The following is a 68,262-nucleotide window of genomic DNA, read 5'->3' as shown; positions in this document are numbered from 1 at the left end:
TTAATTTTGATCATAAAGTCAAGGAACATTAGGAAGAAATAAAACAGAACCCATGTACAATTACTTTGTCCCTCAAGTCTCCAGATATACATTATAACATAGTGGTACACAAAACAATTTAAAGCCCTATTTGTATAACTCCTGAAACATTGAAGGCATAGTATTTTTTACATTTCCATGCATATGCATGTTAGTTTATGTTAACCTCAAAAGTTTAAGTAGGTTGTTTTTTTTTTTTATTTAAGGTTTAGAGTCAAAGGAGCAAAGTAAAGAGACAATCCTAGGTTCAATTTCCCAGCATGCCATATGGTCTCCCAAACACTGCCAAAAATGACTCCTGAGTGAAGAGCTAGGAGTAACTCCTGAGCACTGCCAGGTGTGGGCCACTCCCCCTCGAAATCTTTAAAAAGAAGGTTAAGGCAGGGCAGCTCTACAAGTCCACAAAATTATTATGCCTGAGAAAGCCAGTCTAGCAGCTCACTAGTTGGATGCATGCCTCAGACACACAGATGAACCTTGGGGTTCACTCTCCTATAGCAAATCACTACAGCAGCAGCATGCCTCAGAGGAAAACAAGAAACATGTGTCCTGTGACTCCATCTATGTGAAGTCTTCACAAGCCAAACCAAACAATGGATTGCTAAATTCTACCTCCCAGCCATTGCACAGACCATGAAGCCAGGTGATGAGGGCAAAGGAAGGACACCGAAGTTCAGGGTGGAGTTCACCCTGCTGAGAAAAGGAATGCAGTCTGCTTGGGGCACAGGACAGTTAAGGTGCTAGGAATTTATTTCATAAACTGCAGTCAGGTACCTTGGTGTTTGATTCATTCTAATTTAACCAGGCTCATTTTATAACTCTTCCCTGTGTAAAATTTTCACCAAAAAAATTGCTTTTAGGAGAGAAGAGTACAGATAAATTAATGAAACTCAGAATGCTGATATGCTGGGAATGGAGATATGGAAGCAGCCAGAGAGGCAGGACGTTTTTTTTGTCCCAGTACCAAGGACTGAGCCTAGGACCTCACAAAGGCAGTCTTGATTTTTTTTTTTTTTGGTTTTGGGGGAAGGGTAGGTTATGGGAGAGAGACTGGCCAAACTCAGCTGTAATCAGGAACTACTCCTGGGCTTAACTAACACTCAGGAATCACTATGGGAAATGCTCATGGGACTATATATGGTGCCAGGAACCGAACTGAAGTTGGCTACATGCAAAGCAAGTGATAGTACTTGCTGTACTATTTCTCTGGCCTTTATATAATCTTCCTTCCTACATCCTACTCCTAACCTAACCTCAAACAAATATCGAGAGACAGAGGCATCTTCTTAAGTAGGGCATCATATTGGGGTAGAACTTAGGAGAGTAGACCAGCTGAGGAGAATCTTAGTGAGGAAAGCACTCAGCAGAAAAGTGAAAGTTTAGGAGAGGTAGCTTTGCCAACTGAGAGTGGTGTGGGCCCTTTCCCTGCAGTTTCTTGGCTGAAGCTACAGCCCCTATCAACATCAGTCTGAAAGGCTGCAGTTTAAACCATGCACCCCACTGAGGCAGAGCTGGAGAGGTCAACAGAAAAAGAGGCACACGGAAAAAGCAGCTCAGCTGTAGGGCAGCTTACTACTTCATGTGTTTGAGGTTCTGAGTTTGATCCCTAGCACTGAAAGGAAAGGGGAGTTTAGGGAGAAGTTGGAATCTTCATTGTAATATCTGGAGCTAAAGAGATAGTACTCTGGGCTGGGTGCTTGCCTTGCACATATCCAAAGAAGGTTCAATGCTCCCACTGAGTGGGAGAAACTATTCACCCAAATACTCATCAGATAAGGGGTTAATAGCCAAGATATACACGGCTCTGACAGAACTTTACAAGAAAAATACATCTAACCCCATCAAAAAATGGGAAGAAGAAATGAACAGACACTTTGTCAAAGAAGAAATACAAATGGCAAAAATGCACATGAAAAAATGCTCCACATCATTAATCATCAGGAAGATGCAAATCAAAACAACTATGAGGGGGGCCTGGAGAGATAGCACAGCGGGTGTTTGCCTTGCAAGCAGCTGATCCAGGACCAAAGGTGGTTGGTTCGAATCCCGGTGTCCCATATGGGCCCCCGTGCCTGCCAGGAGCTATTTCTGAGCAGACAGCCAGGAGTAACCCCTGAGCACCGCTGGGTGTGGCCCAAAAACCAAAACAAACAAACAAACAAACAAAAAAAACAACTATGAGGTACCATCTCATACCACAGAGATTGGCGCACTTCACAAAGAATGGCAATAAGCAGGGGCCGGGTGGTGGCGCTAGAGGTAAGGTGTCTGCCTTGCCAGCACTAGCCTAGGACAGACCGCAGTTCGATCCCCCGGTGTCCCATATGGTCCCCCAAGCCAGGAGCGACTTCTGAGCGCATAGCCAGGAGTAACCCGAGCGTTACCAGGTGTGGCCCAAAACCAAAAAAAAAAAAAAAAGGCAATAAGCAGTGCTGTCGGGGATGTGGAGAGAAAGGAACTCTTATTCACGGCTGGTGGGAATGCCGTCTAGTCCAACCTTTATGGAAAGCGATATGGAGATTCCTCCAAAAACTGGAAATTGAGCTCCCATATGATCCAGCTATACCACTCCTAGGGATATACCCTAGGAACATAAAAATACAATACAAAAATCCCTTCCTCACACCTATATTCGTTGCAGCACTATATACAATAGCCAGACTCTGGAAACAACCAAGATGCTCTTCAACAGATGAATGGCTAAAAAAAACTGTGGTACACATATACAATAGAATATTATGCAGCCATCAGGAGAGATAAAGTCATGAAATTTTTCTATACATGGATGTACATGGAATCTATTATGCTGAGTGAAGTAAGTCAGAAGGAGAGAGAAAAACACAGAATAGTCTCACTCATCTATGGGTTTTAAGAAAAATAAAAGACATTTTTGCAGTAATTCTCAGAGATAAAAGAGAAGAGGGCTGGAAGGTCCAGCTCACTACATGAAGCTCACCACAAAGAGTGATGACTGTTGTTAGAGAAATAACTACATTGAGAACTATCATAACAATGTGAGTGAACGAGGGAAGTAGAAGCCTGTCTAGAGTACAGGCGAGGATGGGGTGGGGAGGAGGGAGATCTGGGACATTGGTGGTGGGAATGTTGCACTGGTGAAGGGTGGTGTTCTTTGCATGACTGAAACCCAACTACAATCATATTTGTAATCAAGCTGTTTAAATAAAGATATACATTTTTTAAAAAGCCCAATATGATCTAAATATTCTTCATCCATGCACTGGAACGTCAGTTGTCTTGGGCTGGGCTGCACAGGCCCTGAGAGTCTCTGCATTCGCACATAAGGGACAAGGACTGGACAAGCTGCTAGAGGCTGAAAACAAAGCCAGAGGCGAGAGCCAGGATGGTCTGTTGGTTTGTTTTCTTAAGTTAATGGAAAAATGTTTTATTAGATTAAAAGTATTCAACTTGGGGCCGGGCGGTGGCGCTAAAGGTAAGGTGCCTGCCTTGCCTGCGTTAGCCTTGGACCGACCGTGGTTCGATCCCCCGGTGTCCCATATGGTCCCCCAAGCCAGGAGCAACTTCTGAGCGCATAGCCAGGAGTAACCCCTGAGCATTACCGGGTGTGGCCCAAAAACCAAAAAAAAAAAAAAAAAAAAGTATTCAACTTGAGGCTGGAATGATAGCACAGAGGGATAGCGTTTGCATTGTAAGAGGCCAAGCTGGGTTCGATCTCCCAGCATCCTATATGGCCCCCTGAGCCTGCTAGGAGTAAGTGATTTCTGAGCACAGAGCTAGGAGTAAATCCTGAACACTGTCAGTTATGGTCCAAAAAGTAAAAAATAAATAAAATTATTCAATTTGCCAGCTATATCTAAATATCTTCATTAATATATGTTCCTTATATAAAAAAAAATAAAAAAAGAAGGTTCAATGCAAACAGTCCCCCAAGCCTGCCAGGAGTGATTCCTGAGCACAACCAGGTATGATCCAAACACAAACAAATAAACAAAACCAGGAAGAATTTTATCAGTCTGCAGATTTATAAATCCAGATTAGGAACAAAGAGATAGTACAGGAGTTAAGGTGTTTGACTTGCATCAACTGATCCTGTTCAACCTCGAGTACTGCATGGTCTCTCAGGCACTATCAGGAGTGACCCCTGAGCACCCAGGTCCAAATCCCTTCCCTACAAAAAAACAAGATAAAATCCATGGAATCCAAAGAGATATCACGGAGGTAGGTTGTTTGCCTTGTATGCAGAAGGACAGTGGTTTGAATCCCAGCATCTCATATGGTCCCCCACGCCTGCCAGGGGTGATTTCTGAGCGTAGAGCCAGGACTAAACCCTGAACGCTGCTGGGTGTGACCCCTCCCCAAATAAAATAAAATAAAATAAAATAAAATAAAATCCAGCCTGACTTCCTTCCTCCTTTCCTATTAATTGCTTAAGGACTATTTATATAGTCATCTGGTCTTGGCCAACCACAATTGCAAAAGAAAACCCACAGCCAAAATACTTTGAATACCCCAGAGAAATGTTTAACTTTCCTGTTGATGGAATTATTTAGACCAGTGTTTCTCAACCTTTTTCCATGGCCCCCTTCTGACCTTGTTTTCCTTCTGTGCCCCCACACCGCATTCTACTGGTTGGTCTCCTAGTCTCATGTTGTGTTCTTTCATTTATGGCAGTTTCACATGTGGCCTCCTTGGAATATCCTGGAGAGGGGCAGGATATTCTAGAGGAAGGGACATATGGCCCCCAAAGGAGATATGCTGCTCTAGATTATTTAACCTGCCCCCATCCCTTGCCTCCCTCATTTACACACACACACACACATACACACACATACTCACACACACACACCCTTTCCAGACTGAACAAATAGGTAAAGATTTCCAAGACAATCTTTATGTTTAATAGGCTAGGATATGAAACCTCTGGAATCTTATTGACTTCAAATCTATATTAGAACCTAGACCTATTGTCTCCTAGTTGTTTTTGCATTCCCAGTTAGATTCTATTTCTTTCTCTTTTTTTTTGTTTTTTTGTTTGTTTGTTTTTTTGTTTTTGTTTTTGGGTAACATCCAGCACTCAGGGGTTACTGCTGGCTCTGTGCTCAGAAATTCATCCCGTATTCATTGTCACTATGTATCTTAAATATTACTGTGAAAGATTTGTGAATTCACTTTGGCCACAATAAAAATTAAAAAAAAAAAAGAAGAAAGGAAGGAAGGAAGGGGAAGGAAGGAAGGAAGGAAAGAAAGAAAGAAAGAAAGAAAGAAAGAAGAAAGAAAGAAAGAAAAGAAAGAAAGAAAGAAAGAAAGAAAAGAGAAAAAAGAAAGAAAGAAAGAAAGAAAGAAAGAAAGAAGAAAGAAAAGAAAGAAAGAAAAGAAGGGGGCCGGGCGGTGGCGCTGGAGGTAAGGTGTCTGCCTTGCCTGTGCTAGCCTAGGACGGACCGCGGTTCGATCCCCCGGCGTCCCATATGGTCCCCCAAGAAGCCAGGAGCAACTTCTGAGTGCATAGCCAGGAGTAACCCCTGAGCGTCACAGGGTGTGGCCCAAAACCAAAAAAAAAAAAAGAAAGAAAGAAAAGAAAAGAAAGAAAAGAAAGAAGAAAGAAAAAAGAAAGAAAAGAAAGAAAGAAGAAAGAAAAGAAAGAAAGAAGAAAGAAAGAAAAAGAAAGAAGAAAGAAGAAAGAAAAAGAAAGAAAGAAAGAAAGAAAGAAGAAAGAGAAGAAAGGAAGAAGGAAGGAGGAAGGAAGGAAGGAAGGAGGAAGGAAAGAAAGAAAGAAAGAAAGAAAGAGAAGAGAGAGAGAGAGAGAGAGAGAGAGAGAGAAAGAAAGAAAGAAGAAAGAAAGAAGGAAGGAAGGAAGGAAAGAAAGAAGGAAGGAAGGAAGGAAGGAAGGAAGGAAGGAAGGAAGGAAGGAAGGTGGAGGAAGGAAGGAAGAAAGAAGAAAGAGAGAAAGAAAGAAAAAGAAAGAAGAAAGAAAGAATAGAAAGAAAGAAAGAAAGAAAGAAGAGAAAGAAGAAAGAAAGAAAGAAAGAAAGAAAGAAAGAAAGAAAGAAAGAAAGAAAGAAAGAAAGAGAAAGAAATCACTCCTGACAGGCTCGGGGGACCATATGGATGCCAGGAATCAAACCAGGTCCGTCGTGGGTTGGCCGCATGCAAGGCAAATGATATACCGCTAAGCTATCTCTCCAGTTTCTAGATTCTATTTCTAATTTCCATAAGAACCTGGAATTTTGGGGCCAGAGAGATAGCATGGAGGTAAGGCGTTTGCCTTTCATGCAGAAGGTCATCGGTTTGAATCCCGGTGTCCCATATGGTCCCCCTGTGCCTGCCAGGAGCAATTTCTGAGCATGGAGCCAGGAATAATCTCTGAGCACTGCTGGGTGTGACCCAAAAACCAAAAAAAAAAAAAAAAAAAAAAGAACCTGAAATTTTGGGGACAATGAAATAAATTAGTGGCTGCAGTATATTCTTTTCATGCAAGAGACCAGGTTTGACCCCTGTCACCACATGGTCCCAAAAGCACTGCTGAAAATTGCAGCACAACTGGGTGTGGCCCAAAACTAAAAGCAAAAATGCCTTAATAAACCTTGTTTGTTTTGGGGGGAGAGGACCCATACCTGGTGATGCTCAGGGGTTACTCCTGCCTCTGTTCTCAGTAAGTACTCCTAGTGAGGTTTGAGGAACCATATGAGGTGGTGGTGATTGAACCCATGTTGGCCACATGCAAGGCAAGTGCTCTACTTACTGTACTAATTGGCCTGAATTTACTTTTTTTTTTGGTCACACCTGGCAGCGCTCAGGGGTTACTCCTGGCTCTATGCTCAGAAATCGCTCCTGGCAGGCTCAGGGAACCATATGGGATGCTGGGATTCGAACCACCAACCTTCTGATTGCAAGGCAAACACCTTACCTCCATGCTATCTCTCCAGCCCCGAATTTACTTTTTTTTGAGGGGGGCACACCCATTTGATGCTCAGGGGTTACTCCTGGCTAAGCACTCAGAAATCGCCCCTGGCTTGGGGGGGACCATATGGGACGCCAGGGGATCGAACTTCGGTTCTTCCTTGGCTAGCGCTTGCAAGGCAGACACCTTACCTCTAGCGCTACCTCACTGGCCCCGAATTTACTTATTTATAACACCATGTCAAGGCACTGGCACTACCAGCCAAGAACAGAAAAGATTCTCCTCTATTGCTGGCAGAAATTGAGAAACAAAGGGCTGGAGCCATAGTTTAACAGGTAGGGCATTTTGCTTTGCCTCTGGCTGACCTGGGTGTGATCTCCAGGACCCTGTGTGATCCCCAAGCCCGCCAAGAGTGATCTAGGAATAAGCCCTGAGCACTGCCGGGTGTGCCCCACACCATATTAAAAAAATTGAGAAACAAGATTTTTTTTTTTTCTGTGCTCTTGGTGGTTATACGAAGGGTTGAATTCAGGGTTTCACACATGCAAGGCATATACACCAAGCCATATCCTCACTCCCTGCATAAGAATTTAGATAGCCTAGATGGGGCCTGTGGGTAAACAGCCTATGTCTTCTGCCAGACAGGAAAAAGTTGTTTCCTACAAAAATAAAGTTGTTTCAGTGGGTGGCACTTGAAAGTGTCCATAACTCTCAAGTCTACTTATCATCAAGGACCTCAAATGCTAATGTGAAAGCAGGGCCATTTTCATGTAGAAGTAGCAAGAAGGGGGGAACAGAGTTATAGTACAGTGGGAGGGTGACAGGTGTGACACAAAAATCAAAAATAAAAAGTAGCAAGAAAGAAAGAGCAGGGGGCTGGAGCGATGGCACACGATAGGGCATTTGCCTTTTGACTTGCATGCAGCAGATCTAGGACAACCTTGGTTCAATCTCCCAGCATCCCATATAATCCCGAGCCAGGAGCAATTTATCTTTTTTGTTTGTTTTTTGTTTTTTGGGGCCACACCTAGTGACACTCAGGGGTTACTCCTGGCATGTGCTCAGAAATCACTCCTGACTTGGGGGACCATATGAGATGCTGGGGGATCAAACTGTGGTCCGTCCTAGGCTAGCGCTTGCAAGGCAGATGCCTTACTTTTAGTGACTGGCCCCAAGGATCGCTTTTTTTTTTTTATTTTTTTTTTTTGGTTTTGGGGTCATACCAGGCAGTGCTTAGGGGTTACTTCTGGCAGGCTCGGAGGAGTATATGGGATGCCGGGATTCAAACACCGTCCTTCTGCATGTAAGGCAAACGCCTTATCTCCATGCTATCTCTCCGGCCCCAAGGAGCGATTTCTGAGCTCATAGCCAGAAGTAACCCCTGAGTGTCACATGGGTGTGACCCAAAAACAGAGAGAGAGAGAGAGAGAGAGAGAGAGAGAGAGAGAGAGAGAGAGAGAGAGAGAGAGAGAGAGAGAGAGAGAGAGAGAGAGAGAGAGAGAGGAGAGAGAGAGAACATATAAAATGTCACAAACTTAGACTGTTTCTTTTTTTTTTTTTAATTTGGGTTTTTTGAGTCATACCTAGCAACACTCAGCTCAGAGCTTACTCCTGGCTCAGGAATAATTCCTGGCAGTGGTCAGTGATCAGATGGGATGCTGGTTATCAAAACCAGATCAGCCACATTCAAGGTACGTGTTCCACCTACTATATTACCTTTACAGTCCTCAGACTTATATTCTTATCTTGCCAGTTTTTTACACCTCTGTTTTCATTGATATATAATTTTTTAGAGTTGTGTTTTTGGTTTTGTTTTGTTTTGAAGCTATACCTATCAGTCCTTGGGACTACTCCCAACTCAATGCCTGGAGTCACTAGGGAGACCACAGAATGCTGAGGATTAAACCTGGGGTTCCTAATGCAAAGCATGCACTCCAGTCCACTTAGTTATCAGCCCATCCTGTAAATTTGAGGAATTGGGAGGAAGAAGATGAGATAAAGAAACAAGTTTCTGGGAGGGATAGCACACTGGGGAAAGCGTTTGCCTTACATGCGGCAGAACCTGGTTGAATCCCTGGTTCTCTGAGTCTGACAGGAATGATTCCTGAGCACAAAGCCAGGAAGTAACCCAGGAGCATCACCAGGTGTGGCAAAAAGGAAAAAGAAAAGAAGAAAAAGAAATAAAAGGAGTTTCTTAGTTCTTCTGAAAATGTCATAGTCTGGGAGTTGCCTTGCATGTGGCTGCCCTGTGTTGATCCCTGGCATCCTATGTGGTCCCTGAGCCTCGTCAGGAGTGGTCCCTGATTGCAGAACCAGGAGTAAGTTTTGCGTGTCACTGAGTGTGACCCCACATCACCACCAAGTAAAAAAAAAATCAGAAAGAAAAATATCACAATCTGGAAGCTTCTGGATTGGTAAACACTCTTGGAGAGGCTACTGAGCCCTTTGTCCATTCCTCTCCCTGTGTCTGCCTCTCTCCCATCTCACTGCTCCCTATAGGTTCTTTCTTTTTTGTTGTTTTTGTTTTTATTTTTTGGGAGGGTTTTTTGGCCACACCGTTTTGATTCTCAGGGATTACTCCTGGCTAAGCACTCAGAAATCACCCCTGGCTTGGGGGGTCCATATGAGACACCGGGGGATCGAACCGCGGTCCTTCCTTGGCTAGCGCTTGCAAGGCAGACACCTTACCTCTAGCGCCACCTCGCCGGCCCCTATAGGTTCTTTCTTATTGGTCCTGGAGAGTTCTGAACACAATTACATGAACTAAATGGGGACTGTGTGACCTCTTCCTTTCTGATCTTTTCCTTTTATTTGTTTTCATGACTTTTCATCAGTCATAACTTTGTTATTGAAATTAAAGAATGACAGTGAGTTTCCAGGGCTTCTTCTTGATGTTAAGGACAACAAAGTTGTCTTCGCCCTTCAGTGTGATACTCTTTATCAGCTGATGTTCTTTTTCAGCTTGATAAAGTTTTCTAATGCTGTAAAACATTTTTCTGTCTCCTATTTACTCAAAAGGAACGAGAGTTATCATGGATTCAGCACTTGCTGTAAGAAAGACTCATTTAAACTGTGCATCCGTCAAAAATGTACATTATTAGCCTCCAGACCTTCTTTCCTTATGATTTTAAATCCAGTGTGTAGCTGACACATAAACCAACCTTCTTCCTTGACTATATGGCCCTCCTGGAAGACAAAAGTATAAATATGGCATTTTTCAATAGAGAGAATCAGATGAGATATAAGATTTAAATAATTTAAAAGATGGGGCCGGAGAGATAGCATGGAGGCAGCACATTTGTCTTGCATGCAGAAGGATGGTGGTTTGAAACCTGGCATCCCATATGGTCCCCCGAGCCTGCCAAAGCAATTTCTGAGCATAGAACCAGGAGTAACCCTTGAGCACTTCCAGGTTTGACCCAAAAACCAAAAAGAAAAAAGAAAAAAGCCAAGCAAGAGTCCTAACCTGAACACTAATCCCCACTAAACCACCAAAGGACATCCTGAGTTCAGGATTCAGTTTATCAGGAACAAAGTGTTTTTTTGTTTGTTTGTTTTGTTTTTGGGCCACACTTATTTGTTCTTTGGTTTTGGTTTGGGGCCACACCTGTTTGTTTTTGGACCACACACTCAGAGGTTACTCCTGGCTATGCGCTCCTGGCTTGGGAGGACCATATGGGACGTGGGAGGATAGTCCTTGCAAGGCAGATGCCTTACCTCTAGCGCCACCACTCCGGCCCAACAAAGTGGGGTTTTTTTGGTTTTGTTTTTGGGCCATACCTGGTGGTGCTCAGGGCTTACTCCTGACAGGGATGAGGGGACAAACACAACGCCAAATTTTTTTTTCCCCTTTGGGGTCACACCCGGCAGCGCTCAGGGGTTACTCCTGGCTCTATGCTCAGAAATCAGTCCTGGCGGGCTTGAGGGACCATACGGGATGCTGGGATTCGAACCAATGACCTTCTGCATGAAAGGCAAATGCCTTACCTCCATGCTATCTCTCTGGCCCCTCCAAATTGTTTTTTTGGTTTTGTTTGTTTGTGGGTTTTTTTGGTGGCCTGTACGGGATCAAAGCACAATGCCAAATTGTGAACAAGGGTCTACCAAGCGCAAGACAAGCACTCCACTTACTATATTATCTCTCCAGCCCTATTGCACTATTTTCATTTGCAAAATATAACCTGTAATGTTGTTCCTGTAATAAAAAAAAGATTAGAGACCAGAACAATAATACAGTGAGTACGGCTCTTGCCTTGCAAGTGGCTGACCCAAGTTTCATCCCCAACACCCTATATGATCCCCTAATCCCTCCAAAAGTGGTTCCTGGATTCAGAACCAGGAGTGTGCCCCAAGCACCACTGGGTGTGGCCCAAAAACCAAAGAAAGAAAAAGTTTATATTGTAGAGGGAAGCTGAGATTGATGGAGAGTATGGTGTTGGAATTGGGGGTTTGTTTTGGTTTGGTTTGTTTTTTGGGTTACACTCAGCGGTGCTCAGCGGTGCTCAGGGATTACTCCTGGCTCTGCACTCAGAAATCGCTTCTGGTGCTCAGGGATTACTCCTGGCTCTGCACTCAGAAATCGCTTCTGGCAGGCTCAGGGGATGTTATGGAATGTCTGGATTCGAACAATGGTCCATCCTGGGTCGGTTGCATGCAAGGCAAATTCCCTACTGCTGTGCTGGTTTGGGTTTTGAGCCATAATGGGTGATGCCTAAGGATTACTTCTGGCCCACTCAGGGCGACCATATGGGGTGCCTGGTATCAAACCTGAGTTTGACACGTGTAAGGCAAACACTTTACCATCAATACTCTCTCCAGCCCATAACGGTTTCTGTTTGATTTTTTTTTTTGGGGGGGGAGGCTCACACCCAGTGACACACGAGTTACTCCTGGCTATGCGCTCAGAAATCACTCCTGGCTCGGGACCATATGGAATGCTGGGGATAGAACCCAGGTCCGCCCTGGGCAGCTACGTGCAAGGCAAACGCCCTAACATTGTGCTATTACTTCGGCCCCTTCTTTTTTTGTTTTTGTTTTGTTTTCTACCTGTAACAGTTTCATCCCAATTGATATGCTCTAGTCCCTTGCAATAAACAAATGTAATTCAGGGCCTGGAGCAGTGGCGCAAGCAGTAGCCTTGAACGTGCTAACCTAGGACAGATGGATGGTGGTTCGATTCCCCGGTGTCCCATATGGTCCCTCAAGCCAGGAGCAATTTCTAAGTGCATAGCCAGGAGTAATCCCTGAGTGTCACCGGGTGTGGCCCCAAAACCAACCAAACAAACAAACAAAACCAAGAAAACAAATATAATTCAGTTGATGGTAATAGACACCTCACCTGAACTTGGATTGGTGGGGAAAGAATTCTGAGAACTGAGAATAAACTGTTCTAGGAAGACGGTGGAGAGGAAGCCAGGCTCCTGCTCTGGAAACTGCTGCAGTGTTGGGGAGTGGCATGCCAAGTAATGCACTTAGCTGGGAACAAGACACAGGTGGCAGAGCCCAGAAGAAGTTTTGTTTGGGGTGGTGCAGCACTGACCTTGTCCATCTGGTGGACAGGCAGGATCGTAGGACAAAGGCCTAGGGAGAGATTTAAAGGAGGTATCTTATTACTAGAAGAATTAGTACTATGCTAATTGTTTAAGTAGAGGTGACACTTGCTATATTATACCTTATTTTACCCAAAAGAAAGATCATTTCTTGGGTTTCTTCGGGTCTGTTTGTTTACGACTTAGTTTCACCCAAAACAAAGATGATCTTATATGTAAACCTGGGTGGGACAGGATCAGGATAGCCTGAGCTATTTATACTTACTTTGTTCTTACTCCCAAACCTGGGGGTGGTCTCTGGACTCAATAAAAAACGACAGTGCTGGCAGACAAGTTTGCTCTCCATGCGGGGTAGAAGATTTGTCAGTCTACATGCGTCTCACCTTCATCGTAATCTGGATTATTTTATGCAGGGATTCTGCTTTCGACTCTTCACCTGGGGTTGGAGATACAACTGTGTGCGGGTGATTTTACAAAAACAGACAAGTGCAGTGAAGGGCATTTTCCTTTGGCAAAAAGTTGGGATTGGGGGGCCGGAGAGATAGCATGGAGGTAGGGCATGCCTTGCATGCAGAAGGATGGTGTTTGAATCCCGGCATCCCATATGGTCCCCCAAGGAGCCTGCCAGGAGCGATTTCTGAGCATAGAGCCAGGAGTAACCCCTGAATGCTGCCGGATGTAGCCCCAAAAAACCAAAATAATAATAATAATTTCTATGCCTGGGTCAGGAAAAACTCTAATAGTATGTTCCAAAAATGGCAGAGGGGCTATAGCAATAGTACAATGGGTACTGTGTTTGCTTTAAACGGATCCGACCTGGGTTTTATCTCCAACATCCTATATGGTCCCCTAAGCCTGCCAGGAGGTATTTCTGAGTGTAGAACCAGGAATAACCCCCGAGTGCTGCTGGGTGTAACCCCAAAACAAAACAAAACAAAACAAAACAAAAAAACCCAAGAAGTTGGGATTCACTATGAGAACTGAGGGCCAGAATGGGTGCGATTTGAAGAGCAGTTAGGAGACAGTGATGAGGAGAGGAAGGCCTCGGAGGGCCAGAGCCGGCCCAAAGACACATTTTAAGAGCCAGTGAGTTGGAGTTGTGTAGTAGAGTAAACGGCAAGAAGAGTTAGCAAAGTGTGGCAGTGAGGCCTAGGCCCGAGGAAGCATGCAGAACACCCTCCACAGAGCTGACAAGACTGAGAGCAGAGCCCTAAGAGCCTGGGAGTCATCGCGGCAGTGGCAAGGTGGGCTCTGCAAAGCTGGGAGGCGGGGAGGCTTCAGTGGCACCGTGCACCCTGCGAGCAAGCAGGTGACAGTCGGCCTGCGCCAGGCTGGCTGGCAGCAAGCAGCAGCGAGCACTGGCCAGCCGGCGGGTGCGCGCGCGTCTGAACGCGAAGGGGCGGGGGGGGTCGGAGCGAGCGGGCCTCCGCGCGGCCCTGAGCGCGCACGCGCAGAAGCGCCGCGCGGGGGCCTCGCGCCTCCGCGCGCGAGGGAGAGGAGGGGGAGCGGGGAGAACGTATTTCCGCTCTGGCGGACAAATAATATAGCGGCCGAAAGGGAGGCCAGCTTGTCCGGCGAGAAGCAAGGGGGCTCGGGCCCGGGGGGAAGCCTGCGCCTTTAATTCCCTCCCCTCGGCCTCCTCCCGCAGTTCTGGTCGCCGCCGCCGTCGCGCGCGGGGCCTGCAGCTCCACCACGCCAGCACCCGCCCCTCCCCCCGACGCCCACGCGGAGCCGGCCCCGCGCGCGCGCGCCTCGTGCACACACACACCCCCGCGCCTGCGCGCTCGCTCGCGCCCAGGCCCTGCCCGTGCGTGGGGGCGCCGGCGACCCCGGGGGGGTGGGGAAAGGGTAAAAAAAAAAAAAAAAAAAAAACACCAGCGCGCGGAACCGGGCCAGGTGAGAGGCGAGGCGAGGCGAGGCGCGGCGCGTGCACTCGGGGTCGTGGGCCTGCAGGGGGGCGGGTGGGTAGGCAAGTGGGGGGCGTGCCACGAGTTTTGTGCAAAGAGGGGGGGGCGTGCACGGTGCGTGCTGGCGGCTCGGGGGTGTGGAGAACGTGAAAGGCGCGTGCAAACGTGCAAGGGGAGGCGGAGGCATGAAGTTGGGGGGAGGAGGAGAGGGAGGGGTGGGAGAGGCTTGGCTAACCCCTGTCACCCCAAAAACCTTAGAGCCTCAGGCCTAGGGTTTTCTTTACCTCCTCCGACCTTTGCTTGTTGTGGGCCTGCAGGGGTGCACCCCATCCTGGTGGGCCTCGGAGTTGGGGGGTGTGCTTGGTGCTGCCCCGCCCCCGAGAACCACGCCTCCCTCTTCCCTCCAAGGCCTAGAGCCTCCTAAGGGACAGGGGAAACTGAGGACAGGGCGAGTTTTAAGCCTGGGAAGCCTGATTGTGACTCTGGGGTGTGTGGCAAGAATGGGGGGATCTCGGCACAGCAGATCTTTTTTAGCAGGTTTTACCACCACCCTTTTGTCTCTGAACGGTTTCCTTCCCAACTAGGGGAGCCCACCCACCCGCACCCCCTGCCACCATGGCCTCTGGGGTGGAAGTCCTGCGTTTCCAGCTGCCCGGCCACGAGGCCGCGACGCTTCGCAACATGAACCAGCTGCGCGCCGAGGAACGGTTCTGCGACGTGACCATCGTGGCCGACAGCCTCAAGTTCCGAGGCCACAAGGTCATCCTGGCCGCCTGCTCCCCGTTCCTGCGGGACCAGTTCCTGCTGAACCCCAGCTCCGAGCTGCAGGTCTCCTTGATGCACAGCGCGCGCATCGTGGCCGACCTGCTGCTCTCCTGCTACACCGGCGCCCTGGAGTTTGCCGTCCGGGACATCGTCAACTACCTGACGGCCGCCTCCTACCTGCAGATGGAACACGTGGTGGAGAAATGCCGGAACGCCCTGAGCCAGTTCATCGAGCCCAAAATCGGCCTCAAGGAGGACGGGGTCAGCGAGGCCAGCCTCGTGAGCACTGTGGGTGCTGCCAAGTCTTTGCTCCCGCCGGCCAGGACCCCCAAGCCGGCCCCCAAGCCCCCGCCTCCACCCCCTTTGCCGCCTCCGCTCCTGCGGCCTGTAAAGCTCGAGTTCCCTCTGGATGAGGACTTGGAGCTGAAGGCCGAGGAAGACGATGAGGACGAGGATGAGGACGTGTCCGACATCTGCATCGTCAAGGTGGAGTCGGCCCTAGAGGTGGCACACCGGCTCAAACCTCCTGGCGGCCTGGGAGGCCTGGGCGGAGGTCTGAGCATCGGCAGCTCGGTGGGCAGCCATCTCGGGGAGCTGGCCCAGAGCAGCGTGCCCCCCAGTTCTGTGGCCCCTCCGCAGGGTGTGGTGAAGGCCTGCTACAGCCTGTCTGAGGACGCAGAAGGGGAAGGCCTGCTGTTGATCCCCGGAGGCCGGGCCAGCGTGGGGGCCACCTCTGGCCTCGTAGAGGCAGCAGCAGCGGCCATGGCTGTCCGGGGGGCGGGGGGCAGCCTAGGGGCGGGGGGCAGCCGGGGACCCCTGCCTGGGAGTTTCTCCAGCGGAAACCCTCTAAAGAACATCAAGTGCACCAAGTGCCCCGAAGTGTTCCAGGGCGTGGAGAAGCTGGTCTTCCACATGCGGGCCCAGCACTTCATCTTCATGTGCCCACGCTGCGGCAAGCAGTTCAACCACAGCAGCAACCTCAACCGCCACATGAACGTGCACCGTGGCGTCAAGTCGCATTCGTGCGGCATCTGTGGCAAGTGTTTCACGCAGAAGTCCACACTGCACGACCACCTCAACCTACACTCAGGAGCCCGGCCTTATCGCTGCTCCTACTGCGACGTGCGCTTCGCCCACAAGCCCGCCATTCGACGGCACCTCAAGGAGCAGCACGGCAAGACCACCGCAGAGAACGTGCTGGAGGCCAGTGTGGCCGAGATCAATGTTCTCATTCGCTAGCAGTTGCTGCATCCCTGGGCCCAATGGGATGGGAAGGGAGTTCTCTGGTTCGAGAGAATTGGGTGGTGAGGGAGTGTGTGTGCAAACGGGGGACCGTTGGGACAGGCAGGTTACAGCGTGGAGAACTGGAACACATCTATCCTGAGGAAAGAATTCCTTGGAGAGAAGATCCCACCTCTTCTCAAGAAAGAGGGGCTGCCAGGGGGAGAGGCGTTGTTGTGTTTTTGCTTCTTGTTTCTGTTTTTTGAGAAGGTCAAGGGAATATGGGGTCCCGGAGAAAGAATCACCCCTCTTAGAAGTGCATGGTGGTGTGGAGGGAGGGAAAGGGTCCTGTAGAAAGAGGGGGGAAGACTGGGATATGTTTCCTGCCTTGACCAAGGGAGAGTTTTCTTGGGGATGGGAGGGTTGGGAGGGTGTTTGGCTGGAGGCGATGTATCTGCGCCTGCTTAGAGTAGATTGTAGGGAGAGGGCATGGCAGGGGAGAGGAACCCCAGTACAAGGAAGGGGGAGACAGTTCTTGCATGCTGAGGGAGTGGGACTGTGGGTACAGGGCTGGCAGAAAAAAATCTAGGGAGCACAAAGGTACAAGGTAAGAGACCCATGGGGGTTAGACCCTGGGCTGATATGGGAAAGTGGGGGTAAGATAGCAAGGACAACGAATAGTGGTGGGGTGGGGGGACGGGCACTTAGATGAAAGGACACATGAAGGGCTTCGGGTGGGGGGGTGGAAGAGGAGTAGAGACTTATACAGTATTTTTTAAGGAAACAAAACGTATTTTTTAGGATTTTTTCCTGGAGTTTGGGCTTTTAGTTTTTCTGTTTTTTTGTTTTCCACAAAATAAAAAAAAAGGTGTTTTTTTTTTTCTTTACACTCTGTCTGGCAACTGCGTGTATGAGTCTCCCACCACAGACACCCTCAACCTCCATGTGCCTAATACCTAGATAGAGGTCACAGCCCATGCAAACCCCATCCTGAATCAGCTAGAGGCCTGGCCAGGGATCGAAGCAGTTCTGCAAACTCTACCTGTTGTTACACAGCTCACAGCAGTGTTCATAAGTATCTGACAGTGGCAATGAACGTCTGACCCGTTCTACTCAGGGACTGGCATAGGGTTTCATTGCTCAGGCATCTGGGGTGAAGGGAAAGGCCTCCAGATTCTCCTTGGCCAAGTTAAAAACTACCAAGTTTGGATCAAAATGCGGGGCAAGACTACAATTCCCAGAAAGCTCTAGTATAATTTTGAGCTAAAGAGAACTACAGTTCCCAGAGGTCTAGCATTGGCCTCAGGTGCCCTAGATAGGTTTCCCCACCACCTGCTGTGTCAAAGAATAACTGAAGTAAAAAAAAAAAAAAAGTCTTCCCAAACACGGGCAGTGTAGTCCTCTCTTAAAAATAATGGAGAGTATCCTAAACCCGGCTCTCTGTGCTGAAGTATTTGGCAAGATAGCCGATCAAGCTTCTTTGGACCCTGGACACTTACTTACCTGGATCGCTAGGCCCTAATGTTGATGTGAGGCATATAGACTTAAATCTTAAGAGCCAGATTTCCCAAATAAAACAGAAGAATGCCGTTACCCCTTTGGGGGACAGTAAGCGTGGTTCTAGAACCCTGCGGAGAGTGAAGTTTTCTACGGGAAGGTGCCCTCCAAGGTCCCTAAGCCTCGGTGGCTCGAGCCGCAAGGCCTTGCAAGACGTTGCGAGCCAGCCCTTTTGTCCCTGTACCTAGGCGAGCGGAGGAGGCAAAGCGGGGGAGCGGCGGGGCGCAGTCCGGAGGGGCGTCCCTTGAGCCGGCCGGCGCGGGTGGAGCGGCCCGGCCAGCACCCGGCAGGCCCGGGCCCGGCTTCCCCCCGGGGCGGCTCCCAGGGGTGCGAGGAGCCACGCGGCGGGCGAGGGGCCCTTTAAGGCCCCGGAGGCCCCGCAGCCCTCCCCGCCCACGTGACCCGGGGCGGCCGCGCGCGGCTCTGCCCCCTGCGCGAGCGGCGATGGCGGCGGCGGCGGGAGCTGCAGCGGCGGCGGCGGCCGAGGTGCGGAAGGGGAGGGGGAGAGGCGGGTGCATGCCCCGCGCGCGCGCCCGGGGGAAGCGCGCGCCCGTGCAATGCTCCGGGGGTGCAACGGAGCCGGGGGGCCCGGCCGGGACCTGCAAGCGGCCGCAGGGCCCGCACCGGGGGCGGATGAGGGGGCCCGGGGGTGGGAGGTGGGGGGAGTGGGCACGGAGGCGCGCGTGCAGCCGCCGGCCGGCCCCGAGTGGGCGGCGGGCGCCGGCGGCCCGGGAGCACGCGCGAGGGGCGCGCGAGGCCGTCCGCCGGGCTGGGGGGGCCGCGGGCGCCGGCGGGGTGGGCGCCCGGGGTCCCCGCGGCCTGGGGGACAAAGGGGGAGCGGCGCGTGCAGCCGGGAGGAGGGGGCGGGGCCGGGGGCGCCGAGGCCCCGCCCCCGCCCCCTCCCCTGCTCGCGGCCCCCGACATGCGGGGGCTGCCGCGCGGGAGGGGGCTCCTGCGGGCCCGGGGCCGGGGGCGCGCGGCCCCCGCGGGCGGCCGGGGGCGCGGGCGAGGGGGCGCCCACCGCGGCCGAGGCAGGCCCCGGAGCCTGCTGTCTCTTCCCAGGGCCCAGGCGTCCTGGGCCCCCCAGCTTCCTCCCGGGCTGACCGGCCCCCCTCTCCCTTGTGTCGCCTCCCAGGGGGAGCCCCCTGCCGAGATGGGGGCGCTGGTGCTGGACAAGGAGCCCAGAGGAGCCCCCGAGAGAGGTGAGTGAGTGAGTGAGTGCCGCCAGAAGTGGGCCCCCCACTGGCTGGCCGGCCGGCCGGCTTGCTTGCATGCATGGATCTTCCTTCTCCCATCCCCCCAACCCCAAATACAGAATTTCCTGAGCCCTTCTTTTTTTGGGGGGGGGTTGGGGTTTTGGGGTCACGCCCGGCAGAGGTCACTCCTGGCTCCAGTCTCAGAAATTGCTCCTGGCAGGCTCGAGGGACCCTATGGGATGCCGGGATTTGAACCACAGTACCTCCATGCTATCTCTCCGGCCGCTCCTGAGCCCTTATTTTTCTTTTTTTTCTTTTTTTTTTTTTGGGCGGGTTTTGGGTTTTTGGGTCACACTCAGTAGCACTCAGGGGTCACTCCTGGCTCTAGGCTCAGAAATTGCTCCTGGCAGGCTCCAGGACCATATGGGATGCCGGGATTTAAACCACCGTCCTTCTGCTTGCAAGGCAAATAAATGCCTTACCTCCGGGCAATCTCTCCGGCCCCTCCTGAGCCCTTCTTGACTTAACCATGAACTTTTTATTTTCTTTTCCCTTCCAGTTCATGCCTCTTCCGGGGAAGCCCAAGCCCAAGCCCCTCGGGGTGGTGGTGGTGGTGGTGGTGGTGAAGAGAGCCTATCCAAGGCCAACCCCCCTGACTCCCTGGAGCCTGCAGCTCCTTCATCCCCAGCCTCTGTCACTGTTACTGTTGGCTATGAGGGGGCTGATACCCCCGTCGGGGCCACACCTATCATTGGGGATGATTCCGAGACTCTGGAAGGGGAAGGAGATCTCCACGGAGCAGGCCGCATCCTGCTGGGTAAGAAGTGGAAAGTTTTGGGGGGCTTAGTGGTTGGAGGTTGTCTTCTCACTGCTGCCCTCTTCTTACCTTGCTTTCTGCTCTGCTTCTCTGTCCTAGGCCATGCCACAAAGTCGTTCCCCTCTTCCCCTAGCAAGGGGGGTGCCTGTCCCAGCCGAGCCAAGATGTCCATGACGGGGGCTGGAAAATCACCCCCTTCGGTTCAGAGTTTGGCTATGAGGCTACTGAGCATGCCAGGGGCCCAGGGGCCAGCACCAGCCGGTTCAGAACCCCCTCTGGCCACAGCCAGCCCAGAGGGACAGCCGAAGGTCCACCGCGCCCGGAAAACTATGTCCAAACCTGGGAATGGACAGGTGAGGATGGAGGCGGAGGTTGTTGGGGTCATCAACATTCAGCCCTTCTGGGGGTTCTTACAATTTCACTTTCCTAATCAATTTCACTAAATGGTTGCTATGTGTCAAATTCTGGCTTGGGGCTAGCTATATTGTGGATGGACAACTCTTCTTGGAGTTTATATTCTTTGTGGGGAAGGGGGAGAGGCAAGTAAAAGAAGTGGCTAAAAGGGTTCATTAATTATATAGCTAATTATTCTTTTTTTTTTTTTTTTTTTTTGGTTTTTGGGCCACACCCGTTTGACCCTCAGGGGTTACTCCTGGCTATGCGCTCAGAACTCGCCCCTGGCTTGGGGGGACCATATGGGACACCGGGGGATCGAACCGAGGTCCGTCCTACGCTAGCGCTTGCAAGGCAGACACCTTACCTCTAGCGCCACCTTCCCGGCCCCTCTAATTATTCTTTACTATAATGCTGATGCCGGGCTGGAGAGATAGCATGGAGGTAAGGTGTATGCCTTTCATGCTGAAGGATGATGGTTCGAATCCCGGCATCCCATATGGTCGGTTCCTTGTGCCTGCCAGGGGTGATTTCTAAGCATGGAGCCAGGAGTAGCCCCTGAGCACTGCCGAGTGTGACCCAAAAACCAAAAAAATAAATAAATAAAATTAAAATGATGATGCAGGGCCGGAGAGATAGCATGGAGGTAAGGCGTTTGCCTTTCATGCAGGAGGTCATCAGTTTGAATCCTGGCATCCCATATGGTCCCCCGTGCCTGCCAGGAGCAATTTCTGAGCCTGGAGCCAGGAATAACCCCTGAGCACTGCCGAGTGTGACCCAAAAAAAAAAAAAAATGATGATGCAAAAAAAAAAAACTTCCAACCACTCTTCCTTTCTACCTCAGAGTAAGCTCCCAGGGCAACTTTTCCCCTCCCTTCTTTGAAACTGCCCCATACCTATTTTAGTTTTACTACAAATCTTATCTATCCAGAAGGAGTTAAAGGCCCCTGCATGTCTCTGGTGGGAAATACCAAAGACCCCAAATCTCAGAAATTTTGATGACAATGGATTTTAGGGCTCTTGGCACCCTTTTTGTTGTGGGTGTGGTTTAGATTAGCTTTTTAGTCAAGACTTGAGCCTTTGTTTTCCTCATCTGTATAATGGGTCAAGTTCAGGTTTTGCTTGCTTTTGAAGAGTGGCAAGGTGGGGGGACATCCTTGGCACACTTCCTCTGGGGGAAACGGCTGTTCTTGTTATTCATTGCCCTGTTGTAATTACTGGAGCTTCAGATGGCATTTTGGTGGGTGGCTGATCCAGGCCAAACTGTAGCTTCTCCCTGACCCTAAGTGTGCTCCCTCTTGGCCCCCCAGCCCCCAGTCCCTGAGAAGCGGCCCCCTGAAGTGCAGCATTTCCGAATGAGTGGAGACGTGCACTCGCTGGGGAAGGTGACCTCAGGTCAGTCCCGCCCCTTACCCACCCGGCTTGCTACGACTGTCCCCGGGGGTTTTGGAGTACCGGCCTCACTCCTTTCTCCTTCCAGATATGGCCAAAAGGAGGAAGCTGAACTCAGGAGGTGGCCTGGTGAGCCTGGAGAGGCAGGGCACGCGTCCTCTCTACCTAGGGGGCTGCTCCCAGGGAGCCTGGGCGCTGGGCTGCATCCAGGGGAATATGGGAGGTGGGTGGGGAAGTGCCAGCAGCTTCGGATTTTTTTGATCTTTTTCTAGTCGGAGGAGTTGGGTTCTGCCCGGGGTTCGGGAGAAGTGACCCTGGAGAAGGGGGACCCCGGGTCCCTGGAGGAGTGGGAGACGGTGGTGGGGGACGACTTCAGCCTCTACTATGATTCCTACTCTGTGGATGAGCGGGTGGACTCTGACAGCAAGGTGAGAGGGAGTTGACTTGCCCTCCCCGGCCAGCACTCCCCCTCATCCAGGGCTCCCACCGTCCTCCCTACCCCCTTTCTCTCTCTCTATTTCTCTCTATTTCTTTCTCACTTTCTTGCTCTCTCGCTCTTCTAACTCTTTGAACACCACCTATTCACTGCCCCATCCTATTCGACTGCCAAGTGTGTGTTCCACCCCATTCCACCCATCCTCCGCAGTGGCTGCCCCATCCTGGACGTAGGGCTCAGCATCCCATCTTATTGTTGGTTTGCTCCTATCTCTTTGCCCCTCGTATGACATCTCGTGTTTCTATTTGCCCCGTGATATAATTTTGAGTCTTAACTTGCATTTTGTCTTTGGCTTTTTCAGTGAATGCCTATTGGGAACATCTTGAAATACATACAAAGGAATAGCTAACCCTCTGCCCCTCCCTCTTCTCCTCCAGTTCCAGTGATGATAATTAATATACATCCCGCATTGACTCCGTTCTTCTTATCTTACACATCTGCTGCATTATTTCAAGGCAAATCCCGGCCATTGTGTTATCTTATCTAGAAATGTTTTCATTTTTCTCTCTCTCTGAAAAATGCCTTTGTTTTTTTCTGACGACATTCTAGAACTTTCACACCCGGTTCCTAGTATCATTATCTTGGTTGTTTCGTGATTGGATGTTTGTCTAGATTCAAGTGGGATCCTCACCTCAGTTTGGTTGGCATTTGTCTTAGGTCTCTCTTCAGATAGAGGTTTTACAAAACATTTCTTATCGTTAATTTTTGATGAAGGCATGTGAGTTGTACAGAATTAATTCCTCTTTCCAGAAGTTGGCTATTTGGGGCCTTCGAGTTGTGTTTTTCTTGTTGGTTGGTTGTTGTTTTTTTTCCCACCTGCTATTTCTTAGAAACTCAGGGTCTAGAAGCATGGTCAGTTTTAGCTATCTGTTTCCTTTTTTTTTTTTTTTTTCTTTAGTTTTTGTTTTTCGATTTTTGGGTCATATTTTTTGTCGTTTGTTTCTTGGCAAGTAGACATGATAGCTGGAGAGAGGCTTTTTAGTTTTTCCTATCAGAAGACATAGCACTGTGGTTTTTGATTAGTGATGTTAAGTTTTGTGAGCGGATCTAGGTTTCCTGTCAGCCCATCCTTTCATTCTAACGTTCGTCTAGTGTTTTTCGTGGCCATTGAGAGTCTTTCTTGCTTAGGGACATAAAGACTTACACTCTCTTTTAGACCTTTTGTTTCCCTTAATCTTATGTTGCCAAAACTCACACACATTGTCTTAGCTCTTTTTTTACACCCCTTGCTCTTAGCCAGCTCCTGCCCTTCTTTCCTGCCCACACTCACCTGTTACACAGAGTCATCCTTAGGCAGTGGTTGTTTTCTTTATCCCACCTAATTGGGTCCTAGGGGACAGGTATCCTGCTCTGTCTCTCCAAGTACCCCCTGCAAAGAACTATAGGCCCAGGGTTGTGCTTTTCTCACCCCATTTTGCCTTTCTCCCAGTCTGAGGTTGAAGCTCTAGCTGAACAACTGAGTGAGGAAGAGGAGGAGGAGGAGGAAGAAGAAGAGGAAGAAGAAGAAGAGGAGGAGGAAGAGGAGGAGGAGGAAGATGAGGAGTCTGGCAATCAGTCAGACAGGGTAAGAGCCAGAGGACGGAGTCCCCAGGGAAAGGGACTGGCTGTACCAGACTCTTGACCTCCTTCCCTACCCCAGAGTGGTTCCAGTGGGCGCCGCAAAGCAAAGAAGAAATGGCGGAAAGACAGCCCATGGGTGAAGCCCTCTCGGAAACGGCGCAAGCGGGAGCCTCCACGAGTCAAGGAGCCACGAGGTGAGGAAGCTCCTCTGCTTTGGGGTCCCCTCTCCTCGCCCCTATTTCTGGCTGCAAAGAGCATACATGTCCACCTGCTCGCGCATGTGCTCACACGTCCAGCTCCTGTGAGCTCTCACTCTCTCTGTCTCTGTGTCAGGAGTGAATGGTGTGGGGTCCTCAGGCCCCAGTGAGTACATGGAGGTCCCTCTGGGGTCCTTGGAGCTGCCCAGCGAGGGGACGCTCTCCCCCAACCATGCTGGTAAATGCCCATGTGTCCATGGCTAGTCTTTTGGGGGTTCTGGGGCATGAAGGGGAAAAGGTGGGGTATGGGTGAGCTGTTCCCGGGGGTGGGTGGCAGGCCTTCCGGCAACTGTCTTTTTTCCTCCATCAAGGGGTGTCCAATGATACGTCTTCACTGGAGACAGAGCGTGGCTTTGAGGAGTTACCCCTCTGCAGCTGCCGCATGGAGGCCCCCAAGATTGACCGGATCAGTGAGAGGGCCGGGCACAAGTGCATGGCCACAGAGAGTGTGGATGGAGAGGTACGCTTGGGTCTGATGGGAGAGGCCCCAGCTAAATGCTCTCAGCTGTAGCCTCACCTTCCCCTGTGGGCGCTGTCTTCCCTGCCCACAGCTGTCAGGCTGTAACGCTGCCATCCTCAAGCGGGAGACCATGCGGCCGTCCAGCCGTGTGGCACTGATGGTTCTCTGTGAGGCCCACCGAGCCCGCATGGTCAAACATCACTGCTGTCCCGGCTGCGGCTACTTCTGCACAGCGGTGAGTGACTGGTGCGGCCGCGGCACAGTGTGACCCCTGGCAGGAGCCTTCCAGAATCTGATCTGAGCTTGTTGCTGTATTGTACCACCCAGGGGACCTTCCTCGAGTGCCACCCTGACTTCCGTGTGACTCACCGCTTCCACAAAGCTTGTGTGTCCCAGCTCAACGGGATGGTCTTCTGTCCCCACTGTGGGGAGGATGCATCCGAGGCTCAGGAGGTGACCATCCCTCGAGGAGATGGGGGAACTCCGCCAGCTGGCACTGCGGCCCCTGCTCCCCCACCCCTGGCCCAGGATGCCCCCGGGAGAGCGGACACTTCCCAGCCCAGGTACCAGCCTCCCCTTCTCTGCATCTGCTTCGTGCCTTGTGCCCACACCCCTAGACATCAGTCTCTTCTTCCACAGTGCTCGAATGCGAGGGCATGGGGAGCCTCGGCGTCCACCTTCCGACCCCCTGACTGACACCATAGACAGCTCGGGCCCCTCACTCACCCTGCCCAGTGGGGGCTGCCTCTCAGCTGTGGGGCTGCCGCCGGGGCCCGGCCGGGAATCCCTAGAGAAGGCCCTGGTCATCCAGGAGTCAGAACGGTGAGGAGGGCTGCCCAGAGTGGGCCTGGGTGGAGCTGCCAGTGCGAGGGGATGCCCAGATCTGAAGGGCCCCTTCACCCCTCCCTGTGACAGGCGGAAGAAACTCCGATTCCACCCACGACAGCTGTACCTATCGGTGAAGCAGGGCGAGCTGCAGAAGGTGATCCTGATGTTGTGTGAGTATCTTTGTTGCCCAGGATAAGCTTCTACAGTGGGGGTGTCATCCTTGCCCTGGAGGCTTAGGGTGCTGTGGGGAAACAACCTGGAGCATGGGGGTGATGGTGAGGTGGTGGAGATCTGGATGCTAGGTCCAGTGCTGAGCGCTTATATGTATTTATCCGTGTCAAGCTTCTGGGGCAGTGCCCTGAGCACAGCAGTTGGAGGGGGCAGGCGGCTGTACACGCGTGAGCCCTTTCTCTCTCTGTAAAGTGTCACAAGACCACAGGCTCAAATAAGGCCCAGGAGGAGGCCCTGAGAAGCCCTCCAGGAGCAGGTACTGCTCTGCCTTGGCCAACGCACCTCTCACCCTCTCTTCCATTGTGGTGGGCTTTCCCCGCAGTGGACAACCTGGACCCCAACTTCCAGAGTGACCAGCAGAGCAAACGCACGCCCCTGCATGCTGCGGCCCAGAAGGGCTCCGTGGAAATCTGCCATGTGCTGCTGCAGGTCAGCGTGGGCCACCCCTCTCCTCAATGGCCTCCCTTGCCCAGCCCTCTCTGGTACCAGCCCCAGTGCCCCTTCCTTGTAGGCTGGAGCCAACATCAACGCAGTGGACAAGCAGCAGCGAACGCCACTGATGGAAGCTGTGGTGAACAACCACCTGGAGGTGGCACGGTACATGGTACAGCGTGGAGGCTGTGTGTACAGCAAGGTACAAGGGGTAGGCGCTGGGGGTTAGGTGGGGTACCAAACTATAGCGAATGGGGCCCTTACCTGCCCATATCACTCTCAGGAAGAGGACGGTTCCACCTGCCTCCACCACGCAGCCAAAATTGGGAACTTGGAGATGGTCAGCCTGCTGCTTAGCACGGGACAGGTGGACGTCAATGCCCAGGTCAGTAGCGCCACTGCCCACTCAAGTCTCTCGTCACCTGCCAGACCGCCCCATCTCTTTGTTTTGTTTTGTTTTTTGGGGGGGTCACACCCGACAGTGTTCAGGGGTTACTCCTGGCTCTGTGCTCAGAAATCGCTCCTGGCTGGCTCAGGGGACCATATGGGATGCAGGCATTCGAACCACCGTCCTGCATGGAAGGCAAACGCCCTACCTCTATGCTATCTCTTTGGCCCCCTCTTTGTTTTGTTAATACCACACCTGGTGTGATCTGAGTCTGTTTTCCACCAGTGCTTGGATTACCATAGAGCAATGCTTCTCAAATAGTGGGGCGCACCCCCCAGGGGGGACTCGAGGCTCAGTAAAGGGGAGCTCGTTTGACCTCAGCAAACACTGTCATAACAAACTAAGACCCATATTTATATCTCTGGAGCTGAGTTGCCTTGTCCTACTTCAAACCCCACTTTGAAAAGCTATGCATTGCAAAACGTGCTCATTGTAGCCATTAATCCAGACATCACCTCTGATTAAAAAGTCAGCTTGGGCCCGGAGAGATAGCACAGCGGCGTTTGCCTTGCAAGCAGCCGATCCAGGACCAAGGGTGGTTGGTTCGAATCCCGGTGTCCCATATGGTCCCCCGTGCCTGCCAGGAGCTGTTTCTGAGCAGACAGCCAGGAGTAACCCCTGAGCACCGCCAGGTGTGGCCCAAAAACCAAAAAAAAAAAAAAAAAAAAAAAAAATGTCAGCTCGTGCTTGCTTCGGCAGCACATATACTAAAATTGAAACGATACAGAGAAGATTAGCATGGCCCCTGCGCAAGGATGACACGCAGATTCGTGAAGCATTTCATATTTTGGGGGGGAAAAATCAGCTCTAATTATTTTATGTATTTGGGGCTGGAGAGATAGCACAGTGGTAAGGTGTTTGCCTCAGCCAACCTGGGGTGGATCCAGGCTCGATTCCCAGCATCCCATATGGTCCCTCAAGCATGCCAGGAGTGATTTCTGAGTGCAGAGCCAGGAGTAACTCCTGAGCATTGCTGGGTGTGACCTAAAAAAAAAAATTATATATTTTTGTTTTGCAGGTTAAAGTTTTTCTTAACAAAGATAATATTTACAGTTGCGCGGGGGGATGAAAAATGTTTTCTTCTTCCTAGGGAGGCATGACAGAAAATAATTGAGAAACACTGCCATAGTGTCAGGATGGAGCCTGGAATTCCATAAACAAAGTTCACTCTCACTCTTTTTTTTTTTTTTTTTTTTGGTTTTTGGGCCACACCCATTTGACACTCAGGGGTTACTTCTAGCTATGCGCTCAGAAATCACCCCTGGCTTGGGGGGACCATATGGGACGCCGGGGGATCGAACCATGGTCTGTCCTACTCTAGCGCTTGCAAGGCAGACACCTTACCTCTAGCGCCACCTTCCCGGCCCCTCACTCTCACTCTTTAAACCACCTTCCTGGCCTCCTTTTCTCCTGGTTGCTCCTGGTGGTTGCAGGGACCATGTGTTGCAGGAATCTGACCTGAGGCTCCCAGATGCAAAGCATGAACTCCCTTCTATTGAACTATCTCGCTGCTCCTTTTTTGCTTGTTTTCTGGGGGGATCCAATGCCTGGCAGTGCTTAGGGTCTTGTGGGAGTGTTGAAAAATGAGTTGAAATATTCAATGTAGGGGCCGGAGTGATAGCATAGCGGTAGGCCATTTGCCTTGCATGCAACCAACCCAGGACGGACATGGGTTCAATCCCTGGCATCCCATATGATCCCCCGAGCCTGCCAGGAGCAATTTCTGAGCCAGAGCCAGTAGCAACCCCTGAGCACTGCTTGGTGTGACCCAAAAACGAACAAACAAATATCCAATGTAATTAACTCCTGGGTTAATCCTAGTTTTCATAGTTAGATGTCCTTTTGTCTGCTTTTTGTTTATTTTTGAGTCACACCCAGCAATTCTCCTGCTTCTGCTCTCAAGGATCACTCCTGGTGGGCTCAGGGACCATATGGGATGCTGAGGATTGAACCCTGGTCAGCCACATGCAAGGCAAATATTCTAACCACTGTACTAGCTCTTTGGCCCCCAAACACTGCTTTTTTAAATATTTTAGGGAAGACAATCGTAGAAAAAACGTTTGATTGGGGGCTGGAGCGATAGCCCAGTGGTAGGGCATTTGCCTTGCACATGGTTGATCCAGGACAGACCTGGATTTGATCCCCAGCATCCCAGATGGTCCCCCAAGTCAGGAGCAATTTCTTTTTTTTTTTTTTTGGCCACACCCGTTTGATGCTCAGGGGTTACTCCTGGCTAAGCGCTCAGAAATTGCCCCTGGCTTGGGGGGACCACATGGGACGCCGGGGGATGGAACTGCGGTCCTTCCTTGGCTAGCGCTTGCAAGGCAGACACCTTACCTCTAGCACCACCTCTGTGGCCCCAAGGAGCAATTTCTGAGCGCAGAGCCAGGAGCAACCCTGAGCATCACCAGGTGTAGACCAAAAAATAATAATAATACTTTTTGTTTTTTTTCTTAAGTCATTGCTTCTAGATCTTCTGAGTTAGAAGAATTATTATTTTTGTTTTGGGAACCACCCCTCAGCTCTGCTTGAGGGGTTATCCTAGTGCATGTTACCTGCTTGTGAAGTATACACTCCAGCCCCAGATGGAGCACGTGTTTTGTTTTGTTTTGGGGTCACACCCGGTGACGCTCTGGGGTTACTCCTGGCTATGCCCTCAGAAATCGCTCCTGGCTTGGTGCACCATATAAGATGCCAGGGGATCGAACCGAGGTCCATCCTAGGCTAGCGCTGACAAGGCAGACGCCTTACCTCTAGTGCCACCATGCCAGCTTCAGATGGAGCACTTCTAATAATTTAATTGGGCATGGAATGATAATACAGTGGGAAGGGTACGTTCCTTTCATGTGGCCAGTCAGGGTTCAATCTCCGGCATCCCATATGCCATATGGTCTCCCAAGCACCACCAGGAGTGATCCCGGAGTGCAGAGCCAAGAGTACCAACCCCTAAGCATTGGCAGGGGTGGTGCTAAATAAATAAATACATACATGCTTTTAAAAAAGCAAAGAATAGGCTGGTCCAAGTGCAGTGGTGTTTACAGTTAATTGATCACAGGCAGTTATAGATTTCTTTGTTCCATCTCCACTCCCACTGCTTCACTTGACTAGCCTTAAAAAAAAAAAAAAAAAGGCGGGGCCCGGAGAGATAGCACAGTGGCATTTGCCTTGCAAGCAGCCAATCCAGGACCAAAGGTGGTTGGTTCGAATCCCGGTGTCCCATATGGTCCCCTGTGCCTGCCAGGAGCTATTTCTGAGCAGATAGCCAGGAGTAACCCCTGAGCAACACTGGGTGTGGCCCAAAAACCAAAAAAAAAAAAAAAAAGGCAAAAGAATGTGATAACTGGGCTGGAATGATAGTAGAGTGGGTAGGGCGCTTGCCTTGCCAACCCAGATTCAATTCCAGGCATCTCATATGGTCCTTTGAACATCATCAGGAGTAATTTTTTTTGGGGGGCTACACCCTGTGATGCTCAGGGGTTACTCCTGGCTACTTGCTCAGAAATTGCTCCTGGGGCCGGAGAGATAGCATGGTGATAGGGCGTTTGCCTTGCATGCAGAAGGATGGTGGTTCGAAACCCAGCATCCCATATGGTCCCCTGACCCTGCCAAGAGCGATTTCTGAGCATAGAACCAGGAGGAACCCCTGAGCACTGCTGGGTGTGACCCCCCCGCCCCCCCGCCAAAAAAAAAAAGATAAAAAAAGAAATCACTCCTGACTTGGGGAACCATAAGGAATGCCAGGGAATCCAACTGTGTCCGTCCTACATTAGCGCTTGCAAGGTAGATGCCTTACCATGGCTCTGGTCCCAGGAGTAATTCTTTTTTTTTTTTTTTTTTTTTTTTTTTGATTTTTGGGCCACACCCGGTAATGCTCAGGGGTTACTCCTGGCTATGTGCTCAGAAGTTGCTCCTGGCTTGGGGGACCATATGGGACACCGGGGGATCGAACCGCGGTCCGTCCAAGGCTAGCGCAGGCAAGGCAGGCACCTTACCTTTAGCGCCACCACCCGGCCCCTCAGGAGTAATTCTTGAGTGCAGACTCAGCAGTAGCCCTTGAGCATGGTCTGGTGTGACTCCCCCAAGAAAAACAAAACCGAAGAATGTGTTAACTCCACGACCTCAAGCAATAGACACGCCTAATCCTTTTCATAAAATGAGGAAACTGAGGCCCTGAGACAGGAGCAACTTGCCCAGTGCCCACGGGGTATGATTTTTGTTTTTTGGGGTTTTTTTTTTTTTTGGTTTTTGGGTCACACCTGGCAGCACTCGGATTACTCTGTGCTCAGAAATCGCTCCTGGCAGGCACGGGGGACCAAATGGATGCCGGGATTCGAACCACTGTTGATCCTGGATTGGCCACTTGCAAGGCAAACGCCTACCACTGTACTACCTCTCCCACCCCAGTGCTGGATTCTTGTCTCTCTAGTAAGCAGCAGGTGGGCCTGTGTGGGGGCTGGGCAATAGCCCATCCCCATCCTTATTCCCCCCCCCACAGGACAGCGGGGGCTGGACACCCATTATCTGGGCTGCAGAGCATAAACATATAGAGGTGATCCGCATGCTTCTGACACGGGGCGCCGACGTCACCCTCACGGACAATGTGAGTGACAGGGTAGAGCATAGGGGAAGTGGGGCAGCTGCAGGATTCTGAGCAAGTGGAAGCCAAGTTCAAGGGCACACTCTGGGTGGTGTGTACCCTGGCACCCCAGACGTGGCCCCTGTCACAGTTGTGATTGGGTGCTCACACAGTGCCCGTCGTGGTCCCTCCACCTCCACAGGAAGAGAATATCTGCCTGCACTGGGCATCCTTCACTGGGAGTGCTGCCATTGCCGAAGTCCTCCTGAATGCCCGCTGTGACCTGCACGCTGTCAACTATCATGGGGACACGCCTCTGCACATCGCCGCCCGGGAGAGCTACCACGACTGTGTGCTGTGAGCTCCCCAACCTCCCCGCACCCTGATAGCCTTCAACCACCACCCGAAACGCTGAGGACCCCAGCAGCTGTCTTATCTCCTTTCAGGTTGTTCCTGTCCCGGGGAGCGAACCCGGAACTTCGAAACAAAGAGGGGGACACAGCGTGGGACTTAACACCAGAGCGTTCTGATGTGTGGTTTGCGCTCCAGCTGAATCGCAAGCTTCGGCTCGGCGTGGGGAATCGGGCCATCCGCACCGAGAAGATCATCTGCCGGTGAGCTCCAGAATCCCTGAATCCCCACAATATCCCCCTGAACCTACCCAGACCCCAATGGAGTTCCCAGAACCATCACTGCCCTCCCCCATTATTCCAGGGTTGCTGGATATAACAGACATAGGGGACATTTCAAATGACTGTGGCTCTTTTGATTTAGTTTCTGGGGGCCACACCCAGTGGTACCCTTAATCAGACTGTGCCCTTTGAACTCTCAGTCCATCCAAGTCATTGCTTCTCTGTCTGAAATTGAGGTTTACCTGTGTGTCCTGCCCCTTCTCTGGAATCCTGACAACTCTCATGAACCTCCAGAACCTTCCTTCCTTACCCTTACATTTTCTCTTGCCCCAGGAAGCTCCAGGGGGGCCTGCACCCCTTCTCTTGCCCTGTCAGCCCCCTTGACTCATCTTCCTCCTGCAGGGATGTGGCTCGGGGCTATGAGAACGTGCCTATCCCTTGTGTCAATGGTGTGGACAGCGAGCCCTGCCCCGAGGATTACAAGTACGTCTCTGAGAACTGCGAGACGTCCACCATGAACATTGACCGCAACATCACCCACCTGCAGGTGAGTGGGGCCTTGTGTCCCCCAGCACCACCAACTTCAGTTGGGTAAATCATGGCCCAACAAAGACAGCTGGCCATATTGATGGGTGTGACCACAATTCACCCAGGGTGCCCTCTGGGCTCTGGTGGTAGCTCTGGAGCCTCCACTGTCTGATGTCCCTCACCCTGGACCACAGACACCCCCTGCCCTTAAGGCCAGCCCCAGGAAGGCGGGTTCTCTGGGAGGGGAGAGGCAGGGCTGAACCTGGGGGAGAGCTGACCCCTGCTTCTTGGCCCAGCACTGCACATGTGTGGACGACTGCTCCAGCTCCAACTGCCTATGCGGCCAGCTCAGTATCCGCTGCTGGTATGACAAGGTATGTGAGAGAACCGAGGGCTCTGTGATCTATACCCCCTTGTACCCCTTTCCTGATTCATGAGAGGGGGTCAACAGTGGATTTGGGGACCAGTGGGCACATTCCAGAAGCAGTGCTCAGGGACTTTGCAACACCAGGGATCGGATTGGAATTGGGGCCCACTGACCCAGCACCAGATTTTGTTGGGTAGCTAAGGGGTAGACATAAAATAATCCACTCTACTTCCTCCCTTTACCCAGGATGGGCGTCTGCTACAGGAATTTAACAAGATTGAGCCCCCTCTGATTTTCGAGTGTAACCAGGCCTGTTCCTGCTGGAGAAACTGCAAGAACCGGGTAGTGCAGAGCGGCATCAAGTGAGGCTCCTCTCCCGCAGCCACCCTCCTTCTCCCCCCTCCCCACTTCAGTTTCCTCCACGGCACTTCCTCCTCTCTCCCACCCCAGGGTTCGACTGCAGCTCTACCGAACAGCCAAGATGGGCTGGGGAGTCCGTGCTCTGCAGACCATCCCCCAGGGGACCTTCATCTGCGAGTGAGTTGGGGGCAGGCTGGGCTCTGTGTTGTAGAGGGCCCTGCCCCTCTTCTCCCAAACACACCTGACTTGCACCCCATTCCCTGATCCCTATCTCTCTGAGCATCACAGCCTCTCCTTTGCCTGCCCCAGCAAGCAGGAACAGTGGTTTGGAAACAGACGGTCTAAACCCCACTTCAGGTGGCTTTAGTTCTTTGCTTGTTTGTTTGTTTTGGGGGTCACACCCAGCAGTGCTCAGGGATTACTCCTGGCTCTGTGCTCAAAATCATTCCTGGCAGGCTCTGGGGACCATATGGGATGTCAGGATTCGAACCACCGTCATCCTTCTGCATGCAGGGCAAATGCTCTACCTCCATGCTGTCTCTCTGGCCCCAAAGCTTTAGTTTTCTAGCAAACTCAGGAGAATAACTGATTCTTTTCCATTCCACTTCCTCACCCTGTATACCCCTTTGTTCTCTTCCCACCTCGGGGCCACCAAGATCCAGATTTCTACTCAAAAATTCCTAGGTCTTGTACTCTCACAAAAAGAAAAAGTAAAATCACTCAGAAGAACCCCATTTGTCTGTCCAAAGAATCTTTTTTTTTTCCTTCTACCTTTCCATCTTGCTCAGATTAGCAGCCTGTTGTACCCTTCTGGGCCTGTTTTCCCACCATCCTTTCCAAAATCTGCTTTTGTGACTGGAGCAATAGTACAGCAGATAGGGCATTTGCTTGACATATAACTGACCCAGGTTCAATCTCTGGCACCCTGATACGTGCCATGAGTGATATATGAGCACAAGAGCCAAGAATAAGCCCTGAGCACCAAGTATGACCAAAAAAAAAGTGTGCTTCTGCCCTCACTGCTTTGCTGACATACCTGGTAGGTACCCCCTGCTCTCTACTCCCTTACTTCCTCCCTCCCAATATTCTGTCCTGTTCCTGCTTTCCTCTTTCACCTAAGGGTGTCTCCATGGCTCCTGTAGTTCAGTCGATAGCACAGCAGTAGGGCATTTGCCTTACATGCAGCTGACCCAGTATGGATTTGAGTTTGATTCCCAGCATTCCATATGGTCCTCTGAGAACTGCCAGGTGTGGCCCAAAAACCACAAAAAAAAAAAAAAAAAAAAAAAAAAAGCCCTTCTGTCCTGCCCTGGGCTTCAGCCTAGTACCACCAACTCTTGCTAGGTGATTCTCGAATTTTCCATGGCTTAGCATACACCCTTCCTGTAAATACTGTGTGACCCTCCCAGTGGTGAGAATGTGTCCTATATTATCTCTTTCTACTCCTCACCCCATACTTTTCCTCCTGAACCTCCTTCTAGAGGGGACCTTACCTAGTAATATCTACTGCGCTCTAGGGGATCTACTGTCCCAACAGTGTCAACAATGAGATGTGGCCACTACCTGCCAGTGGAAGAACAGGGTGGCAAGGGGATTGCACCAAAACTCCCCTTTAAACCACTGCTTCCTGCCCAACAGGTACGTCGGGGAACTGATCTCAGATGCTGAGGCCGATGTGAGAGAGGATGATTCTTATCTCTTCGACTTAGACAACAAGGTGGGTGAGAGGAGCCAGCCCCCTAAATCCCAGCCAGCGGATGGAAACTTGGGGAGGGAGCACTGCTGACCCAATAGAGCCTGGCTGATGTGAAGAACGGTCGCCCCCTTCAGGACGGAGAGGTGTATTGCATCGATGCCCGCTACTATGGCAACATCAGCCGCTTCATCAACCACCTGTGTGACCCCAACATCATCCCTGTCCGGGTCTTCATGCTGCACCAAGACCTGCGGTTTCCACGAATTGCCTTCTTCAGTTCCCGGGACATCCGGACTGGGGAAGAGCTGGGGTGAGGAGGCTTGGGATTCTGGGCTGCTTGATAATGCTGGGACCTAGAGAGTGCTAGGCCCATAGCTGCATCTTAAACAGCCCTGAACCTCACTAATAGACTTCCCTTGGGAGGTATGTGGGTGGGTCTGGCACCTCAGAGGACTTGGGGTGCATTTAGAGACGATGGGTATGGGTGCCAGCATTCCCCAGAAGCTGTGGGGTGACTCTGTTTCGGGGTCCGACAAGCCTCTTGTGTTTCTGACAGCTTTGACTATGGTGACCGCTTCTGGGACATCAAAAGCAAATACTTCACCTGCCAGTGTGGCTCCGAGAAGTGCAAGCACTCAGCAGAGGCCATTGCCCTGGAGCAGAGCCGCCTGGCCCGCCTGGACCCCCACCCAGAGCTGCTGCCTGAGCTCAGCTCCCTGCCCCCTGTGAACCCCTAAGAGTGGACCACGTGCTCCCCCTTCCTCACTTCATGGCCACCTACTACTCGGCAGCCACCTCTGTCACTTGCTGCTCACAGTCCACCTCACCTTGGGGCGCTGCCGATGGCCTCCCGCCCTCCTTCACACATTCCTGGGCAGAGACCCCAGCCAGGCCCTGGAGGTCTGACAGCCCCTCACTCCCAGAGCTGGTTCCTCCCTGGGAGGGTGACTGTAGGACTGGCCACCCCGCCCCACTCCCTTTTGCCATTCTCAGCTGAAGTTGATGAATTGAAGTAGGGCCTCTGTGCCAACCGGTTTACTTTATTCTCAATAAAAATTGGGTTTGGTAACAAAACTGTCTTTGGATTATTTGTGGGGCTGGGGAGAAGCACACAGCCAGAGGGAATGTTGGGTACAGGGGGCTAAGAGCAGATTGGGAAGGGTGGACAGGTGATACTGGTGTGGACAGTTGCCCTTATGGGAGAGGGGGTGCTGTGGCATTATCTAATTCCTAGCTTCCTAAACTGGGCCACCACCCTATATGGGGTGGGGTCCCATAACTGAATAAATAGTAATAGGCTTTAGAATGTGAAATCATCGAAAATTAATACAGGTGGGGCCAGAGCAATAGCACAGCGGTAAGGCATTGCCTTGCACGCAGCCAACACAGGACTGACCCGGTTTGAATTCCAGCATCCCATATGGTCCCTTGAGGCTGCCAGAAGTGACTTCTGAGCACAGAGTAATTCCTGAGTGCCACTGGGTGTGACCCCCCCCCAAAAAAAAAAGGTAATTCAGGGATGGGGCCAGAGTGATAGCACAGTGGATAGGTTGTTTACTTTGCACATGCCAACCCAGGTTCAATCCCTTCAGCATCCCTATGGCCTCCCAAGCCTGCCAGAGCTAGGAGTAACCCCAGGTTGCCACCAATGTGGCCCCCAAAACAACGGCAAAAAGTTTAGTCAGTGGGACCTGAAAGTACAGAACGGAAGGCACTTGCATTGAACTTGCATGGCCAACCTGGGTTCAATCCCCAACATTTTATATGCTTCCCTGAGCACTGCCAGGAATGCAGATCTATGAGTAACTCATAAGCATTGCAAAGTATGTGGCCCCATGCAAAAAAAAAATATTAATTCAAAATCCACCCTGTAACAAATGTGGTATGTCTGACAAGTGTTCTCCTGGTTGCATTTCTCGCTAGGAAAAGGGTCACAACTGGAAAAAGTTGAAGTCCTGTTACAGTCAAACTCTAAAAGGCAAATCTCAGGCCAGAGCTAAAACTCAAGGACCAATTCAATCCCCAGAGCACCTTTAGAAGTGATTTGTGAGAGCAGAACTAGTACCTAAAAATCAATAAGTAAAAGGTAAGCCTCTAAGGGTGGCTTGGCAGGTGTGAGTTAGGTAGTTGGTAGAACCAGAGCCTAGGGACCCTGAGCCAGCTTTCCCCAGGCTCAGCCTTTCCTCCCTCCTTCATGCAGTTGTGGAGCTGGAGTTGTGAAGGAGGAACTGGAGAATGGGGACCACAGGCGGAGGTGGGGCTGTGACGTGTGGCAGTGCATGAGGGCGGAGCTGGCAGCAGGTGAGTCTCCAGGTCTCCCAGCTCCAATCACTCCGGAGACTGAGCTATGGGGGGAAAGCAGAAGCTGGACCGGGACGAAGCAGGTAAGATGGAGCCCAGAGATCCTGCCAGCAAGCCACCCGGGTGCCTGCAGAGTTGGGGGGAAGTAGGGTTAGGTGTGCCAGGCTGATCTGGAACCGTGGATACGGCTGAGCCCAGGGGAAAGGACTGGGAGAGTCCTGGTCCCCAAGCAGAGGATCTGGGAAAGCACTGATGGAAGAAGGCAGAGTTGGCGTCTTGGACAACCAGGGACAAGGGGCCTTTGCTCCTTGCTTCTGTGACTGGCCTGTGAGACTGGGATCTCCGAGAAATGTGGCTGTTGGGGAGGGGGTTTGAAAGGGCTTGATTCCCTGTGCCTGCAAGTGTTTGGTGTGAAGAAGCCTTCTAGGGGTAAGGCAGCCCTGGAACAGCCGGGGTGTCTTTGGGGAGTGTCAGCCTAGTCTCATTCTCTGAGGGGAAAGTGCTGAGAACCATCTGGTGAGGTTTCTGTGGCACCTGGCAAAGGCATGGGCTCTGAGTACAAAGCCAGAAATATAGTTCCTGAGTACCATCAGTTGTGACCCAAACATCTCCCCTAAAAACACCCCTATTGGGAATTCCTTTGAGGAGTTAGGACTGTGAAAGACCAGACTAGGCTCTGCCTCTGTGGACTGTTAAGAGATGAAACTTGTCTTCAGGTAACTTGAAGAATCAAAGTGGAGGCCTTTGGGGGTTCCTGTAAAAGGAGAGGAGGAAAGAAGGAAAGGGGGTCAGGGGTCTATCTCCAGAATCTGTGAGGAACTGGGGTTGGAGCTTAACCCAGGAGTCTGGGGAGTAAGGGGGAGGGTGTATCTAAGAGTGGAGGGAGTCGGGGATCAGATCTGCCTCTGATTCAGGAACTGCCTGGGAAGGAGGCCCCCTGGGGTTTGGGCATCTGCTCTCCCCTCACCACAGTCAAGAGTCTGCCAGGAGGGAACCCAAGAGGGGCTGCCAGAAACAGAGGATCAAGGGAAAGAACAATAAGCTCCCTTGTAGACTTCCTGGAGCAGCTTCAGGTCAATCATTGACCTCACTGAGGTCCAAAACTCTTAGAGGACAGAGTCCAGAGCCCCTTTTGGGCAGTAGACCCAACCCTACCCACAGTCTTGCCCAACAGTCTGCCCTCCTTCTCTGGTGCCCACTGGACCATAGCTGTCCAGCCCCACCTCCGTCTTGCTGTGTGTACTCAGGGAGGACCAGGAACAGGACACAATCTCTAAGGCCAGGCTCAAGTATCACAGTAAACGTTTGTCTAGAGACTGGTAGTGGCTGGAGGTCCTATCGGTGGCAGCCTCCCTCCTCAGACGCTGCAGGAGTTGAGACTACTTTTGGGCCCCATGGCCCTGGGGAACTGTGTGATCTTCCCTACAGGTCCACCCTGGTGGGGTTTAGGGAGGGTTTAGAGACGGGAGACAGGGATGAGCAGTGAGAAGTACTTGAGAAGGCTGGAGCCACATCCCAGCCTGACGGGATTCAGCAAAAATGGACTGAGTGGAGCCTAATGGGGGAAGAGATCCCTAGCTGACCAAATTTTGAGGTGTGAGCTGGAAATGGAAATCACCCTAAAAGCCTGATTTCCCTACCTTGGCCTGGAGCAGTGGAGCCCTGAGCTAGCAACCAGCTCTAGAGTTATCTTTCCTGATGTCCAACTTGCCCACCGGCCAGCCTAGCTCCTGTCTGTCTGCCCCAAACAAACTCCAGAGCATTGGGAGGAACCTAGGGCAGGAAGGATTGGGAGAACTGGAGATGAGGAGAGAAACCCCTCACTCTCCACATTCCTCCTTACCCTCCCAGGCCAACCCGTCAGCTATGACCCTTCCTTCCGAGGCCCCATCAGGAACAGGTGAGTCCTGCCCCCTCCCTGCCCTGCTCTGCTGTGGGAGTTGGGAGGGTAGAAGAAATAGAGTGGCTCAAGATCTTGCTTTGTGTTTTGCTGCCATACCTTAGAAGCCTGCAGGGAAAAACGTGAAACTGCTTCATGAGAGTGAAGTTGTCAAGGGGAGGGGCAAGTGGTTCCTGGGTGCTGGGATGTTTCTTTTGTTATGGCTACTTTCTACTTTTTTTTTCTTTTTTGTTTTTGGCTTGCGGGATTGGGGGTTACTACATTACTACACCCAGCTGTGCTCAGGGCTTACTCTTGGCTCATTCCTGATGGGCTCCAGAGACCATATGGGGTGCCAGGGGTCAAACCTGGATCAGCCTTTAGCAAAGCAAGTACCCTACCCACTATACTATCTCTCTGGCCACTTTCTGTAAACATGCAATTAAGCCATTAGGAAGTTTTAGTTTTCTTTTTCTTTTTTGCTTTTTGGGCCACACTTGATGAAGCTCAGGGCTTCTGGCAATGCTCTCAGAAATTGCTCCTGGCTTGGGGGACCATATGGGATTCTGGGGGATCGAACCGCAGTCCATCCAAGGTTAACACATGCAAGGCAAATGCCCTACCGCTTGTGCCACCGCTCTGGCCCAGCTTTTTAATTAATTTTTTTTTTTTTTTTTGTGAGAGGGTGGCATACCTGGCAATGCTTGGGTTATTCCTGGTTCTATACTCAGAATTCTCTTTGGCTGGCTTGGTCAACCATATGGGACACTGAGGGTCAAACCCGGGTTGGCTGCACACAAAGCACCCTACCCTGTTGTGCTATCTCTCTAGCTCTGTAACTATGACTTTTTCTGCATCAGTTTGTCTACACTTGAAACCAAAGAGGTGGCTCAAATGAGAGAAGCAGGGTTACATACCAAGCATGGCAGGGTCCCCTCCCCTCACATTTAGCACTGCTGGTGGTAGCCCCAAAACAAAACATGTGGGTAGGGCATTTGCCTTGCATGCAGCTGATCGTGTTCAATCCCCAGCATCCCATATGTTCCACGGAGCCTGCCAGGAGTGATTTCTGAGCACAGAGCCAGGAGTAAACTGAGAGTCGCCGGGTGTGCCCCCCAAAAAAAAGTTTTGCTAACAGATGTCAGACCAACTGAACTACTCTATTATAGGCACTCTCTGGTATCCCCAAATCTTTTTTTGTTTGTTTGTTTGTTTTTGGGTCACACCCAGCAGTGCTCAGCTGTTACTTCTGGCTCTATGCTCAGAAATCACTCCTGGCAGGCTCAGGACCTTCTGCATGTGAGGCAAACGCCTTACCTCCATGCTATCTCTTCGGCCCTCATATTCCCAAATCTTGAACCATGTCTCGCACAGGCTTTATCCCACCTGTACTGCCCCGTGTCTATTGCAGGAGCTGCACAGATGTCATCTGCTGTATCCTCTTCCTGGTCTTCATTCTGGGTTACATCGCAGTAGGGCTCGTGGGTGAGTTTCCCACTTCATAGATCTGAGCTGAGGTCCAGTACTCCCATCTGGGAACCATCCCCTGCAAGGTCCCTGCTCTCATGATTCCCTGTCTCTCTTCAGCCTGGTTGTATGGAGACCCCCGACAGGTCCTGTACCCCAGGAACTCTACCGGAGCCTACTGCGGGATAGGGGAAAACAAGTGAGTACCAAGCACAAAGGTGGCTCTGTGAACTGGAGCGTGTTCTTTGCTCCAGAACCCCAGTTTGAGTCCTAGCATCTTGACCCTCCCTGTGAGCTAGGAGTAACCTAAGTAACATTGTGTGTGCCCCAAAAAGAGGAGACAGGAATGTGGGTGGGAGAAGTGGCAGTTGGGTTTAATCCCTGAGTTTAATCCTTGGCACCCCAGATGGTCCCCTGGGGCGATCAGAAGAGACCCCTAAACACAGACCCAGGAATAAACCCTGAGCACAGTCAGATGTGGCTCAAAAAAATAAAAAAATAAAAAAATGGGAAGAGTCTAAGGCCTCCCTCTCTACCCAGCTCAGTCACCAGAAGAGCCTGGTGGGGTTAGGCTGTTGGAAATTTCTCTGAGCCCCACATGATACAGAACTCACAGCTCAGCTCACCTGCTCACTAGCCCGCTGTGGGCATGATGAACTGTGAATCTCAGACTGGAGTGAGGAACTGTTTTTTACAGACAAAAAAAAGTCCTAAATCCTAACCAAGTTTTCTAGGAGAGTGCTTTCTCTGGTAGAATAGAATTTCAGGGGGCTGGAGAGATAGCATGGAGGTAAGGCATTTGCCTCTCATGCAGAAGGTCTGTGGTTCGAATCCCGGCATCCCATATGGTCCCCTGAGCCTGCCAGGAGCGATTTCTGAGCATAGAGCCAGGAATACCTCCTGAGCCTTGCCAGGTGTGACCCCCCCCCCCCAAAAAAAAAAAAAAAAAAAAAGAATAGAATTTCAGGAAGGAGACAGCAAATGAAGTTTCTTTGGGAAATGAGGAGGAAAGAAAGCTTTGAAAGCTTAGGATACTCCAGAGGGGAGAAAGAAAGCAACAGTCAGTCATCTGGAGTGATATATGATTAGTTTCCATCATTGCCTTGTTTTGTAATTCTTGTCATAAGTAAAAGTTAATTGTGTTTTATTGTTTGGGGCCACACCCAGCTGTGTTCAGGCAGGGTTTGTTCCTAGGCAGGATTAATTAGGCTTTGAACCTGAGTGTGCCTGACCCACTGTATCATCTCTGGTCACAGAGTTTTTCATTTATTTTTCTTCCCTGAGTTTTTCCTTAGGAAAAATGCTATATGTCTTGTGATCCAATTATTCCTTTTTTTTTTTTTTTTTGAGCCACACCCAGCGATCCTCAGCACTTATTCCTGACTCTGTGCTCAGGCACAGTTCAGGAGGACTCTAAAGGGTGCTGGGGAACAAACCCAGGTCAACTATGATGTGAAAAAAAAAAAAAATCCATCTGCTCAACTGTCTCCAGCCCCAATCTCAGTTTATAAGGCAGCCTTTGTCTGCAGTCCGACAGTCCAGGGCAGGCCTCCCTCCCAGGATCCCACAGTGCCCTGGGCTAGAGATTCTGCATCACAAAGGCTTTCTTAGTCCTCTGATGGACCCTGCATTTCAAAAACCTTCATGCCTTTGAGCTAGTGTAGGTTAGAGATTATTTTTCCCACTAAGCCTTACTAGTTGGCCTGTCCACACACCCTTGTATTTACCTGCAACAAGCAGAAAGGAATAAGGATGGGCAGAGAAATCCCACTCCCACACACACTGCACAGGATTCAGGCCTGGCTCTGCTCTTTTAGGTCCTCTCCTGGCCTCCCAGTCTCCCCACAGGAGAAATCCCCTAGCACTGGGAAGCAGTGTGGTGTGGGAGAGATGGAGTGAGTTCCCTTTCCTGCTCAGATTTTATGGGCTGGAAAATAATCAGTGAAGAGAGAAAAAAAAAAAAAGAAAAGAAAAGAAAAGAAACGTGGCTGGAGTAATAGGGCATTTGTCTTGCACAAGTCCAACCTGGCTTCTATCCCTAGATCCTTGGCATTCCATATGGTTCCTCGAGTTCATTCTTGAACATAGCCCTGAGCACAGCCAGGTGTGGCCCAAAGAACAAAAAAAAAGGGGGGGGGGACAGAGAGATAGTACAGTGGGTAGGATGCTGACAAACCACATGGTTCCCCGAGCCTGCCAGGAGTAATTTCTGGCATTGTGGACCCCCCTCCCCCCCCAGAAAGGAAAGGAAGCTTAATATAACCTGTATACCAGTACTTCCAGAACTGAGAGCCCGGTAAAAGCTGAACTACTCACGAAAAAAGGCTCTTTATTGTAGTCACTTTAAATAACTGGAGTTAAAGAGAAAAATACAGACGGGGAGGGCACACTCAATTATGGGAGCACACCCGGAAAAGCCCAGAGAACAAGGGCTTGGCTGTTATGCAAATTTAAGTAGCTGCCTTCTCTGTGGGCTAGAGTTTAAAAAGGTTTAGTCTCTCCTGGAAGCCTTTGCCAGGGGAGTTGCTAGTAACTCAGTCTCTTCTTACCAAAGGGCAGCTTCCAGTCCACTCTGACATCTTCTCCTACCCTATGAAATAAAACTCCCTATGCCTGAGACCTGCTGGGGTCAGGGGCCATTTTTGCTTTTCTCTTACAGTCTGAGTTTAGTGCCTCAGGGATAAAAGTTCAGAGACAGTTCTTTGAATCCCCAGCTGAGTGAGTTCTGGTTGTGAGGTCTAGGGCAGAGGACTCAGCCTCTAAGCTTTGATTTCTACATCTGAAACTCAGAAACTCAGCTACGATCCCAGCAGTGGCGCTGTCAGTCTGGCAGGAAATGTTCAGTCACTAGTGCAATCTCTAACATTTTTAGGGCATTGATTTTTTTTCCAGGCAGGCAGTGAACTTTACACGCAAACCCACTTTATTCCCTGTGAAGTCGATACTATTCTTTTTACACGTGACAGAATCGAGACTATGAATGGTGAACTGACTTGCTTGAGTCATAAAGCTAGATGGTGATTTGACTCATCATGTTCAGGCTGTTAACCATTTGCTCAGTTATAATGCTGAAGGACTATGGGAAATCTTTTTTTTGGGGGGGGGGGTTGGGTCACACCTGGCAGCGCTCAGGGGATACTCCTGGCTCTATGCTCAGACCATATGAAATGCCGGGATTCGAACCACCGTCCTTCTGCATGCAAGGCAAATGCCTTACCTCCATGCTATCTCTCCAGCCCCGGAAATCTTTCTGATGTATCCCAATGCCCTCCAGCCAGACTGAATTCCCACTGGTTATATACCTCAAGCTTGAGACCAGCCCAAGTTGCCTAGGCCTCCCTCTCAGCATGCCAGCCCAGACCCTGATACTTGCACTTCCTTTCTTCCCACAGAGAGAAGCCATATCTCTTCTACTTCAACATCTTCAGCTGCGTTCTGTCCACCAACCTCATCACACTAGCGGAGAAAGGCCTCCAATGCCCCACAACCCAGGTCAGCGCCCGAGACCTGCCTCTGTCCAGATCTCCCCAGGGTGCAGGTACCAGCACCCCAGCATGCACTCTGCCCGCCCCCTTTCCCCAGGTATGTGTGTCCTCCTGCCCACATGATGCATGGACTGTGGAACCGAAACAGTACAACCAGACAGTTGGGGAGGTCTTCGACGCTGCAAACAGGACCTTCTGTCAGCCAGGGGTATCCCAAAATATGGTGAGCATTGCCCCTAATACTGTTCCTGTGGCCAAGGAGGGCATCTGTGCACAGGGCTTAAGGGAACTTAGACGTTGTGGAAGTGGGTGAGGAAACTCACTCTATCCAGTTCCATGTCTGTGCATCTTTGTCTCCTCTTTTCTTCTCCAGAAAGTGCTTGAAAGCCTGCAACAAGAACTCTGCCCCAGTTTTCTCCTCCCTTCCAGTCCAGGTGAGAGGCCGTATTCCTTCCTAAGCCCCATCTACTCCAATTCTTTTATTGCCCCAATGAGGAAACCAGGACTGGAGTGAGTAAAGTCACACAAGTCCTTAATGACTGAAGTGAAGTGAGCACTGCCTAGTTTTTCTCTCTACCACAGTCAGGCCATTGGTGTTAGACACTGCAAGGAGTTTGGGGGATAATGTACTCCTCATTGGAGGTACACTCTGAGTGGAGAGGTGAGCGATCATCACAAAGAGACTTGCATGAGAGTCTCATGAAAACACAGGAGAACAAGGGGTCAGGGAGAAAGCACAGGGTCAGGGGCGAAAGGGACTCCAGTTCCTCCCTCAGCAACCATCATAGTGGCTTCCTGAGTAATGTTGCATGTGACTCTGGAAGTCCCAGAGCATCCTTGGGGTGCCCTGGTGAACCCCTGGTACTTCAAGGCCATCACACCTGCAGGCCCTCATATTGAACTGCCAGTCCAGATGGCTGAGAAGCACCAGGAATAATGGCCTCCAGGACCCTTTGAACACTGTTGAGAGGCACTTTTCACCAAAGATGGGGAAAACTATGGGTGGCCAAAATGTGCATGCACAGATTATTTTGTTTGTTAATTTTTGGAGCTACACTCAGCTTTGCAAGGAGCTTTTTCTGGCTCTGTGTTCAAGGGTGGGCTCAGGATTTATACATGGTACCAGGAATTACATCTGGGTCAGCCACATACAAGGCAAGTGGCCTACACATTGTATTCTCCATCATAGAAATGTACTAGGCATTTTTTGTTTTTGTTTTTGTTTTTGAACTATACCTGATAGTGTGTCAGGCTTATTTCTGACTCTGTGCTCAGGGTTAGTCCTGGCAGTGTTCAAAAGATCAGATGTGATACCATGGGTTGAAGCCAGGTTGCTGCATTCAAAGCAAGCATGTTGGGGCTGAAGCGATAGCACAGAGGTAGGACATTTGACTTGCATGTGGCCAAACATAGAAGGACCTGGTTTCAATCCCTGGCATCCCATATGGTCCCCTGTCCCTGCCAGGAGCTATTTCTGAGCACAAAGCCAGGAGTAACTCCTGAAAGCAGCCAGATGTGGCCCAAAACCAAAAAAAAAAAAAAAAAAAAAGGGCAAAAAAATAAAAGTAAGCATGTTAGCCTTGTACTTTCCCAAGTCTCTGGTTTTTGTTCTTTGGGTTTTTGTCTTTTTTTGGGTCACATCTGGCAGTGCTCAGGGGTCACTCCTGGCTCCAGATTCAGAAATCGCTCCTGGCAGGCTCAGGGGACCATATGGGATGCTGGGATTCCATCTACTGACTTTCTGCACGCAAGGCAAATGCCTTACCTCCATACTATCTCTCCGGACCCATTGTTTTGTTTTTCTTTAGGGGCCAAACCTGACAGTATTCAGAGACTACTTACTTGTGGCTTTGTGCTTGAAGTAACTCCTGGCGGCACTGGGGATCATATATCTCTGAGGATTCAACCCAAAGCTTCCATGTGTTTTGCATGTGCATAGCCCCTTGGATTATTTCCTTAGCTCTGTAGTTTTTGTGTTTTTTTTGTTTGTTTGTTTTGTTTTTTGTTTTTTTGGGCCACACCCGGCAGTGCTCAGGGGTTACCCCTGGCTGTCTGCTCAGAAATAGCTCCTGGCAGCCACAGGGACCATATGGGACATCAGGATTCGAACCAACCACCTTTGGTCCTGGATCGGCTGCTTGCAAGGCAAATGCCGCTGTGCTATCTCTCCGGGCCCAGCTCTGTAGTTTTTTGGTGTGCAGGTGTGTGTGTTTTATAGGGATATAGGGACATTCCTGGTCGTGTTCAAGGGTTGCTTCCAACAGTGCTCAGGGAAGCATGCAATGTAAGGGATCAAATTTGCTCTCAGCCCCTTGAGCTTTCTTTCTGGCCGAAAAAGCTAATTAAAAGATTACTTTTTTTGGGGGGCGGGGTTTGGGTCACACCTGGCAGTGCTCAGGGGCCATTCCTGGCTCTAAGCTCAGAAATTGCTCCTGGCAGGCTCAGGGGACCATATGGGATGCCGGGATTCGAACTATTATCCTCCTGCATGCAAGGCAAACGCCCTGCCTCCATGTCATCTCTCCGGCCCCCAAAGAATTACTTTTTTTTTTTTTTTTTTTGGTTTTTGGGTCACACCCGGCAATGTTCAGGGGTTATTCCTGGCTCCAGGCTCAGAAATTGCTCCTGGCAGGCACGGGGGACCATATGGGGCGCCGGGATTCGAACCGATGGCCTCCTGCATGAAAGGCAAACGCCTTACCTCCATGCTATCTCTCCGGTCCCTTTTTTTTGGTTTTTTTTGGGCCACACCCTGTGATGCTCAGGGGTTACTCCTGGCTATGCGCTCAGAAGTTGCTCCTGGCTTCTTGGGGGACCATATGGGACGCCGGGGGGGGATCGAACCCCGGTCCGTCCTAGGCTAGCGCAGGCAAGGCAGGCAGGCACCTTACCTCCAGCGCCACCGCCCGGCCCCAAGAATTACTTTTTAATTTAAAATATATATAGGGGAAAAATATAGGGGCTGGGGTAGTTAGTTCAGCAGGTAGGGTACTTTCCTTATACACGACCAAAACTGATTCTGTCCCCAGAACCCCATATGTCCCCAGAGCCCCAGTAGTAAGCTCTGATCGTGGCTGGGTAGAAAAAAAGAAAAAAAAAAGGCAAAGTTTTGGGGGACTGGGAAGATTTTACAGTGGGTAGGGATTTTTTCTTGCACTCCTTTTGACCAAAGTCTATCCCCAGCATTTCATATGGGCCCCAAGCACTGCCAGAAGTAATTCCTGAGCGCAGAGCACTGCAAGGTGTGGCTCAAAAACAATAAAATATTTTTCCTACCAGAAGTTAGTGCAGGTGATAAATGCATATTTTCTATTCCCAGCAGATCCAGGTGTGGTCCTTATGGTTTTATTTTTAACCACAACATGAGAAAAGATATCCATGGTTTCTATAACTGCACTAGGAAAGATTGCATATGTGGTCCAAATTCAGATGACTTGATAGACACATAACAGGTGGATGAGGTTTCCTGGAGCTGGTCAGAGGGAGCTGGAATTGAACAGGAAGTACTTTTTGGAGGAAGGAGAGCTCAGAGAGGAGCAGCAAAAGCAGAGGTTCAGAAATGGCATGGAGGGGCCAGAGAGATAGCATGAAGGTAGTGCATTTGCCTTGCATGCAGAAGGTTGGTAGTTCGAATCCCGGCATCCCATATGGCCCCCTGAGCCTGCCAGGAGCGACTTCTGAGCATAGAGCCAGGAGGAACCCCTGAGCGCTACCAGGTGTGCCCAAAAGCAAAAACAAAAACAAAGAAATGGCATAAAGTGAGCTGGGTTCAGAGGTCGCTCTGAAGCCTGGCCCTGAGGGACCTGAGCACAGCCCTGAGCATGGTCCTGCCTATAGCATGGCAGAGCCTACAGAGATGGGAGAAAGGTAGTACTCAAGACCCCTGGCACCACGTGTTCTATGCTCAGAATATGCCTCATTCTCCTGCATTCAGGCAGAGGGTGGCAAGCTGGGATAGAGACACTGAACAAAGTCCAGGGCAAGAAGTTGGTCCAGGGCCACAGAGCAGGAACAACCCTGGCTGTGGAGTCAGGGGCAGTGACTCATGGGAACAGAGTCTGTCTTTCCCTCTTATATGAACACAATGGGTTGGGGTGGGGGCCAGAGACTCAGAGCAAACTCTCAACCCACCCACCCGATTTTCTTCCTCCAGCTCTGGGACGATGCTTTCCATGGGTCAATAGTACTCCTCCTGAACTCCCAGGGATCTCCAGCAATATCACTCAGGGGATCAAGTAGGTACCCTCCGCCCCCACTTCTCTGTCCTCTACTCCTTGCAACCCATAGCCCACCTGAATTTGCTTCTCCCCAACAGTGGCCTTCTAGACGACCTTAATGCCCGCGATATCAGTGTTAAGATCTTTGAAGATTTTGCCCAGTCCTGGTATTGGATTCTTGTGTGAGTCAATAGTCCCCTTTTCTCCTGTCTTTCCTTTCACCCCTTCTGATCTTTCCAAGCTGGAGATACAAAGCAGAGGAGACTCTGAATAGAGGAGGAAGAGTCCCAAATTCAGAATGGACCTCAAGCCCCAGAGAACTGATAAAACAAAGGGGAAGGAACTAGGACCAGTGACATAGTAGAGGCATTTGCTTGCTTGGCAGAAGTGATCCTTGAGTGCCAGGGATAGCATCAGAGAACCACAGAATGCAGCCAAAAAACACCAAAAAAGGGGTCTAGTCTGGGGACACTGGGAAGTGGGTAATAGGGAAAGCTCTGGATGAGGGGTCTCATCCACTCGCCTTCCTGCAGCGCCCTTGGAGTGGCTCTGGTCCTGAGCATGCTGTTTATTCTGCTTCTGCGCTTTGTGGCTGGGCCCCTGGTGCTGGTGCTGATTTTGGGGGTGCTGGGGGTGCTAGCCTATGGCATCTACCACTGCTGGAATGAATACCGAACGTTGCGGGACAAAGGCACCTCCATCACCGAGCTGGGCTTCACCACCAACCTCAGTGCCTACGGCAGCGTTAAGGAGACCTGGCTGGTAGCACGTAAGTAGACTCACTTTTCACACCAACTGCCAGGACCACCCAGTGCAGCTGCCCTTACCAGGTCCTCTGTTCCCTGTCCCCTGCAGTCATCGTGCTGGCTGTACTGGAGGGCGTCCTGCTCCTGCTGCTCATCTTCCTGCGCCAGCGGATTCGCATCGCCATCGCCCTCCTGAAGGAGGCCAGCAAGTCAGGAAGGAGAAGGGGGAAGATATTGGGGGGCTGCAGAGAGTCAGGGAGGAGAAAGGGCAGACTAGCTCAGTAGTCAACTCTGCTAGGTGACTTGACCTTCCTCGGTCTCTGTTTCCCCTTCTGTAAATGGGAATAAGGGCTCCACTCACCTGAGGTGATGTCTCAGAGAGTAACAACAACCAGCATTTATGGTCATGAAACATTTTACACTCTGAGATGCTGGAGCGGATACAAAGAGGTTACAGAGAATAGGGTGCTTGCCATACATGTGACAAAGCTGGGTTCAGTTTCCAGCATCCCATATGGTTCGCTAAGCACCACCAGGAATAATTCCTGAGAGCAGAGCCAGAAGTAACTTTTCAGCACTGCCAAGTGTGGTCCAAAACAAACAAAAAATATACTTGTGTCTGGAATAGAGGTCAGTTGGGATGGCTAGAATCCAGGCAGGGAGGAACATTTACTCCCAAGTAGGACCTGCAAATGGGGGCAAAGACACCTGAAGGATTTCCTTTAATCTCTAAGTGTCTCTAGCTTCTGCTTATCCAGTGAGTCCCTACTGTGGGGCCAGGGCCGTGATAGGACAGACAGGTCAGGGGAGGCAGGCCTGGGGGTTCACAGCTCTCATTCCCTGCAGGGCTGTGGCCCAGATGATGTCAACCATATTCTATCCACTCGTCACCTTTGTCCTCCTGCTCATCTGCATTGTGTATTGGGCCATGACTGCTCTGTATCCTTTGCCCAGTTGTCCAGGCCTCCTGGAATCCCAGGGTGGGGGCACTACTTACCCACAGTGCACTGGAAAGAAAGCACTTTCTTCTGGGCAGTCTCTCTCCTGCTCCTGGAACAAAGTTCAGAGCCAGTGCCAGCACCAACTGGATTCCAGCCACTGTGAAGTCCTGGCCATGAGCCCAGTATGGGGTCACTGTAGAGGGGACCTGGGGCCACCTTGTTACAGAAATGTGACCAGGAAACAGGTGCAAACACTTGAGAGATTAGAGGGAGAGCCAGCTTTATTCACACATGTGGACTCGACCTGGCTAATGTCAAAAAGGATGGATGGGGCCGGAGAGATAGCATGGAGGTAGGGTGTTTGCCTTTCATTCAGAAGGACGGTGGTTCGAATCCTGGCATCCCATATGGTCCCCCATGCCTGCCAGGGACGATTTCTGAGCATAGAGCCAGGAGTAACCCCTGAGCTCTGCTGGGTGTGACCCAAAAACCAAAAAAAAAAAAAAAAAACCACCAAGAACACTCAGAAATCACTCCTGCCAGGCTCAGGGGACCATATGGGATGCCAGGATTCGAACCACTGTCCTTCTGCATGCAAGGCAAACGCCTTACCTCCATGCTATCTCTCGGGCCCAGTAATATTCTGTTTTAAGTTCCATTTCCTAATTGTTTCTGTGGCCCTGTTCCCTGCCTGATCAAGCAAGCAAATTTATCTAGTTCTTCATCTCTTTTCTGGACATACATTTATGATTTATGACCTGCTTATCTTTGCCCAGCTCCAAGAATGGGTCAGAGGTTCTGCTTCTAATTTTCCCTCTACACCCCCATGTCACCATGCTTTCCTTGACTTCCCTCTGGGTACCTGGCCACATCGGGACAACCCCAATATGTCATATGGGCACCCAATATCTCCAAGCCTGGCTGTGAGCATGTGACGTTGAACGAGTCCTGCAACCCCATGCAGGTAAGAGGATTTTTGTTTTTGTTTTTTGGGCCACATCTAGTGATGCTCAGGGTTTATTCCTGGCTGTGTGATCAGAAATCGCTCCTGGCATGGGGGACCATATGGGATGCCGGGGGATAGAACTGCAGTCCGTCCTAGGTTAGTGCATGCAAGGCAGACACGTTACAGCTTGCGACCACCGCTCTGGCCCCAGGTAATAGGATTTAAGAATGAGCATGGAAAGGACCTCAAGGGCCACCCAGTTCAATTCTTTATTGTGCTGAGGAGACAGGTCCAGAGAGGCCAAAGGACTAGCTCAGGGTCACACTCTAGGCCTGGTGCTCCCCACTCTGTAGTGTCTTTAATGCCAGGAAGAAACTGAGGCAGGGAAAGGTGGCACGCTGTGTCTGAGAAGAGGGCCAGCCCAAGAAGCACACACCAACTTCTCTGTCCCTTCCTGGACATTCCTCTGCCCCAGTGCTTCTCAAATAGTGGCACCCCTGGGGGGCACAAGTTTTCGTAAAGGGGGGCACATTTAACCTCGGCAAACACTGTCATAACAAGCTAAGTCCTGTGTTTATGTCTCTGTATGTCTCTGGAGCTGAGAGTTGCTGTGTCCTGCTTCCAACTCCACTTGGAAAAGCTATGCATTGCAAAATGTGCTCATTGGAGCCATTAATCCAGACATCACCTCTGATTAAAAAATCAGCTCAGATTATTTTATATATTTTTGTTTTGCAGGTTAAAGTTTTTTTTTAAATAAAGATAACTATTTACAGTCACGGGAGGGGCGCAAGAAAATGTTTTCTTCTTCCTAGGGGGGCAAGACAAAATAATTGAGAAGCACTGCTCTATATCCTGGGAGTTTCAGTTCTCTGTCTGCGAAATGGGAGATAATTAAATCTCTGTTCCTCAGGGTGACTGAGATTAAATGACATTGAGTACATAAAGTGCTTAGTACTAAGACTGTGCCTGGCACCTGATAAGAGCTGATAGCTGCAAACAGATTTACAGATTTTGTTTCATTACTTTTTTTTTTTTTTTGGAGGGGGGTTAGGAGAAACTCCCAAGCAGTGCTCTGGAGACTGAAGTTAGGGACCTCCAGGACTCCACTAAGCAATACTCCAAAGACCATGTGGTACTAGGGATGGGACCAGGGTCAGGCATGCAAAGCAATGCAAAGTAATGCAAAGTAAGGCACCCAATGGTGCTCAGGGATCACTCCTGGTGAATTTAGGATTTTATGGAATGCTGGGATCAAACCCAGATCAGCCATGTGCAAGACAAGTCCTAGCCAGTGCACTTTTTTTTGTTTGTTTGTTTTTTGTTTTTTTTGGGCCACACCCGTTTGATGCTCAGGGGTTACTCCTGGCTAAGCGCTCAGAAATCACCCCTGGCTTGGGGGGACCATATGGGTCGCCGGGGATCGAACCGCAGTCCTTTCTTGGCTAATGCTTGCAAGGCAGACACCTTACCTCTAGCGCCACCGCGCTGGCCCCGCCAGTGTACTTTGTTTCAGCCCTTCTAGTTCCTTAACATTCTCTTTCTGGGAAGAGAGAGGCACATGGGACTCTCTGTCCCAGGAGAAAAGCATTCTCCCCAAACACTTCCTGTGAGGTTTCTAGAAAGTGAGACTGAACTGTTAGGAATTTACTGTCCTCAAAGCTTTCCAGCTACCTCTCTCAGCTGAGCCAGAATGTGCCTGTAGGCATTAACCTTACTCTTAAAGTAAAAAGGGGGGGCTGGAATGGAGCTCAGTGTATAGGATATGCTTGCCTAGTATGTGTGACTTGGGTTGGTTCCCAGTACTGCAAGTTAAAAAACAAAACAAGAGGGCCGGAGAGATAGCATGGAGATAAGGCATTTGTCCTGCATGCAGAAGGATGATGATTCGAATCCTAGCATCCCATATGGTCCCTCAAGCCTGCCAGGTGCAATTTCTGAGGGGAAAAAAAGGAGGCTTACTAACATTTACAGAGGCCCCAACAATGCACCAGGAACTGTGTATCAAAGCACCAACTGCCATAACACGAATACAAACCCACAATCATGTTCACAGTAGAAAGAAGTTTATTATTATTAAATCCAAAACATGCATCCAGTTTCAGGATTTTTTTGGTTTCCTTTTTTGGTTTGTTTGTTTGGTTTTGTTTGGGGGGTCACACTCAGCAGCGCTCAGGGGTTTCTCCTGGCTCTGTGATCAGAAATTATTTCTGGCAGATTTGAGGGACCATGTGGGATGCTGGGAATCGAACCCGCCCTACCGCTGTGCTATCACTCAGGCCCCATGGTTTGCTTTTAATTTTGGGAACACACCCAGATTTCATTCCTGGCTCTGAGCTCAGAAATCATTCCTAGTAATGCTGTGAGATATTGAACCTGAATGGGCTGCATGCAAGGCCCTACCCACTGTACTATTTCCTCTGCCTTGTTTCGGAAATTACCAAGAAAGATTTCTAAGCCAGAATGGTAATATTGTGGGTAGGGAGCTTGCCTTCCATTTGGTTAACCTGGGTTTATCCATAGCATCATACATGGTCTCTTAAGCATATCAAGAGTGAAACCAAAGTGCAGAGCCAGGGATAAGCCCTAAACACAGCTGGGTATGGCCCAAAAAAGAACAACAACAAAAAGACTTTTGTCTCATTTGCTAAACAGATTACCCTTTATTATTTTGGTTTGGGGACTGCATCTGACAGTGCTCAGAGGACTATTATGTGGTACCAGGGATCAAATCCAGGCCAGTGATGCATAGCAAGTGCTTTAGCCATTGTATTATCTCTCTGGCCACAGGTTACCTTTTATTATCAAAAACTTTAGTCCAGGGACTGGAGAGATAGCATGGAGGTAAGGCGTTTGCCTTTCATGCAAAAGGTCGATGGTTCGAATCTCGTCATCCCATATGGTCCCCTGAGCCTGCCAGGAGCGATTTCTGAGCACAGAGCCAGGAGTAACCCCTGATAGATGCCAGGTGTGACCCAAAAACAAAAAACAAACAAACAAAAGAAACTTTAGTCCCTCACAGTAGAGAATTTCTGGCTTTGTTCACATAGCCATCAGCCTTGCATTATGCTTGTTTCAGCTATCTAATCCTCTCCCCACACTTGCATTTTTAGGGGTTTGAAGAAGGTAGGGATTGGACCCATAGAAGGCTTGCCTCATATAGGGACTGAGCTACAGCTCCCCTGTACTTTTATTTATTGGGGGTGCAGTCACACCTGGCCGCGCTCAGGGACCACTCCTGGCTCTACGCTGAGAAATCACCCCCGGCAGGCTTGGGGGACCATATGGGATGCTGGGATTTGAACCACCATTCGTCTGTATGCAAGGCAACCTTATTGCTGTGCTATCTCTCTGGCCCCTGTACTTTTATTTTTTGGAAGGTTTTTTTTTTTTTTTTTTTTTTTTTTTTTCACTTGATGCCACAGCCTGTTGTCCTCAGGAGCTATTTGCAGGGGTAGCTCTTAGCACTGGGGAATATACAATTGGGGGGAATGGAACCCAGGGTTCTGTCATGAAAAACATTTACCCTGGCCTTGGATCTTACTCCCTAATCCTTCCTAGAGTTGTTGTTTGTTTTGTTTTGTTTTTTGAAGAGAAGAGAGTAGATTTTTTGGTTAGGTTTCAGGTGTACCTGGCAGACCCTGTTCCCAGTTCTGTGCTTGAGGAACACACCAACAATCCTGGAGATCTTGCAGTGCCCAGTTTAACAGGACTTCTGCATGCAGAGCACATGCTCAGAGCTTTGCACTATCTTCTTGACACACTCAAGGACTTCTTTGTGTGTGTGTGTGTGTGGGGGGGATGAGATCATCTCCAACAGTGTTCAGGAATAACTTCTGGTAGTGCTCAGGGGATCTTTTTTTTTTTTTTTGGTTTTTGGGCCACACCCGTTTGATGCTCAGGGGTTACTTCTGGCTATGTGCTCAGAAATCGCCCCTGGCTTGGGGGGACCATATGGGACGCCGGGGGATCGAACCGCGGTCCATTCCTTGGTAGCGCTTACAAGGCAGACACCTTATCTCCAGCGCCACCTTCCCGGCCCCGCTCAGGGGATCTTATGTGGTGTCGGATTGAACTCAGGTCATCTGTGGGCAGGGCAAGGTCCCTATCCACTATTCTATCTCTCCAGCATCCCCGCTCTACAGGGCTGGAGAGATATATAGCAGTTAAAGCACTTGCTTGCCCACGACTGACTTGAGTTCAATCCTTGCACCAAATATGGTCCTCCATTCCAAGCCTATCTGGAATGATCCCTGAGTACAGAGCCAGGAGTAAGCCCTGAGCACAGCTGTGTGTGATCTAAAAATAATTTAAAAAATTTAAAGAGGGGTTGGAAAGATAGCATGGAGATAGGGTGTTTGCCTTGCATGCAAAAGGACTGTGGTTCGAATCCCGGCATCCCATATGGACCCCTGAGCCTACCAGGAGTGATTTCTGAGTGTAGAGCCAGGAGTAACCCCTGAGCGCTGCCGGTTATGACCCAAAAACCAATAAATAAATAATTAAAAATTAAAAAAGAAATGTAGGGGTCAGAGCGATAGCATAGTGGTTGTTTGCCTTACACAAACCGACCTGGGTTTGATCCCCAGCATCTCATATGGTCCCCCTGCCAGGAGTGATTTCTGAGCACAGAGCCAGGAGTAACTCCTGAGTACCGCTGGGTTTGGCACAAAAACAAAACAAACAAAAATGTATAACCACTTTGGCCAGGAGATGAAGCAAAAGGAAGGCTAAATCCACCTGAGGTTTGGCCACTGAGGCTAGACCCAGCAACTCTAGGAGCTTTTCTGCCCATGGAGAGGCTGAAGGTCACCCACAGGCTCACCAGGAGGCAATCTGAGTCAGTGAGCCCAGAGAGGAGACTCATGGAAGAGGAGGCCCCCATTTCACTCCCCTCACACTGGAGTGGGGTGCTAGTTTCATTGTAGCCTCTTCCCCCTCAGAACCAGTCTGACAGCTCCTGCCCAGGGCAGAAGTGCGTCTTCCAGAGCTATACATCCACAGGCCTGATACAACGCTCCATCTTCAACCTGCAAATCTACGGTGTCCTGGGGCTCTTCTGGACCCTCAACTGGGTGCTGGCCCTGGGCCAGTGTGTCATGGCTGGAGCCTTTGCCTCCTTCTACTGGGCCTTCCGAAAGCCACAGGACATCCCCACCTTCCCCCTGAGCTCTGCCTTCATCCGCACACTCCGGTAAGCCCAGGCAGGCCAGGAATTGAGAGTCTGGGATTTCTGTGGGTGCCGAGACTGCCTCTGAATAATGCACCTCTCTGTAGTTACCACACCGGGTCTCTCGCCTTCGGAGCACTCATCCTGTCCCTGGTACAGATCGCCAGGATCGTCTTAGAATACATTGACCACAAACTGAGAGGTGGGCCCAAATTGGGGGCTGAGGAAGGCCAGGCTAAGCCATAGGGTCATGTGGAGAGGCTGTCAGGGCCAGTAAGTAAACATGTGTCCCTGGCCACCAGGAGCCCAGAACGCTCTGGCCCGCTGCATCATGTGCTGCTTCAAGTGCTGTCTCTGGTGTCTGGAGAAGTTTATCAAGTTCCTGAACCGGAACGCATATATCATGGTAAGTTGGCTCTGGTCCAGACTTCTGGACCTGGGTTCCATAACCTGGTCGCTATGTGCTCTGGCAGTTAACTGCTCTTTTCACCCACCCAGATCGCCATCTATGGGAAGAATTTCTGTGTCTCAGCCAAGAACGCCTTCATGCTCCTCATGCGGAACGTTCTCAGGTCAGACAGTCCCCCCACACACACACCTGCATGGGGCACCCTCCTCAAATCCCTCATGCAAGATCAGCTTCAAGGGCATTTTGTGCTCAGAAGGGCCTCAGCCTGGCTCAGGACACTGCTGCCTCCATCCTGAAAAGTCAACTCTCTCTTCTGTATCTGGCACAGTAATCAATGCAGCTTCAACCTAGCACATCTCCCTCTACAGGGTTGTGGTCCTGGACAAAGTCACAGACCTGCTGCTGTTCTTTGGGAAGCTTCTGGTAGTTGGAGGTGTTGGTAAGAACCAGACTGGAAACTGGAAGGGAGAAGGGAAGGGTGCTGGCTGATAGATCGCAGCGGAATGACCCTGATCTTTCCCATAGGGGTCCTGTCTTTCTTTTTCTTCTCCGGTCGCATTCAAGGGCTGGGTAAAGACTTTCAGAACCCCCAACTCAATTATTACTGGCTGCCCATCATGGTGAGTGTTTCTTTGTCTCAGTCTCACCCTCCTTACTCCCAAGCAGGAACACTAACCAGACTTATGCATTCCAGACGTGCATCATGGGGGCCTATGTCATCGCCAGTGGCTTCTTCAGTGTTTTTGGCATGTGTGTGGACACGCTTTTCCTTTGTTTCCGTGAGTGACATCCTCTGCCACTATTCCCCGATTGCAAGTTTCTAGACTCATCAGAACTTTCACTCTTTTGTAGGTTTTTTTTGGGGGGGGGGGGTACTCCTGGCTCTGTACTCAGAAATTACTCCTGGCGGTGCTCCCAGGCTACATGGGATGCTGAGGATTGAATCTGGGTCACCCATATAAAAGGCACACACTTTACCCACTGTGTTAGCTCCTCAGCCCCAAGACTTTTTTTTTTTTTTTTTTTTTTTTTAGTCCCGAGACTTCTTAAATTTTTTTTTATTGCTTTGTTTTGGGTTCACATCCAGTGGTATTCAGGGCTTATTCCTGGTCCTGTGCTCAGGGATCACTCCTGGCAGTGTATAGGAGACCCTATATTGTGCTGGTGATTAAATTTGGTCATCACATGTAAGTCAGAGCCTAATCTGCTATGCTATGCTATGATTACCTTGTCAGACCATTTTTTTTAATTTTTATTTTCAAATTTGGGCCATACCCAGAAATGTTCAGGATGTTCAGAGATGCTCAAACTGGTTTGAAGTCAAGAATCATTCCTGGGGGGCCAGAATGGTAGTGTAGGGCATAAGGCATCTGCCTTAAGCACACTAGCCTAGGTCAGACCGTGGTTCGACCCCCGGCGTCACATATGGTCCCCCAAGCCAGGAGCAATTTCTGTGCGAATAGCCAGTAGTAACCCCTGAGCTTCACCAGTGTTCCCCCTCCAAAAAAAAAAAAGAAAAAGAATCATTCCTAGTGGTACTCAGAAAATCTTATGGGGTGCCTGAGATTGAGCCCAGGTTGTTTGTTTGCAAGGCAAGAGTTCTACCCACTGTAAAATCATTCTGGACCAGTGCTTTTCTTTTTTCAGGGGACCATATGGGATGTTGGGGATCAAACCTCCTGGGTCTATCCGGGTCAGCCATTTGCAAGGCAAATGCTATACCACTGTACTATCTCTTCGGCTCTCTTCTCTCTCTCTCTCTCTCTCTCTCTCTCTCTCTCTCTCTCTCTCTCTCTCTCTCTCTCTCCCTCTCTCTTCTCTCTTCTCTCTCTCCTCTCTCTTCTCTCTTCTCTCTCTCCTCTCTCTTCTCTCTTCTCTCTCTCCTCTCTCTTTCTCTCTCTCTCCTCTTTCTCTCCTCTCTCTCTCTTCTCTCTCTCTCTCTCTCTCTCTCTCTCTCTCTCTCTCTCTCTCTCTCTCTTTCTCTCTCTCTCATTTTTTGGGTAACACCAGGCAGTGCTCAGGAGTTACTTCTGGCTCTATGCTCTTTGAACCACCATTCTTCTGCATGAAAGGCAAACGCTCTACCTCCAGGCTATCTCTCCGGCCCCTCTTTTTATTTTTTTCTTAAAGGCATACCTCTAGAAATAAAGTTATCTTCTGAGAACTTCAGGCAGGTCAGATGTTTGGGAAAAAAGAAGAAAAGTGAGCTTCCAGGTTGGTGGATTCCAGAGTTGAGGTCACTCCTGGCCTTTAGAAAATTTAGGGTAGAAGTTAGCAACAAGACATTTCCCTGCAGGTGGCTGTAGTGAGTAGCCTAACTTGCATACACATTCAGGATTTGGTTTGTACCAGGTACTGTGTGCTGAGTTACTGACATGCACTTCCCCCCATTAATCCTTACGATAGGAAATATGGTATTGACAGCACCTGATAGAGGAGAAACAAATCACAAAACCTAAAACCTACCCTCAAATCCATTTGGTGGTGGTGGTGTGGCCTGGTTTTGAAGCAAGTGGTGTGGGTTCCCCTCTAACTTCTTTATCTTGCCGTTCAGTGGAAGACCTGGAACGGAACGACGGCTCCCCAGCTCGGCCCTATTACATGTCCAAAAACCTCCTGAAGATTCTGGGCAAAAAGAACCAGATGCCTTCGGGGGACAAGAAGAGAAAAAAATAAAAAAACTCAGACCTGATGCCAGGCTTTACTCCACCTGTACAGTTCCCCAACCCCATTCTGTCTTCCAGATCTCGATTTTGTAGTAAAATGATTTTATTAAAGAATATTTTGTTTTCTCAAACAGTCTGGGACACTTACTTTCTTTATTTTATTTTATTACTTTTGGTTTTGGGACCACACCCGGTGACGCTCAGGGGTAATTACTCCTGACTGTGCGCTCAAAAATCGCTCCTGGCTTGGGGGACCATAATGGACGCCGGGGGAATCGAACCCTGGTCTGTCCTAGGTTAGCGCCTTACCGCTTGCATCACCGCTCCGGCCACCTGGCCCACTTAACTTTCAGCAGGACTTGTTACATTTTTTTCCCGCCGTCAGTCTTAAAAATAGGCCCCGCCCCTACGACGTGTCCCGCCCCCGAGCAATTCCCACAGCCAATCGGCTTCCCGCCAGAGGTCACGCGCTCCCAGGCTCCAAAAGAACCAATGGGAAGGGTCAGCTCCGAGGCGTTGACGCCTTTTGCCGCCGAGGACTAATCAGAATCCGGGAAGCTCAGCGCGGCTGCTGGGCTTGGAGGGCTTAAAGGGCCAGTGTCAGCTGACCGGCTCCAAACCTGGTACATTTCAGTGAGTGGTGGTCGGAGTTACCTACCGCAGAGGAGAAATGACAGCGGACCGAACCGTCACGGTCCCCCCCAGCAGATCCGTGGCACCGCATGTTTTGGGGTTCTGGGGGACCATCCTTCTGCTGTTGTCTCTGGGTGGATTTGGGGCTACAGCGGAGAATGACTTCAATCTGGTGAGTCACCTATGGCATATACCTGTGTCCCTCTCAGATCCGATTTCCTCCCATCCCTTCCTTCTTTCTTTCCCAATCCCTATCCTCCGTTCCTCTATCTCTTCTCTAGCTCGTTCCCCTGTTGATAAGAAGCCCCTCATTCCCCCTCTCCCCAGCTCCATCTCTCCTTACAGCCCCAAACCTGCTCCAGGATACCCCAGCTTCGCCTCCAAACACTTCTCTGGTTCCCTTTCTCTGTCCTCGAGTCTCTGTGCCACTAGTCAAAGTTGTATTCGAGACTCTGTCCTTAATGTTCTGAAATCCCAGACCAAATTTTTCCGCATGCATCTATCTCCTCCCATCCAGGTGCGGCCACTGGTGACCATGGAGCAGCTACTGTGGGTGAGCGGGAAGCACATCGGGTCAGTGGACACTTTCCGAATCCCACTCATCACAGTCACCCCTCAAGGGACTCTCCTTGCTTTTGCTGAGGCCAGAAAGATGTCTTCATCAGACTTGGGAGCCAAATTCATCGCTATGAGGAGATCCGTGGACCAGGGTATAAAGATGATCAAATGGCCTGCCCAGTGGGTGGGGGAACTTGGAGGCTTGGGGATCTGGGTCCGTGAGGAGAAGAGACCACCTGAAGAAGCATTCCAAAGTAGTGAGGTCGAAATTGGGGTTACCTAAAAGTTTCATCTAACATTTATTGAGCACCTGCTATGTTCCAGGAACCTGTTCCACCCCCTTGCAAGTGGGGTTGGGAGCTGAGGGAAAGGGGGAATATATAAAGAACAAAAGCTAAGCAGTGTAACTGGATGGATTGAGTTAAGGTAGAGCAGATAAAAGATGAGTGAGATAAGGAAGGGCAAGTCCTGTGAGACCCTCAGGCCATCTAAGGCCTCAGGTGCTCACAGAAGATAGAAATCTGTGAATGGTGGAAGGGATGCTTTTAAGAGGCTCACCCTACATTCCCTCCTCTTTTCCTTCAGGCAGCACATGGTCTCCTACAGCCTTCATTGTAGGAGATGGGGAGACCCCTGATGGGCTGAACCTAGGGGCAGTGGTGAACGATAAGGAGACGGGAATAATATTCCTCTTCTACAGCCTCTGTGCTCACAAAATTGGCTGCAATGTATCCTCCACCATGTTGGTGTGGAGCAAGGATGATGGCATTTCATGGAGTCCACCCCGGAACCTCTCCTTGGACATTGGAACTGAGATGTTTGCTCCTGGACCTGGTTCTGGCATTCAGGTGTCTGTCTTGAGCTGGGTGGAGGGGCTGTCTTGTGAAGAGTCTTGGAGATGTCCCCCAAATGAAGCCCTAAAGGAGGTCATGCGAGGTCAGATTTTCTCTCTTAAAGGGGGTATCTTGGAAGAAAGGGGTGTTCTGAGAAGCAGCCCCTACCCAGCAAGGGAAGATAGACTTTCGCTGGGGGTTCCTGTTTAGGGATTAGCAACAGGATTTCCCCTGGGCCAGAGCAAGTCAGAGGGATGCACCCCTTCCTTTGAGCAACACTGGGTGAGTTTACCCACATGCACCCCTGTGGCCTTGTACCCTATTCTGGAGCAAGACCTGTCCTGCAGAAGCCTGCTCTAAAAAAAACTTCATAAAGAATCTTTTTTTTTTTTTTTTTTTGGTTTTTGGGTCACACCCGGTGGTTCTCGGGGATTACTCCTGGCTGTCTTCTCAGAAATAGCTCCTGGCAGGCACGGGGGACCATATGGGACACTGGGATTCGAACCAACCACCTTAAGTTCCAGATCGGCTGCTTGCAAGGCAAGCACCGCTGTGCTATCTCTCTGGGCCCCAAAGAATCTTTTTTGTTTGGAGGCCCCACCTGGTGGTGCTCAGGACTGACTACTGGCTTTGTGCTTAGAAATCACTCTTGGTGGGCCCAGAGAGATAGCACAGTGGCGTTTGCCTTGCAAGCAGCTGATCCAGGACCAAAGGTCGTTGGTTCAAATCCCGGTGTCCCATATGGTCCCCCGGGCCTTCCAGGAGCTATTTCTGAGCAGACAGCCAGGAGTAACCTCTGAGCGCCGCCGGGTGTGGCCCAAAAACCAATAAATAAATAAATAAATAAATAAATAAATAAATAAATAAATAAATAAAAACAAAAAAAAAGAAATCACTCTTGGCAGGGCTTAGGAGTCCTTGTGGGGTACCTGGGATTGAATCTGGGTGAACTGCATGTCAGGCAAGTATTCTATCTGCTGTTCTGGTATCTCTCTGGTCCTGAAAAAGAGCTGCTTAAGTCATCCACTGGGTATCTGGGGATCCATCTAGGACTCTTAGGGAGCAAGGCCAGAATTGGAGGGATACAGCTATTTGTCACCCTGAAGTGTGAGTTCCCTGCCCCCTTCAGTGCCCCCCACCCTGACACTCAATCTCTTTCCTCACAGAAACAGCGGGAGCCGAAAAAGGGACGTCTTATTGTGTGTGGGCATGGAACACTGGAGCGGGATGGGGTCTTCTGCCTCCTCAGCGATGACCACGGTGCCACCTGGCAGTATGGGACTGGGATCAGTGGCATTCCCTTTGGCCAGCCCAAGCGAGATTTTGATTTCAACCCTGATGAGTGTCAGGTCAGGAATCTGTGTGCTCTGGCCACTGCCTGCTCTGCCTACCTCCACCAGCCCTGCTCCCTGACCTGGATCTTCCTGAAACCCTGTCCTGTCTCCTCAGCCCTATGAGCTCCCCGATGGCTCAGTCGTTATTAATGCCCGGAACCAGAACAACTATCACTGTCACTGCCGAATTGTCCTTCGCAGCTACGATGCCTGCGACACACTGAGGTTGCGAGATGTCACCTTCGATCCTGAGCTCATAGACCCCGTGGTGGCCGCGGGAGCTGTGGCCACCAGCTCTGGCATTATCTTCTTCTCCAACCCAGCGCATACAGAGTTCAGTGAGTGTCTGTAGTGGGGTCCAGGGGGTGCCCATGATCTAGGTGTGACAGTGGCCCTCCCTTGCCTGATGCTGTTGCTTTCCTCAGGAGTGAACCTGACCTTGCGCTGGAGCTTCAGTAACGGCACTTCATGGCAGAAAGAGACGGTGCGGCTGTGGCCGGGGCCTAGTGGCTACTCCTCACTGGCTTCCCTGGAAGGCAACATAGCGGGGGAGAACCAGGCCCCCCAGATCTACGTCCTGTATGAGAAAGGTCTGAACCAAATCACAGAGAGCATCTCCCTGGCCAAAATCAGCGTCTATGGAACACTCTGAGGACTACAATGGCTGGAAGGGGAGAGCCTCTGAAGGGGAGACAGTTCCACTTTCCCCTGAACACTAGTCTTTTGCAATGTCAGCTTCTCGCAAACAGGAACATTACTTCATTGGGACTCATGGACTAAAAAGTCCAACTTTTCAACACCCACTTGGGAGGTGTTGTTCTTTTTCAGGAGTGCTCCCTGCCAAGAGACTGGAGCTGGCCCCTCTTGACCCTTCTGCCTTCCCAAGACAGTGATTGGTCTGTGGGCAGGGGTAGGAGGGTATGGAAGTTGGAGAAAATGTGAACTCAGGGAATTGGGGAAGGCTGAACTTCCTCTTAGGGGTTAGATAGTCTCTGGAGATGCCCCAGGGAAAGTCAGTCAGTAGGGTTGGGTGTTGGTTTTAGGAGAAGACACTAGCTGTATCACCCAGTTTGGCTCTTTATGAAGCAAACATTTGCAACTTAATGTTTTTAATGAAGGAGAATGAACTTTGTAGAGTCTCTGTGGTTTTGTCTATGCTGGTCAGGTGGATACTAGAAGACTCGGAATTTCTGAATTTGGGGAGGAAGCTGATATATTTGTTACCTGTAAAATTTTGTCTTTACAAATCTTTTTATTCCTTCTTGCTTTCCTTTTTGTTTTGTTTTTGGGCCACACACAGTAGTGCTCTGCACCCAGAAATTGCTCAGGGATGCAAGGGTCAGCCATATGCAATTTGGGTCAGCCATATGCAAGACATAAGCCCTACCCGTTGGTTGTGTTATAACTCCAGCCTTGAAAGAGAAAAACTGATTTCTTTTTTTTTTTTTTTAACTTTTGGTTTTTGGGCCACACACAGAGGCATTTAAGGGTTACTCCTGGCTCTGCATTTCAGAAATTACATCTAGGGGTCGGAGAGATAGCATGGAGGTAAAGCGTTTGCCTTGCATGCGGAAGGATGGTGGTTTGAATCCTGGCATCCCATATGGTCCCCCGAGCATGCCAGGAGCAATTTTTGAGCATAGAGCCAGGAGTAAACCCTGAGCGCAGCCGGGTGTGACCCAAAAAAGAAATTACATCTAGGGGCCTAAGAGATAGCACAGCGGTAGGATGTTTGCCTTGCACACAGCCGACCCAGGAAGAACGGTGGTTCAAATCTCGGTATCCATATGGTCCCCTGTTCCTGCCAGGAGCGACTTCTGAGCGTCAAGCCAGGAGTAACCCCTGAGCACCGCCAAATGTAACCCAAAAGCAAAAACAAAAAAAACAAAAAAAAAAAATTTATTTCTGCCAGGCTCAGGGAACCATATGAGACACTGAGGATTGAACTCAGGTCAGCTGCGTGCAAGGCAAATCCCCTATCTGCTGTCCTATTGACCCCTAATTTACTTTCATAAGTGTAATGTAATAAATGTAATGTAATAAATGTAATGAGTAGTAAGGAGTCCATAAGGTTGTGGGCTTTGTTGAGGGTTTTTTTTTTGGGGGGGGGCCCACACCTGGCTATGCCCAGGGGTTACTCCTGGCTCTGCACTCAGAAATCCATCCTGGGAGGCTCAGGGGACCATATGGGTTGCTGGGAATTGAACCCGGGTCCATCCCCAGTCAGTAACATACAATGCAAATGCCCTACCATTGTACTATCACTCTGGCTCCAAATAAGGTATTTTTTATGTGTGTATTTTTGTTTTGTTTTGAGTCCACAATGATGTTGCTGAGGACTTATTCCTGGCCCTGTGCTCAGGAATCATTCCTGGCGGGGCTCAGAGAACCATATGTGATGGTGGGATTGAATCTGAATTAGCTATGTGCAAGGCAAAAGTACTACCTACTGTACTCTGGACTTCATAAGGTATTTTAAAACTTGCTGTCTCAGGGGCCGGAGAGATAGCATGGAGGTAAGGCGCCTGCCTTTCATGCAGAAGGACAGTGGTTCGAATCCCAGCTTCCCATATGGTCCCCCATGCCTGCCAGGGGCGATTTCTGAGCATAGAGCCATACACACCTGAGCACTGCCGGGTGTGACCCAAAAACCAAAAAAAAAAAAAAAAAAAAAAAGCCAACTTGCTGTCTCAGGTAGCCCTAGTATAGTCTCCAATACCAGATGGTCCTCCAAGTATTTCCAGTAGTGACCCCAGAGCACAGAGATAGGAATAGGTGCTAAGCAGAGCCAGATGTGACCCTAAATTCCTCCCCAATAAAACAAAATCTGGTTTGATTATTAATGAGATTCAGCTGAACATGTACCTCACATGTCCTTGTTTGAATTCCAGAATCACAAAGAAACAAAACTTGGGACTGGAGCAATAGACTAGTGGTAGCAGCCAACCCCAGATGGACCTGGGTTTGATCCCCAGATTCCCATATAGTTCCCCAAGCATGCCAAGAGTGACTTCTTTTTTTTTTAAATCTTTTTTTTTTTTTTTTGGTTTTTTTGGGCCACACCCAGTGTTGCTCAGGGGTTACTCCTGGCTGTCTGCTCAGAAACAGCTCCTGGCAGGCACGGGGGACCATATGGGACACCGGGATTCGAACCAACCACCTTTGGTCCTGGATCAGCTGCTTGCAAGGCAAACGCCGCTGTGCTATCTCTTCGGGAAAAAAAAAAAGAAGGAAGAAAGGGTGATAGTACAATTGGTAGAGTGCTTGCCTTGCACACAGCCAACCTAAATTCCATCCCCAGCATACCCAATGCCCCCCCCCCAAGCAACAATTTCTGAATGCAGAGTCAGGAGTAACCCATGAGCATTTTCAGGTGTGTGCCCCGCACCAAATAAAAGATTGCTGGAACCATAAATGATTCCCTGTGCAACAAAGCCAGATACATATAGCACTGCAATACGTATAGCACCACAAAAAGATGCAAGAAACTAGGGAAAATGAATCAAGAAGTGATTACTGGGGCTGGAGCGATAGTATTGTGGGTAGAGCACTTTCCTTACACATGGCCAACCTGGGTTCGATCCCCAGCATCAAGATCCCCAAGAGCCCAAAAGAAGTGATCCCTGAGCACAGAGCTGAGAGCCAGAAGTAAACCCTGAGCACCTCAGTGGATGGAAAAGAGAAAGAAAGTAAATAAGAGGGGCCGGAGAGATAGCATGCAGTGGTCCTCAAACTATGGCCCATGGGCCATATATTGTATTTGTATCTGTTTTGTTTCTTCATTGCAAAATAAGATATATGCAGTGTGCATAAGAATTCGTTCATAAGTTTTGTTTTTACTATAGTCAGACCCTCCAATGGTCTGAGGGACAGTGAGCTGGTCCCCTGTTTAAAAAGTTTGAGGACCCCTGGAAGGCGTCTGCCTTTCATGAGAAGGTCATCAGTTCGAATCTGGTGTCCCATATGTCCCCCATGCCTTCCAGGAGCGATTTCTGAGCATGGAGTCAGGAGTAACCCCTGAGCACTGCCGGGTGTGACCCAAAAAAACCACACACACACACACACACAAAGGAAGAAAGTAAATAAGAGCGGCTGGAGCGGTAGCACAGCATATAGGGCATGCTGCCAACCCAACTTTTTTTTTTTTTTTTTTTTGGTTTTTGGGTCACACCCAGCAGTGCTCAGGAGTTACTCCTGGCTCCATGCTCAGAAATTGCTCCTGGCAGGCACGGGGGACCATATGGGATGCTGGGATTCGAACCGATGACCTTCTGCATGAAAGGCAAACACCTTACCTCCATGCTATGTCTCCAGCCCCTGCCAACCCAACTTTTATCCCCAGCATCCCATATGGTTTCCAGAGCCAGGAGTGATTTCTAAGGGCAGAGCCAGAAGTAACCTCTGAGCGTCACCAGGTATGACCCCAAAACCACACACACACACACACACACACACACACACACACACACACACACACACACACACACACACACGGAAAGAAGAAAATGAAGGCAGGCACTTTAGAGGCGAGGAATAAAGACAGGTTCAGGTCAAACCAAAAAATGTTAGAAAGGCCTCTGAGTAAAAGACTCAGTCCTGGGACCAGAGAGATAGCATGGAGATTAGGGCGTTTGCCTTGCAGGCAGTAGAATTCTGGCATCCCAAGTAGTTCTAGCCTGCCAGGAGCGATTTTCTGAGCGTAGTCAGGAGTGACCCCTGAGAGCTTATCCCCCCAAAAAACAAACAAAAAAAGAGTCAGTCTTCAGTCAAGTTAGAACACAAAGGAGCATCAAAGACTAATTTTCCTTTTAAATTTCATTTTCCTTTATTGTGTGGAGTTCTAAGTGATGCTCAAGAGGTCTAGACACCCTGATAGTGAAACTAGGCCAGCAGGGTGTCAGTTTAGTGAAAGAGACCCAGGGATTTGATGTTGCCTGGGTCCTGCCTAGCTCACCTCTATGTATGAAGGGGTTTTCAATTTCACACATTCCTCCCCCACACAGAAATGTGGGGGAGGCAGGGAAAAGTATCTCCTGGCCCCAGTTAGCTTTTTTATTTTTGCTTTTTTGGGCCACAACAATAACACTTAGGGGTTACTTCCTGGCTATGCTCTCAGAAATCACTCCTAGCTTGAGGGGCTCTGCGGGATCAAACCGCTGTCCGTCCTAGGTTAGCACGTGCAAAGCAAACGTCCTACCGCCAGGAGTAAGAGGAAATTGAATGGGGAAGGTTTAGCCTTATTAATACAAACAGGACAAAATTGATTTTGGGGGGTCATACTTGGAGGTGCTAAGGGGACCATATAGGATGCAGGGGATTGAACCACTCTAGTCCCCAAAACTGATATTTTATTTTATTTTTGTTTTTCGGGCCACACCCGTTTGATGCTCAGGGGTTACTCCTGGCTAAGCACCCAGAAATTGCCCCTGGCTTGGGGGGGACCATATGGGATACCAGGGGATCGAACCGCAGTCCTTCCTTGGCTAGCGCTTGCAAGGCAGATAGATACCTTACCTCTAGCGCCACCTGGCCGGCCTCCCAAAACTGGTATTTTAAAACTATAGTGTACAGTAGGTAAATGTTGTGTTAAATAATTAATGATGGAGCTGGATGGAGGTGGATTTCTCTTTGCCACCCCAGGCCACGTGGCTCCACAACCCCCATCCAGCCGGCAGGTCCCAGGCCCAGGTGAACAGCGGAATCAAACTCACTCACAGGCAGGCATCAGGAAGCATCAGCTTTATTCATACCCTATCCACCACATGTGTGGCCTCTATCCTAACCTTTCAAGCATTCAGCCATTCTTAGCTAGCCCTGCGTCTTAACTCCTTTCAGCCATCTTCCTTTGACCTTCATCCTGGTCAAAGACCAAAAGAGGCAAAGACCCAAAAGCCAAAGAGCTCAGCAGGGCAGACCCCTAATCTCCTGGCTCCAAGGCTTATCTACCTATTCCAAGACCCCTCCCAGGAATGGGCGGGGTCTTGCAGGTAAGGTCACACATAATATTCAGTTCTCAAGACCCCTCCCAGAAATGGGTGGGTCTCAGATAGGTACACCTACAGGTAAGATGATTGCCTTGCACATCACAGACCC

General features: G+C 50.2%; 4 protein-coding genes and 1 non-coding gene across 7 annotated transcripts; all 5 read left to right on the top strand.

The window, feature by feature from the left end:
* The first annotated feature begins 14,975 nt into the window (after positions 1-14,975).
* ZBTB12 (zinc finger and BTB domain containing 12) lies at positions 14,976-16,710 on the top strand. Its single transcript, XM_049765136.1, has one exon. It carries the CDS (start codon positions 14,988-14,990, stop codon positions 16,374-16,376), a length of 1,389 nt encoding a protein of 462 aa, XP_049621093.1. The 5' UTR covers positions 14,976-14,987; the 3' UTR covers positions 16,377-16,710.
* Positions 16,711-18,837: 2,127 nt separating this feature from the next.
* Positions 18,838-35,658, top strand: EHMT2 (euchromatic histone lysine methyltransferase 2). 2 transcript variants are annotated; one of them, XM_049765125.1, is made up of 27 exons: positions 18,838-19,117; positions 19,671-19,928; positions 20,028-20,281; positions 21,632-21,716; positions 21,802-21,842; positions 21,986-22,141; positions 23,639-23,773; positions 23,849-23,963; positions 24,103-24,204; positions 24,338-24,486; positions 24,578-24,721; positions 24,814-25,049; positions 25,126-25,308; positions 25,402-25,484; positions 25,868-25,974; positions 26,057-26,179; positions 26,261-26,362; positions 30,921-31,025; positions 31,204-31,358; positions 31,448-31,615; positions 32,036-32,180; positions 32,458-32,535; positions 32,775-32,890; positions 32,979-33,065; positions 34,527-34,605; positions 34,719-34,894; positions 35,141-35,658. In XM_049765125.1, the coding sequence occupies exons 1-27, from the start codon at positions 18,838-18,840 to the stop codon at positions 35,319-35,321; spliced, it is 3,843 nt and encodes a 1,280-aa protein (XP_049621082.1). In that variant the 3' UTR covers positions 35,322-35,658. The 2 variants fall into 2 exon arrangements, with proteins under 2 accessions (XP_049621082.1, XP_049621083.1); XM_049765126.1 differs by lacking the exons at positions 18,838-19,117; positions 21,986-22,141 and having other exon boundaries at positions 19,736-19,928.
* LOC125996645 (U6 spliceosomal RNA) lies at positions 27,109-27,215 on the top strand. The gene has a single exon (XR_007491326.1). It is a non-coding gene; the product is annotated as a U6 spliceosomal RNA (small nuclear RNA).
* A 1,273-nt stretch (positions 35,659-36,931) lies between the features above and the next one.
* SLC44A4 (solute carrier family 44 member 4) lies at positions 36,932-58,821 on the top strand. Of its 2 annotated transcripts, XM_049765134.1 has the most exons (21): positions 36,932-36,968; positions 38,737-38,785; positions 40,176-40,249; positions 40,352-40,430; positions 43,624-43,723; positions 43,814-43,939; positions 44,090-44,150; positions 47,870-47,951; positions 48,032-48,115; positions 48,467-48,702; positions 48,789-48,888; positions 49,526-49,618; positions 50,479-50,584; positions 55,510-55,760; positions 55,844-55,938; positions 56,039-56,142; positions 56,235-56,308; positions 56,514-56,584; positions 56,671-56,765; positions 56,840-56,924; positions 58,700-58,821. In XM_049765134.1, exons 1-21 carry the CDS (start codon positions 36,932-36,934, stop codon positions 58,819-58,821), a joined length of 2,124 nt encoding a protein of 707 aa, XP_049621091.1. The 2 variants fall into 2 exon arrangements, with proteins under 2 accessions (XP_049621091.1, XP_049621092.1); XM_049765135.1 differs by lacking the exon at positions 43,814-43,939.
* Positions 58,822-59,430: 609 nt separating this feature from the next.
* Positions 59,431-63,151, top strand: NEU1 (neuraminidase 1). Its single transcript, XM_049765137.1, has 6 exons — positions 59,431-59,616; positions 59,962-60,154; positions 60,588-60,850; positions 62,002-62,184; positions 62,285-62,507; positions 62,595-63,151. Exons 1-6 carry the CDS (start codon positions 59,482-59,484, stop codon positions 62,819-62,821), a joined length of 1,224 nt encoding a protein of 407 aa, XP_049621094.1. The 5' UTR covers positions 59,431-59,481; the 3' UTR covers positions 62,822-63,151.
* Positions 63,152-68,262: the final 5,111 nt, after the last annotated feature.

This window comes from Suncus etruscus, chromosome 18, assembly GCF_024139225.1.
Source record: "Suncus etruscus isolate mSunEtr1 chromosome 18, mSunEtr1.pri.cur, whole genome shotgun sequence".
NCBI classification, from domain to species: domain Eukaryota; kingdom Metazoa; phylum Chordata; class Mammalia; order Eulipotyphla; family Soricidae; genus Suncus; species Suncus etruscus.
Note: the sequence above shows the minus strand (reverse complement) of the source record. Positions and strands in the feature narration are given on the sequence as shown.

Excerpts from the sequence above, each read along its gene's own strand:
- ZBTB12 (XM_049765136.1), top strand. The coding sequence starts at position 14,988 with ATGGCCTCTGGGGTGGAAGTCCTGCGTTTCCAGCTGCCCGGCCACGAG.
- EHMT2 (XM_049765125.1), top strand. The coding sequence starts at position 18,838 with ATGCGGGGGCTGCCGCGCGGGAGGGGGCTCCTGCGGGCCCGGGGCCGG. Across the intron at positions 32,891-32,978 it reads GTAGTGCAGAGCGGCATCAA|GGTTCGACTGCAGCTCTACC; the intron begins GTGAGGCTCCTC and ends CTCCCACCCCAG. Across the intron at positions 34,606-34,718 it reads TCTTCGACTTAGACAACAAG|GACGGAGAGGTGTATTGCAT; the intron begins GTGGGTGAGAGG and ends CGCCCCCTTCAG.
- SLC44A4 (XM_049765134.1), top strand. The coding sequence starts at position 36,932 with ATGGGGGGAAAGCAGAAGCTGGACCGGGACGAAGCAG. Across the intron at positions 43,724-43,813 it reads TCCAATGCCCCACAACCCAG|GTATGTGTGTCCTCCTGCCC; the intron begins GTCAGCGCCCGA and ends CCCTTTCCCCAG. Across the intron at positions 56,309-56,513 it reads CTCATGCGGAACGTTCTCAG|GGTTGTGGTCCTGGACAAAG; the intron begins GTCAGACAGTCC and ends CTCCCTCTACAG.
- NEU1 (XM_049765137.1), top strand. The coding sequence starts at position 59,482 with ATGACAGCGGACCGAACCGTCACGGTCCCCCCCAGCAGATCCGTGGCA. Across the intron at positions 60,851-62,001 it reads GACCTGGTTCTGGCATTCAG|AAACAGCGGGAGCCGAAAAA; the intron begins GTGTCTGTCTTG and ends CTTTCCTCACAG. Across the intron at positions 62,185-62,284 it reads TCAACCCTGATGAGTGTCAG|CCCTATGAGCTCCCCGATGG; the intron begins GTCAGGAATCTG and ends CTGTCTCCTCAG.